This window comes from Chiloscyllium plagiosum, unplaced genomic scaffold, assembly GCF_037043375.1.
Source record: "Chiloscyllium plagiosum isolate Xiang-an unplaced genomic scaffold, Cpla_swu_hap1 HiC_scaffold_13, whole genome shotgun sequence".
Taxonomy (NCBI): Eukaryota; Metazoa; Chordata; class Chondrichthyes; order Orectolobiformes; family Hemiscylliidae; genus Chiloscyllium; species Chiloscyllium plagiosum.
In genome coordinates, this window is record NW_028270151.1 from 20,054,605 (window position 1) to 20,126,693 (window position 72,089).

At 40.5% G+C, this 72,089-nt stretch overlaps 3 protein-coding genes across 3 annotated transcripts; all 3 read right to left on the reverse strand.

Moving 5' to 3' along the window:
• Positions 1–5,726: 5,726 nt before the first annotated feature.
• LOC122556349 (extracellular calcium-sensing receptor-like) lies at positions 5,727–13,334 on the reverse strand. The gene is made up of 6 exons (XM_043702981.2): positions 13,129–13,334; positions 12,497–12,779; positions 8,746–9,573; positions 8,402–8,626; positions 6,807–6,930; positions 5,727–6,683 (listed from the first exon to the last, which is right to left on the reverse strand). The coding sequence occupies exons 1-6, from the start codon at positions 13,332–13,334 to the stop codon at positions 5,782–5,784; spliced, it is 2,568 nt and encodes an 855-aa protein (XP_043558916.2). The 3' UTR covers positions 5,727–5,781.
• Positions 13,335–20,625: 7,291 nt separating this feature from the next.
• On the reverse strand, positions 20,626–35,337 carry LOC122555657 (extracellular calcium-sensing receptor-like). The gene is made up of 6 exons (XM_043701654.2): positions 35,267–35,337; positions 26,623–26,914; positions 24,566–25,399; positions 24,224–24,451; positions 21,674–21,797; positions 20,626–21,557 (listed from the first exon to the last, which is right to left on the reverse strand). The coding sequence occupies exons 1-6, from the start codon at positions 35,335–35,337 to the stop codon at positions 20,626–20,628; spliced, it is 2,481 nt and encodes an 826-aa protein (XP_043557589.2).
• Positions 35,338–47,294: 11,957 nt separating this feature from the next.
• On the reverse strand, positions 47,295–56,093 carry LOC122556159 (extracellular calcium-sensing receptor-like). Its single transcript, XM_043702668.2, is given in 6 exon segments — positions 47,295–48,226; positions 48,333–48,456; positions 49,598–49,825; positions 49,942–50,775; positions 55,032–55,323; positions 55,879–56,093. Coding segments are annotated over 6 exon segments (2,625 nt in total).
• Between the last annotated feature and the right edge of the window lie 15,996 nt (positions 56,094–72,089).

Below are 72,089 nucleotides of genomic sequence, written 5' to 3' on the forward strand. Positions count from 1 at the left end.
GCCACAGACAAGATGACTACCCTAAGCAGACAGCAGTGTCACAGTGCTGGAGTGGCTAATGATATTGATGAATACTGGCACAATTGTCACAAGTGTACTTTAGCCAAAGTAGGGAGGTGGCATAATCCCAGCATTGTATCCCTGGTCATCAAATATATTCTCATATGCATGGAAATCTTCAGGTTAACAAAGGCCATTCCCACTCATGACTAAACTATAGCCAAAATGTTAATGTGTGATTAGTTTGCCGACTTTGATGTTCCATGTCAGATTCACAGTAATCTGGAACATAACTTTGAGAGCAAGATTCTACAGGAGCATTGCAAGTTCTATGGCATTGACAAGAGCTGCTCCATATTTTACTCTCCACATGTTAATAGACAGTGCAAATGATTTATCTGTACTATGCATAATCATCTACACATCTTACCTCATCAAGTCAACAAAACTGGCCTGAGAACCTTTAGAAATGGCAAATTCTTATATTAGCACCCCACACTAATCCATGGGCTATTCTCCATATCAATTCATCATTGGATAAGATCCAAACTTTCTGTGGACCATCTCTTTATGTTCACTCTGCCTTCTGCTGGGGATAACCAGTTCAATAAGTGAACAGCCAAGTTTCACATGAGGCTAATCTAGGCATTTAAGATGGTGTCTAAGAGTATAGAGATTGTCTAAGAGGGCTGAGAACAAAGACATTGAATTATCACAAGGCTAATAGGACTCACCTTGCTGCATGCTATTTCTTCCAAACCAAGGGTTAGAATAACATACAGCATATTTGAGATCCTGAAATCTAAAGTCAGCAAGCAGCAGAACATAAGTTGCCACACCTCCATTATTGGACAAATTGCTGGGAGGATTAGCCTCATAAAACAGTTCACAAAGGAAGGGGACTTGCTTGAAGTCAGAAGTTCAGTCAATGGTGCAGAGGCAAATAGGTCAACCAGCAATGAAAAAAGTGAATGCTGCCATGAATATGAACTGAAAAATTCTGTCATGGCACAAATTAATTTGTTAATTATTCAACTGTTTAGAACACAGTCAGCATGTGCTATGTGTAATTGGCAGGATGGCAAGTTTCAAGCAGGGAACTGTGTATTGGCATCTCCAGCAGCGGGTGGGAATCATGGTAGAGGGAACTGAGCAAAGAAGCTGAACAATTCACAGGTCCTCCAACAGATGAGGTTCTGCTTAAGGTACAGAAGGAAGCATGTAAAAGGTATAGACAGCAGAGATCAAGTGAATCCTTCGAAGTGTATAAAAGAAGTAGGAGTATACTTAAGAGGGAAATCAGGAGGGTAAAAAGGGGACATGAGATAGCTTTGGCAAATGGGGTTAAGGAGAATCCAAAGGGATTTTATGAATATGTTAAGGACAAAAGGGTAACTCAGGATAGAATAAGCCCCCTCAAAGATCAGCAAGGCAGCCTATATGTGGAGCCGCAGGATTTGGGGGAGATATGAAATACGTATTTTTCATCAGTGTTTACTGTGGAGATGAACTTGGAAGATGTATAATGTGGGGAAATAGATAGTGACAGCTTGCAAAATGTCCATATTACAGAGGAGGAGGTCCTGGATGTCTTGAAAAGCATAAACATGGAAAATCCCCAGAATCTGATCAGCTGTACCCTAGAACTCTGTGGGAAGCTAGGGGAGTGATTGCTGGGCCTCTTGCTGATATATTTGTATCATCAATAATCTTAGGTGAGGTGCCAGAAGACTGGAGGTTGGCTAACGTGGTGCTATACTTAAGAAAGGTGATAAGGAAAAGCTAGGGAACTATAGATCGGTGAGCCTAACATTGTTAGTGGGCAAGTTATTGGAGGAAATACTGAGGGGTAGGATTTACATATATTTGGAAAGCAAGGACTGATTAGGGATAGTGAACATGGCTTTGTGCCTAGGAAATCATGTCTCACAAAATTGATTGAGCTTTTTGAAGAAGTAACAAAGAAGATTGATGAGGGCAGATTGGTGGCCGTGATCTATATGGATTCAGTATGGCATTCAACAAGATTCTTCATGAGTAGACTAGTTAGCAAGGTTAGATCTCATGGAATACAAGGAGAACAAGCCAGTTGGATACAGAACTGGCTTGAAGGTAAAAGACAGAGGGTGGTGTTGGATGATTGCTTTTCAGACTGGAGGCCTGTGTGCCACAAGGATCGGTGCTGGAGCCACTGCTTTTCATCATTTATATAAATGATTTGGATGTGAACAAAGGAAGTATAGTTACTAAATTTGCAGTTGACACCAAAATTGGAGGTGTACTGGACAGCGAAGAAGGTTACCTCAGAGTACAATGGGATCTTGATCAGATGGTCCAATGGACTGAGGAGTGGCAGATGGAGTTCAATTTAGATAAATATGACATGTTGCATTTTGGAAAAGCAAATCAGAGCAGGACTTATTCACTGAATGGGAAGGTCCTGGGGAGTGTTGTTGAACAAAGAGACCTTGGAGTTCAGGTTCAAAGTTCATTGAAAGCGGAGTCGCAGGTAGATAGGATAGTGAAGAAGGCGTTTATATGCTTTCCTTTATTGGTGAGAGTATTGAGTACAGGAGTTGGGAAGTCATGTTGCAGCTGTGCAGTACATTGGTTAGGCCACTTTTGGAATATTGCACGCAATTCTGCTCTTCCTCCTTTCGGAAGGAATTGTGAAACTTGAAAGGGTTCAGAAAAGATTTACAAGAATGTTGTGAGGTTTGGAGGATTTGAGTGAAAGGTTGAATAAACTGGGGCTGTTTTCCCTGGAGGGTTAGATGCTGCGTCATGACCTTGTAAAGGTTTATCAAATCATGATGGGCAGGATAAATAGTCATGGTCTTTTCCTTGGGGTTGGGGGTAGGGTCCAGAGCTAGAGGGCACAGGTTTTGGGTAAGAGCGGAATAATTTAAAAAGGACCTAATAGGGAAACTTTTTCACACAGAGGGTGGTGTGTGTATGGAATGAGCTGCCAGAGGAAGTGGTGGAGGCTGGGACAATTACAACAAATGGCATCTAGATTGGTATATGAATAGGAAGTGTTTAGAGGGATATGGGTCAAGCGTTAGCAAGTGGGATTAGATTAGGTTAGAATATCTGGTCAGCATGGACGAGTTGGACCAAATGGTCTGTGTCCGTGCTGTACATCTCTTTGATACAATGAGATGCAATGAAAGGGAGTGCTGACAGCTAGAATCTATTGGCCTGTTGTTGGAAAAAAAGTCTCATTGGTGGAAGGAGAATTCATGGAAAGATGGAGCAGGGAATCAAAGGTTTCCTCAGCTCAATGTTTCAGACAGGCTTTGTTCCATGTTCATAGAGTGAAGGGGTGCAGATATGTTTTTAATTTCTCTGACTGTTTTTAATGGCTGATGCCAGAGGAACAAATTAAACCATTTCTTGATTTTTTAGGCAACAATATGATCAAATCTCATGTGACAGTTTAATTGTCCCTCATGTTCAGTCCATTTAATAGTCTTATTGATAAAATATGGTTAGTTCAGCTCATTTGGCTAAACAGTTGGTTTGCAAAGCAGTTTGCTGCCAATATTATGGGTTCAATTTCGATCATTGGCTGAGGTTACCATGATGGACTTTCCTTCTTAACTTCTTCGCTCGCTTGAGGTATGGTGGCTCTCAGGTTAAATCACAACATGTCATCTCTCTTTAAGAGAGAGAGCAGAAGTATCCACTGGTAAGACTATAATCAATCAATTGACAAGATGTGTCACATTCCTTATGGAATCCCCACAGTGTGCAAGCATGTCATTTGGCCCATCCAATCAACACTGACCCTCCAAAGAGAATCACAACCCCTTACCCATAACATGTAACCTCATATTTCCCATTCCTAACCCACCTAACCTACGCATCCTTGGACACTATAGGCAATTTAGCATGGTCAATCCACCCAAGCTGCACACCCTTGGACTATGGGCAGAAACCAACACAGAGATGGGGAGAATGTGCACACTCCACTCAGATGATCTTCTGAGGGTGAAATCAAACATGAGTCCCCGGCGCTATGAGATAGCAACCACTGAGCCACCATGGCAAAGAAACAGTTGAAACATCCTAGTTAACCAGATCTGCACATGGCATTTTCTCAATTTATTTCCTATTTCCTATTTTTCTATGGATCCATATTAATTTTTTACTATTTGTTCTGTTTCATGTCCATTAATTACATTTTTAATCCTTCTCTATAACTTCATATTACACATAAAAGCAGCCATAATAATGATCAAACATTCTCATTTTTCTTATGTCTATCCTTATCGGTGTATAACTATGAGAGAAGTAAATACTGAAAAAGATTAAAGGTTATAATTATAAAAAAGGTAAATTAATCCATGGAAATTAAAGAAGTGTAAAATGTGGAGCATGGGGTGCATTTTATTGATCAATCATGAGCTACATTGTACTTTAACAAACCAGTCCCACTTTTTCACAGATGGAGAAGAGAGGCATTCTGAAAGTGTAATTCAATTGCAAACAAATTAATGTCACAGTAATAAAGAAATTTGATTCCAGCACATGAAACATTTGTAAAGTAACATCCTCCAATAATCTACAGATACAACATGTTAGAATTTGATTTTTCACAAATATATTCTTATGAATGTTGGATCTGTGACAGCACAAAAGCTAATCAATGCAATGCTGAAAGACTGGTCAAGTCAGGTAATAGATATTCACATTTTTATGAGACTAATAATTTGGGACTTTTTGAATGCTTATTGAGTGCCACCATGGTGGGCGGCACGGTGGCGCAGTGGTTAGCACTGCTGCCTCACAGCACCAGAGACCCGAGTTCAATTCCCGACTCAGGCGACTGACTGTGTGGAGTTTGCACATTCTCCCCGTGTCTGCGTGGGTTTCCTCCGGGTGCTCCGGTTTCCTCCCACAGTCCAAAGATGTGCACGTCAGGTGAATTGACCATGCTAAATTGCCCGTAGTGTTAGGTAAAGGGGTAAATGTACGGGAATGGTAGGTTATGCTTCAGCGGGTTGGTGTGGACTTGTTGGGCCGAAGGGCCTGTTTCCACAATGTAAGTAATCTAATCTAATCTATTCAGATTCTATACGCACATAATTTTCAAAGAAAGCCAAAGAAAATGAAATTATATTTTGTGCAATCCAAAGTTTAAAATTGAAATAATTCACAGAATAACACAAGAGCAGGATTAGGTCATTCACCCCACAGATACTGTCTCTGATTAAATTAGACTATTACTCATCTCTATCTTTAGTCAAGTATTTGCCTTGTCGATGTGACCTCACAAAATTGATCAGTTGCAACTTTCACAATCAGTATGAACACATTTTTGATGAGGAATTTCCAGATTTCTCCCAGTTCATGAGTGAAAAAATGTCTCCAGCCTGAATACCTGAGTATCTTTGTCCTAATTTTTAGGTGATGCCCAATCCTTGATGTTGCTACTGGAGGAAATTGTTTACCTCTGAACATGCATTCACCTCCTTTTCATCATTTTAAACATCTCAGCCAGTTCTTCTGGGAAAATTTATGGGAGGGAAGAACAAATATGAAAACATGGTTACAATTACAGGCTGATCATTGCTCAATGATGGAAAATGCTAAAAAAAAGTCAAGTGTCCTAATCCTGCTCTTAAATCCTATGCTAATAATCTATAATATTTCAAATATAAACAAATGACATGAAATGAGATACCAAAATCATTTTAACTCTGCAATTTTTCTGCTAAAATGGAGAAACTGTTACACAGCTGAATGGTGGAGGAAAAATGAGAAGTATCTTTTATTTCAAGTGACATTGCGGATCAAATGTTTCTTTGTATTCTTTTCTGGTTGTAGTAGGATAATGTAACATTTAGGAACAAAAATGCAGACAAGTAGACCAAAGCTGGATGCCAGAATGGCAAACACTTCTACAGCCACCATGTATTTGCCAGGGGAACTCAGATAAGCAGGAATGAATGTTATCCAAACTGCACAGAATATAAGCATGCTAAAAGTAATAAACTTAGCTTCATTGAAATTATTTGGCAATCTACGGGCTAAGAAGGCAACCACAAAACAAACACAAGACAAAAATCCAATATAACCAAGGACCAAATAAAATGCTATCACAGACCCAACATCACATTCTAAAATAATAATATTTTTAAAATAATTCACATTTTTCAGTGGATAGGGTGGTGATGTAATTAGCCAGACCATGCATATTAGACATTGTATAAATGTGAGGATGAAAATGGCCAGACGTTGTTGTACTGGCCCAAACCACTTCATCATGTTATTATTAGGAAGGGTTGTATTAAAGGCCATCATTACAACCAAGGTTTTGCCCAAAACACAAGAAACGCAGAGCACAAAAGTAATACTAAACACGGTGTGACGTAACATGCAAGACCAGTTTGAAGGTTTTCCAATGAATGTTATTGAGCAGAGAAAGCACAGCACTAAAGCAAAAAGAAGCAGAAAACTTAATTCTGCATTGTTGGCTTTAACAATGGGAGTGTTGATATGAACACAGAAAATTACGGTTACAGACACAGTGAAGCCAGTTCCAAGTAATGCCAGTGTCACTAAAACAATCCCCATGATCTCTTCAAAGGAGAGAAATTCAATCATCTTCGGTATGCATTGGTTTCGCTGTTCATTTGGCCAATAATCCCAAGGACATTTTAGGCACGTTATTGAATCTAATTTTAAAAAAAAATTAAAGTACATGAAATAATGGTTCTTCGAGATATAAAAAATAATATAAAGAGGTTATACATGAATTGCGAATAATAGTATACATGTGTATATATATGCCTACATACCTGTAACATTACTGATCTCACCTTCAGCACATTCCACACAATCAAAGCAGCAAATAGATTGCCCTTTTCTAGCGGCTTTCCTTGTTCCAGCTGTACAACTTTCAGAGCAAATTGCCTGTGGTACCTTATGTAAATGAGATTACATCATAGAGTCATAGAGATACACAGGACGCAAACAGACTGTTTGGCCCAACTCATCCATGCCCACCAGATATTCTATATAAATCTATTCCCGTTTGTCAGCATTTTGCCCATATGCCACTAAACCATTCCTATTCATGTGCCTGTCAGATGTCTTTAAGAATAGTGTTTAGAGTTTTGCAAGATCGAAAACTTGGTCAAGAGATGACAAGCACAAGCTAATGTCACAAAAGACTTAAATGTTTGTTGGATCAAAGTTTGATTTAGATTTGTGGAGTATTAACCAAAAAGATGTTTGGGAACATACAGTTTGATGATTATACTAGTGGACCACGTAAGGAATATACCAAACTGCACAGAATATAAGCATGCTAAAAGTAATAAACTTAGCTTCATTGAAATTATTTGGCAATCTACGGGCTAAGAAGGCAACCACAAAACAAACACAAGACAAAAATCCAATATAACCAAGGACCAAATAAAATGCTATCAATGTTTGTTGGATCAAAGTTTGATTTAGATTTGTGGAGTATTAACCAAAAAGATGTTTGGGAACATACAGTTTGATGATTATACTAGTGGACCACGTAAGGAATATACCAGATGCCCTCAATCAGAAACAAATAAAGGAATGTTTGGATAAACCTGGCAGTATAGGTCTAGCAGATTCTATGGAAACAAGAGTTAATGTTTCTTCTGAAGAAGACTCATATCAACTCATTTTTTTCTCTCTCTCCGGAGATGATGCCAGGTCTGTTGAGTTTTTCCAGCACTTCCTGGGTTTATTTCGGTTTATCAACATCCACTGTATTTTGCTTTTTATTTGACCTATACTGGCAAGATTCTTGTGTGAATTTACATATTTTCTTAGTATTTATTCATTCGCAGGGTGTAGGCATTGCTGACAAAGGCAGAGTGCATCTTTGCGATGTTACGACTGGCAACTGAAAGGTTAGCTAGGCCACTTCACAGAGTAATTATGACTCAAACACATTGCTGTGGATCTGGAGTCAGGGCAGGCACTATGTTTCCACCCCAACAGAGTGATATGGAATCGGTTTGACTTTTTTAAATAAAAAAAAAAGACATTTCATTCTCAATTTGCTTAATTAACTGAATTTAAGTTTGCAAACAACCATAGAGGTATTTAAAAATTTCACAAGATTGGGGTTTCATGGTTCCGCATTACTAGCAGAAACATTTTAATTCCTGTTCCTCAAAGGAATTTCTATTGGTTTATTTAAATTCTGGCCGTTTAACACAGAATTGCCATTGCAAAAACGGTATTCGTGAGGATTAATTGGACAAGGAATTGCATTTGCCTGGACATGCTTGCCTCGTAAAGAAAGGGCATTCTATTCTATTCTATTCATCAATAGTAATTTATTGAGAACTAGTTTATCAGGTCTGAAATATCTGAAAGGAAGATATTAACGCAATACATTTTCGACTACCTTTCTTCGCCCTTCACTCCAAACAATCGCTTCTTTGTTAATGGTGAATTCTTCGCCTAGAGAAGCAGATCCGTCATAATATCCGACTGTTACTACATCAGTGCCATTTCCATCACTTTGCCAATTGACAATGTCGTACTTTGCAACTGGATCCCCATTTTCGTTGAAGCGCACAATTTCTCCAGTCTTAGTGGTGAAATTGACCGTTTTCAAATACTGCAAAAGCTTTAAGAGAAAGCAAATGACGTAGCATGAACGGCACTGTCACTTTTATTTTCTAACTTAACATAAATATAATTGGAAAACCATTAGATTCTTTTTCAACTATAATGTAGTTTCACTACCTGTTGTGATTGAAAATCGGACGGATTGTCACATGTGTTATTCCAGAACGCTTTTCCCACAGTGTCACATCCGAGCATATGGTGCAGAGCATGCGCTATAGCATATGTTGCCTTGTACACGTTATATGTAACTCTCAACTGAGATGCGTCCGTGTAGATATTTTTAATTGTTTGCAAATTCTCTCTGCCTGTACATTCAGAAGTTTCTTCTGTTCCATTATTTTGATTCTCTGCTGAGTTTAGACGACAATTGAAGGTTGTTTCCCAAAATTCTTTGAGTAAACTATTTCCTGGATTTGCAGAAGGGTGTGCTTGATGCAGAAATGCCTTAAAACCGGGAATATTTGATTGAGGAATTGAAATTCCTAATGCTCCAGTGAGAAACGTTCGACTTTCTTCCAAGGGAAGGATTGATGTGGAAATCCAAGCTTCGCTTCCGATCCATTGAATGCCTCTGATGTTTTGTCTTGCAATCTCCTTTAGCAAAATTTCCATATCACCTTCAGCAACAAAGGCCACAATAACTTTTGTGTTTGCTTCCTTCATCACTCTGACGATTTTGAGTAGCTTGTCTCTGGGATATGTTCTATAGAAGGACTCAGAAAAGGCAATGCAAACTCCCAACTGCTGGACAGCTTCTGTGAACGCTTGCATCCCAAAGTTACCATAGTCATTGTCACTCTTGATTGTTCCAATCCAATTCCATCCAAAATGTTTCACTAGTTGAGCCAATGCTTTCGCCTGAAAGTAATCACTAGGTATTGTTCTGAAAAATGATGGATGTTCATTTTTGTTGCTCAAACAACCACAGGTTGAAAAATAACTGACCTGTTGGAAATCAGAATTGTTTTAAAAATTGCAAAACAAAAAGATAGGCCTTCTGATGAGTTAGTCATCAAATCTTTTGGTCTGTTCCTCTATCTCAGGTATCAAATATAAGGGGTAGCTGTAGCCAACTTATCCCTGAGTGCTTCCTTCATTGATTTCAGCTGCTATGACAGCCAGGACAAGGAATCTGGGCCAAAAATATTACTCAACACTCACACTAGAAAATGAGAGATGAAGAATATTGGATGACAACAGGTTTCAATGAATCTGACATGGTGTCACAGTAAAAGACTGATTGAAATCACAATCAAGGAGCAAATGCTGGGTGTGTTCACATGTTCATGAAGACAAATATCCAAGTTATTATTAGTCCTTCCTATGTGGGCTTATCCTCAAAGTGTCCCTGCTCTTAAATGATTGTCAAGAGTTGGAACATTTTGACATTTGAATATAACAGTGAAGATGTAATTTAGAAACATCGAAAATAGGCGTAAAAGTACATAATTTGAGCTGACTCCACCATTCAATACGATTACCTAACCTGTCTCAGCCTTGATTCTGAACTCTGCAGTCATTGCAAACATCCTGCCTGCATTTACACTGCCTAGTCATGTTAGAATTTTACAGGATTCAGCGATATCCACCAATACTCTGAAATTATAATGAGAGAGAGTCATGGAGCCATAGAGATTTACAGCATGGAAACAGACCCTTCGGTCCAACTCATGCATGATGACCAGATATTACTACCTAATCTAGTCCCATTTGCTAGCACTTGGCCCATATCCTCTAAATTCTTCCTCTTCATATGCCCATCCAGATGCCTTTTAAATATTGCAATTGTACCAGCTTCCACCACTTCCTCTGGCAGCTCATTCTCCCCCACGCACCACCTTCTGTGTGAAGAAGTTGCCCCTTAGATCCCTTTTAAATCTTTCCCCTCTCACCCAAAACCTATGCTCTCTAGTTTTCGAATGCCCCACCCAGGGAAAAGACTTTGTCTATTTATCTTATCCATGCCCCTCATGATTTTATAAACCTCTATAAGGTCACCACTCAGCCTCCTACGCTCCAAAGAAAACAGCCACAGCCTATTCAGCCTCTCCCTATAGCTCAAATCCTCCAACCCTGGCAACATCCTTGTAAATCTTTTCTGAGCCCTTTCAAGTTTCACACCATCCTTCCGAAAGGGGGAAGAACAGAATTGTGTGCAGTATTCCCAAAGTGGCCTAACCAATATCCTGTACAGCCGCAACATGGCCTCCCATCTCGTATACTCAATACTCTGACCAATAAACGTATTCTTAGCCAATCCAGTCTCGCCTCATATTTGAGTCTTGCTATCCCAGAAATCAGTCCGTTTACAACACGATTAAGGCTCAAGCAACGGGATAGGTCATTCATCCTGATAACGACCACCTGGATTGTACATGTACTGCATAACTTGACCTTCAGAAAATCAAATAAGTTGGTGGCGCGTGTGTGTGATGTTGAGCTATCAACATGGACAGTAATCATAAGAATGCAGGACATAATCGCAGCAATTCCACAAAATCTCAGACAAAATTTGTTGACACTGAGGAGAAAGATGAAAGGTGACCAAGACATTAACAGTGAATAGTAAACTGCAAATACACAATGAGACACTTCACAATATCAAAGTTAAAAATTACACAACACCAGGTTATTGTCCAACAGGTTTGATTGGAAGCACTAACTTTCGGAGCGCTGCTCCACAACCACCTGATGAAGGAGCAGCGCTCCGAAAGCTAGTGCTTCCAATTAAACCTGATGGCCTATAACCTGGTGTTGTGTAATGTTTAACTTTGTACACTCCAGTCCAACACGGTATCTCCAAATCTTCGCAATATCAACTGGGCACGAGAACAAAATAGCACAAACAATATTTGGAAGTAATTGTTTTTGCATATTTGATAGTGAGAGCCAAAGCGCCCTGTTGCAAGCCTTCATGATACAATCTTAATGAGACATTTGATCAATAAAATATTTCTAGACCAGAAATATTTAATCCTTCTTGCTTATTCAAAAACGCATCAATTTCAAATAACTGGAAGAATGTCAATAGTTGATGATTATGAATAATGATTAAAATATATGTTCATTTTGTGTGATGTACCACAACGATTGCAAATCAGTGAATGAAATGGAAATGATAAATTCCCATTCCATTCTGTGATCTAGTCACCTTTTGTTTCTCGTTTTCACTATTCTCTGGGTTGATTTTAGTGAATTTCGAATGAGATTAAAGCTTCGTCAATTCAATCAATTTCACTGCAGTCAAGGTATAGAAAACCTTGACTGCAGTGAAAGTTATGATCGAGCTGTGCTTAATGACACACGGCTGCTGAAGCATTTATAAACCATAAAATAACAAGGATGCAATCGCATTAGAGATTGAGCAATCGACACTCATCAGAAGGGTGATTGTGCAGGAGTGATACAGTAATGAAGAGAGACTAGATTGGATAGGTTGTTTTCCATGGGCGGACAAGGCTGAGGGGGGACCTGATGGAGCTGTACATAGCTCTGAGGGGTACAGGAAGTATAGCTAGGGAGAAACTTTTACTCTTAGTAGAGGGCACATTAACCAGGAGTCACTGTTTTAAGGTAAGGAACAGGAAATTGAGGATTTTATTTTCTGGTATCAAAAACCCACTGCCGAAAAGGGTGAGGGGTGAACCCTTGAGACATTTTAAAACCATTTAAATGAACCTTTTTTTACGTCATTCCATACAAGGAGACAAGTTGGGAAATGGGATGGGAATAGATGGGTGTTTGATCACGGGCGTGGACACGAGGAACCGAAAGATATCTTTCTCTAAGTAAAATAAAACTTCATGATCCTATGTTGTAGGAACTTCCCGAAGTTGCGCTGTCGTAGTACTCGATGTAGTTCACTTACCATGGGAATTCTAAAAGGGCTTAGTAGCCTTGAAACTGCGGCGGACTGTGAGGATCCTGAATCACCAACAATAGCATTTACGTTCCTACAGTTATCCTCTGAAACAGCGTCCCTTCGCCCATCCAGCATCTCTAAGGCTGCTTTAATAGACAAGGACGGCATGCCACACGAATCATAAATCTGGTAACCCAGTGTAAGGTTCGGGAGCAGAGTGGGGTTCCTGTTTATTTCTTCAATTGCGAACAACATCGCCTGCACAAAGCGAAATTCTCTGAAATCAAACCTACAAAAAATACAATGATGGCAGAACGGGAAAGAAATCACATTGGTATTTGACGAATTACGCGATTTAGAGAGATCGGGTGTACGATTAATTGAGATCTACAGTTCTTGTAAAGTTGTCAATGTAAAAGTTAAAAAAGCAACAACAATGCAGGCGCACGACCAACTTCTCTTTCAACACTTTGAACCCATATTTGGATAATGGTCGTGGCAACTGAAGGACTTTTACCTTTCGCTACAATTTGAGATATCATTCGATATACAAACAGGCTCAATGATGCACCCACCAGACAAAACATAAAATCGCAGAATTTTAAAAGAGATTTTGTTCATTGCAAAATTCAACTAACGTTTTACATTCTACCGCCTCGGGCTGCCTTGCAAATGATACTTTCCGATATTCTACGTTGGAGTGCAGGCTGAAAATTCCGCCCAAAACAATGTCTCCAGCCTTGAATAAACTGAGCAAGTCGAATTTCTCCCACTGTTTGCAGACTGGCTGATAGCCTGCCCATACAGGTGTTAGCAGGGTGAACAACGCCCAAAGCAAAACCATCCTTTATCAGCAAGTCACCGTGATTGTAAATTCCCAGCAAGTGCCTTTATACACAGTATCATCTCACCGCTTTTCCATTTCTTTCAGTTAGAATTGATTGCGCGTGAAGGAAATGTCTCACAACTGCCTCAAAACCCACAAAGGAATTATCACACGGGCAAGTCTTGGCATATCTAAAGCTCGAGAGATACAAGGAGATCGCTGGGACCTTATTCAGTGGTAATTCGTGATGTATTGAGAAGGGAAACAAACATGACCGTGGGGTGTAGACTAATGCTGGGCTGTGGAGCTACTTTAATAGAATTTTCCGATAGCCGCCTCAGACTGCATAGACGAAACCCTCTGCACCATTCTGTACTTAATGCGGAAAAGAAGAGGGAGAACTTTATTATCTGGGATGTAGCAGTTAACGGATTAAATATTTTCGTATATTGTAACAGCAACTGCATGCCAAAAAAAACACTTCATTGGTCATAACGTGCAATGGGACCTGCTAAGATTGTTAAAATCCTTATAAAGTGACATGCCCTTTCTCAATAAAAGGTCGGCTTGAAGGATTGTTGTGAGGAATCACGTATACGAATTTCACGTATAATTTCAATATCTTGGTGCAGAAATATGAGCACAAGTTGAAACAGAGTGTATTGGACAAACTCAACAGGTCTGTCATTATCTCTACAGATAAAAGTTAATTAACGTTTCGACTTCAGCAATTTCTTCAAAACTGAAGAAGAAGTTACTGGAGTCGAAACTTAACGCTGCTTTATCTCTCCATACATGCTGAGTCTCTAGCAATTTCTGTTTGTCTGAGATCGCCACGCAGTTCTTTATGCTGCTTTATATCAGCTCAAATTGATATATTCCAAACAATTATTTTGAAATTCCACAACTACCTGATGAATGAAAGCTTGTGCTTTCAATTAAACCTGTTGAACTATAACCTGGTGTTGTGTGATTTTGTACACCCCAGTCCAACACCGGCATCTCCAAATCATTTTGAAATTCAATCGCGTGTCTTACCAAGAGCAATTGTACTGTGTTTCAAGCAACAACGCAGTGATCAGGTAACACAATCATGAAAGAATCAACTAAAAGTTTGCATGGTGTTCATCTTCACAAGTTGCCATGAACACTACGCGATCAGTTTAGAGTTTAGGTGAAAACGGAAGACAACTTAGCGAGGAGCCTTTGTAAGCAGTTGAGTACAATTGTGTTACTAGATCCGTTTCTGCAAATGAGGAAACACAATAGAAATGGAATAGCTTAAAATGCAGAGGATAAGAACGCAGAGCAAAGGTTGTCAGCACTTCTACATTGTGAAAGTAAGCAAAGGTCCAGCTCATAATTTTACAACGCCGGGTGATTCGGGAGCACTGGCAGGCGACCACACTATTTCACATGTTATACATCCGTTAGAAACACGTTAGAGGGTAAACCGGATAATTTCAGGCCTGTCATCAGAAAATCGTTGCTAACAGGAATTTACAGAAAATGATCTAAAATTAGTTGATATTTGGAACAATTTGAACTAGTGGGGCGGCATGGTGGCTCAGTGGTTAGCACTGCTGCCTCACAGCACCAGGGTCCGAGGTTCAATTCCAGCTTCGGGCGACTGCCTGTGTGGAGTCTGCACATTCTCCCCGTGTCTGCATGGGTTTTCTCCAGGTGCCCCGGAGGGTAATGGGGTGGATTAATCTTCAGAGAGTCCGTGTGGACTGGTGCCGAATGGCCCGTTTCTGCATTGTAGGGAGTCTAATCTAAATAGGTAAAAACAATGACTGCAGATGCTGGAAACCAGATTCTGGATCAGTGGTGCTGGAAGAGCACAGCAATTTGAGAAAAGACATTCTGGCTATTGAGGGAGTGCAGCGTAGGTTCACGAGGTCAATGCCTGGAATGGCAGGATTACCTTACACTGAAAGACTGAAGCGACTGGGCTTGTATACCCTTGAGTTTCGAAGATTGAGAGGGGATCTGATTGAGACATATAAGATTATGAAAGGATTGGACACTCTGGCAGTAGGAAACATATTTCCACTGATGGGTGAGTGCCGAACCAGAGGACACAGCTTAAAAATACGGGGTAGACCATTTAAGACAGAGCTCAGGAGAAACTTCTTCACCCAGAGAGTGGTGGCTGTGTGGAATGCTCTGCCACAGGGGGCAGTGGAGGCCCACTCTCTGGATTCATTTAAGAAGGAGTTGGATAGAGCTCTCAAAGATAGTGGAATCAAGGGTTATGGAGATAAGGCAGGAACAGGATACTGATTAGGAATGATCAGCCATGATTATATTGATTGGCGGTGCAGGCTCGAAGGGCTGAATGGCCTACTCCTGCACCTATTGTCGATTGTCTATTGTCTATTCAGGCAGCATCCGACGAGCAGCAAAATCAACGTTTCGGGCAAAAGCCCTTCATCAGGAATGAAGGGCTTTTGCCCGAAACGTCGATTTTGCTGCACGTCGGATGCTGCCTGAATTGCTGTGCTCTTCCAGCACCACTGATCCAGAGTCTAATCTAAATGACAGCCAATGTGGGTTAATTGAAAATAGATTCTGTTGACTGCTTTAAGTTAGTTATTTGATTGTGAAGTTATCATCAAAATCTTTATCAAACTCAATTCGCTCTCGGGTTTTGGATGTAGGTTTGCTGGCTGAGCTCGAAGATTCATTTCCAGATGTTTCGTTACCCTACTAGGTAACATCTTCAGTGAGCCTCAGGGGAGCAATGCGGAAAATTCCTGCTTTCTATTTTTATATTTGGGTTTCTTTGGGTTGGTGATGTCTTTTCTGTGGTGATGTTATTTCCTGTGGTGAAGTCACTTCCTGTTCCTTTTCTCAGGGGGTGCTGTAGATGGGGTCTAACTCGGTGTGTTTGTTGATAGAGGTCTGGTTGCAATGCCATGCTTCTAGGAATTCTAGTGCGTGTCTTTGTTTGGCTTGTCCGAGGATGGATGGATGGTCCCAGTCGAACTAATGTCCTTCCTCATCCATATGTGACCATACTAGTGAGAGAGGCTCATGTCTTTTTGTGGCTAATTGGTGTTCATGTATCCTGGTGGCTAGTTTTCTGCCTGTTTGTCCAATGTAGTGTTTGTTACTCGCTCTAAGGTTTTTTAAGGGATGAAAAGGACACTTTACAGGGTATTTTGTGCATGAATAACAAATGCTGCCAAAAAAATGACGATTTGGAAGGTGCTGAGGTAAATATTCCGTATCATGTGCTTCCGTCTTTTGATAACGTACTACATTTAAAAATTGGATTAAGTGACGGTGACAGTATACATGCAAGATTGCTGACAGGAGAAAGGAGGTATGCTGTGTTCTTTGCTGTATATATTCATAAATTGCACTTGGGCCGCAGGGTTAGATAGCCAAGTCATGAAGTGGAGTTGGGTGGAAGAGTGTTTGACAGTGGGGCTGTTGAATTTGGAAAGCGTAACCCTGAGAATGGGATTTTTGGCATTGGATACAGGGATATGAGGGCAACAGGGAGGTGAATATGTAGTTTGGGGTTTGTGAGTGCCATGAAGTTATAATGGGTTGAGCTCCACAATTAGTCATTGGCCTGAATTGAAGATGGGACAAAGCCAGGTTAGGTATTCAGGTAAGTATAATAGAATAGGCTGACGTCTCCAACACTGAGGTGTGCTTTGGAGATATTTTTGGAAGAACTCAGGAAGTGCAGACTTACTTCTAATAAGTTCAACATTCCCAGCTAGTTATCTGAATGTACACCAATCAGGACACATGTAGTGTCCTGATATATAACAGCAGTACGTATCTCAATAAACTCCTTCACTGTTAATGAATCAAAATCCTGCAACACCTTCAACACAGTACTAAGTAGATAGGTGATTGAAGCAAATAGTTTCCCACAACCTTGAGATCAGCCTCAAATGGCCATGTCAATCATGCCCACATTGCAATAGAATTGAAGAGAAGAGAATAATGTAAACTAAATTACAAAACGTTGAATTTTGTCCAATAGAGTGTCACCTGTAGAATCACTGAGGTTATGGGAATCCTTAGTTATGGCCAATTACTGTGCTGGCAAATTCTGGAATGGGATTTGTTATTAGATTAGATTACATTACAGTGTGGAAACAGGCCCTTTGGCCCAACAAGTCCACACCGACCCGCCGAAGCGCAACCCACCCATACCCCTACAGTTACCCCTTACCCAACACTACGGGCAATTTAGCATGGCCAATTCACCTGGCCTGCACATCTTTGGACTGTGGGAGGAAACCAGAGCACCCGGAGGAAACCCACGCAGACACGGGGAGAACGTGCAAACTCCACACAGTCAGTCGCCTGATCCCTTATCAGACGAGCAATTTTATGTTATGGCATCAGCCACGATCACCACATTATTTCTACTATGAGGCCATCAAACTATGCCATGAACTGTTCAGAGATCAGCAATGTTTATATTTTTCAATGAGACAGAAGTTCTAGGAACTCAAAGACCAGAAAGCCGCAGCTTTGACGAGCCAGTGGGACTGTACTGTACAAGAATGCTAGTATAATCTCTAAAGCATGTAAAATGCATTAAAAAAACAGAACTACAATTTGATGAAGCTCCATCTTTGCTGTGATCAAATGCTGGACTTCCTTCTCTAATGACATTATGCAACCACGTACAGCACACAGTCTGCTGGTTCAGGAAAACAGCTGAACACCAACTTCAAAATAACAACTAGGGATGGGCAGTAATTGCTGACCAGACAACAACATTTATGTCCCACAAGTGATTAAAGAAACACACCATATCACACAGCAAACATGTATTGTAATCCCGATAGATCCCATGGATTTCTCATAACTGTCCACATACATCAATGACATGGTGGATCATAGGTTCTAATGAAAGCTCACAAGGGATTACAATTCTTAATTTTTGATGATCCATCCTTCCAACTCCATGCCATATGTTGCTGCAACATGGACTGCCTCAATGGCTGCTCTTTTCTGGGGATACATACAGCTGTCCTGCCTCGGGAGACTGTCTATATGGAGTTTTCACACTCTCCCTGTGTTTGCATGAGTTTTCTCCAGGTGCTCCAGTTTTGTCCCACAGTTCAACGATGTGCAAGCTAGGTAGATCGGCCACGCTGAATTGTCAAACTGTGGCCAGGGATGTGCAGGCTTAGCCATCGGAAATGTAGTGTTCGATGGGTAGAATCAGGGGTGTAGGTCTGGGTTTGATGCTGTTTGGAAGGTTGGTGTGGATCCAATGAGCCAAAAGGCCGGCTTGCACACTCTAAAGATTATATGAACAGCACAGTCTTTCAACTATTTTTGACTTCTGACTGTGTCCCAGCATGTGTTGTGTAGATATGGACCTGACAGTATAGTAATTGCTTCTCATAAAAATGAAGTTTTACATCTCTATCTTTCCCATATTTACTGGCATTCCATTCATGAATTTTTGCTTTGAATGCCTATTCAGTAATCTATGAACTATCAAAAAAGATATTATAAACCATTCCACTTTTACTGAGCAGAATTAAAGTTCTCCACAAAGCAACTCTGGAACTAAGCATGCTCTACACATTGTATTTCAAATGGAATGCTGACTTGCACAATACAAAAATGGAGAGACTAGAGAATATTTATTAGATTAGATTACTTACTTTGTGAGCGGCACGGTGGCACAGTGGTTAGCACTGCTGCCTCACAGCGCCTGAGAGGTTCAATTCCCGCCTCAGGCGACTGACTGTGTGGAGTTTGCACGTTCTCCCCTTGTTTGCGTGGGTTTCCTCCGGGTGCTCCGGTTTCCTCCCACAGTCACAAAGATGTGCAGGTCAGGTGAATTGGCCATGCTAAATTGCCCGTAGTGTTAGGTAAGGGGTAAATGTAGGGGTATAGGTGGGTTGCGCTTCGGCGGGTCGGTGTGGACTTGTTGGGCCGAAGGGCCTGTTTCACGCTAAAATCTAATCTAATCTAATCTAATATTTATCTTAGAGTTGAGTGAATCTTTAAGCCTTAATGTGGAAAGCCGATGTTGGACTGGGGTGGACAAATTCAAAAGTCATACAATACGAGGTAAAGTTCAACAGGTTTATTCAAAATCACAAGCTACTGGAGCGTTGCTCCTTCGTCAGGTGAAGTCTGAAGTGCTAGTGGAAGCAGTGTCAATAATGAAATTCAGAATAGATTTGCATAAGGACTTGAAATGGAGAAAATGTCATTATTATCAGAAAAAAGCATGGAAGTTATCTAAAAAGGACTGACATGGTGCAATCATCCAAATAGTCTTCCCCTGCAATGTGATATTCCATGATTAATTGGAAACACAATGATACAATTGCAACAGTCTTTGGATTTTTTTTATTAATTTATGACATGTGGACACCATTGACAAGTCCATCAGTACTTCACCATCCCAAATCATACTTAAGAAGTCGGTGGTCAATCAGAGGCTTAACTGTACTCCTTAGGGTGTAGACCTACAGCCAGCCTGTTCTGTGAGACAAACCTTTAATTCTGTGAACTGCCATTTAGTAAAGGAACAACAAAACATTTGCAAAATACTGAAAGGTAGATAAGGAAGTTACAGCAGTGAATTACAACATCTCAGTGAGAAAGTACACAAACATGTTTCGGCAAAACACGTGGTTCGTATTGATTTAATAAGCATAAAAAGGCTACTGGTTAGCGAGTGCATATTAACCATACATTAAGAACGCGTGAAACAAATTACACATGAGCTCCTTTGGAATACGAATCGAAAACTAACTCTGAAACAAGCAGAATATTCACTTTTCCGCATTACCGCCAACATAGTAAACTCAAAGATTCCAAAGCCTTTCCTCTTCCCACCACCACCATCACCCAACCGTCCCGCCAGTGACAACCCTCAACATCAACATTGCACAGTGGCAGCATTTTTATTAACGCGTTTTGCTACAATGATGTGAGTAATCTATTTTGCACACTTGAATAGGCCAAGTTTCGAAACTGATTTTCTGTTGATAGATAAAGTAAGTTTCAAATCTAAACTCCACGCGATGAAGAAATTCAAGGCAGGTTGAGGAAACTAAAAGTGACAATGATCCATATTTAAATAAATATAGATCACACACGATTTTCAAATCTGATTAAATGAAAAATGGGGGAGAAGTATAAAAATAGTCAAAATGATTGACCCAACCTACTGGATATTGTGGTTTCATTCCATTGTGTAAAATGTGTACCTGGTAACATTCGGCTTTCCAGTTCACTGCATGGAATTTCCATTCACTACCTTTACGGCAAAATAATTAGCTACTAAAATATCCGGGCCTCATTTATGAACATTTTCAAAGCTTTTTTTGGAAAACACTGAGCCCATTATGCAACTTTTTGTGTTGTTTTCTTTCTTCAACAGAATAATATAACATTTTGGAACAAAAATGCAAATTAGTAGACCAAAGCTGGAAGCCAAAATAGCAAACACTTCAACCGCCACAGCATATTTCCCTGGCGAACTTATGTAAGCTGGAATGAAAGTTATCCAAACTGCACAAAAGATAAGCATGCTAAACGTTATGTGTTTCGCTTCATTGAAGTTATCTGGAAGTTTTCGAGCGAGAAAAGCTACCACAAAACACACGCAGGAGAGAAATCCAATATAACCGAGTACACTGTAGAAGGCTAATGAAGATCCTACATTGCATTCAAACACGATTATCTCATTAGAGTGACTAGTGTTTTTCAATGGATAAGGTGGAAATACAATTAGCCAGGTAGTACATATTGCACATTGCACCAGTGTGAGGATGTAAACCACCAGCCGTTGCTGTCTTGGTCCAAACCACTTCATCATATTATTGCCAGGCAGCGTTGCTTTGAACGCCATCACCACAACGATTGTTTTACTCAATACACAAGAAATGCAAAGAACAAAACTAATACCAAACGCTACGTGGCAGAGCATACAAGACCAAACTGAAGGTTCCCCAATGAATGTAATTGAACACAGAAAACAAAGTGTCAGGGCAAAAAGAAGAAGGAAACTTAACTCAGAGTTATTAGCTTTAACAATCGGAGTACATCTGTACACATAGAATATTGCACACACACCAACAGCGGTGCAGGCTCCAAACAGCGCCAGTGTCACCAGAATGATTCCCAATGTCTCAAAAAAGGAAAGAAACTCAATATCCTTTGGAATGCATTGATCCCGTCGTTCATTAGATTTGAATTCCAATGGACATTTTATGCAATGAACGGAATCTGAAAAAGCAACAGAAGATTTGGTCATTAAAGGATAAATGTTAGCATCCCTGTTGCAATGCTGGCATGAAATTTGTACAGACACACTTTTGGTACAGACAATGATGCTTTCTTACCAGTTGTGTTACTAATTTCACCCTGTGCACATTGAATGCAATCAAAACAACAAATGGGTTGTCCTTTTCTTCCTGCTTTCCTTGTTCCATGATGGCAACTTTGAGAACAAACAGCTTTAGGAACCTGATTAGGAAGATAAATGCAATGGTGCTAGTAATTTCAAATAGCAAATGCATATCATTCAGTCTGATTTACAGGGGAATAGGTATTTGTGTTACATTCATTCGTGCCATCCTTTTTAAAAATAACCTGACAGTTTGTGACCTCATGATGTCCAGCTTAAAGCTGCTGTAAAAGTGCTGGGGATAGACTTGCATTGGCAGAAGCGGAACATTGCCTGGAGGCCTTGCCTTACGAAGAAAGGTTGAATAGGCTCGGACTTTTCTCTCTGGAGAGAAGGAGGAAGAGAGGAGACCTGATAGAGGTGTACAAAATAATGAGAGGAATAGATAGAGTCAATAGCCAGAGACTTTTCCCCAGGGCAGGATTGACTGGTACGAGAAGTCATAGTTTGAAGATATTAGGAGGAGGGTATAAAGGAGACGTCAGAGGTAGGTTCTTTACGCAGATAATTGTGAATGCATGGAATGCGTTGCCAGCTGTGGTGGTGGAAGCAGAGTCATTGGGGACATTTAAGCGACTGCTGGACATGCAAATGCATAGCAGTGAGTTGAGGGGTGCATAGGTTAAGTTACTATATTTTATATTAGGATTAAATCTTGGCACAACAGCGTGGGCCAAAGGGCCTGTTCTGTGCTGTAGTTTTCTATGTTTTATTTATAGTCAATCCAGATTCACATTATAGCATCCATGATGTGTTCTTCAACCACAGTGGGCGGCACGGTGGCATAGTGGTTAGCACTGCTGCCTCACAGCGCCTGAGACCCGGGTTCAATTCCCGCCTCAGGCGACTGACTGTGTGGAGTTTGCACGTTCTCCCCGTGTCTGCGTGGGTTTCCTCCGGGTGCTCCGGTTTCCTCCCACAGTCCAAAGATGTGCAGGGTCAGGTGAATTGGCCATACTAAATTGCCCGTAGTGTTAGGTAAGGGGTAAATGTAGGGGTATGGGTGGGTTTCGCTTCGGCGGGTCGGTGTGGACTTGTTGGGCCGAAGGGCCTGTTTCCACACTGTAATCTAATCTAATCTAATCTAATCTAATCTAGTTTCATCTATCATTTAAAAAGGAAATTGCTAATGTAGTAAATAAAATCAAATGCATTTTGCAGTGATACTGAATACTGTCTAAAATGAAAATGAGATTCATAAGTAAAAATCATTTTGTTAATTCATTCATGCGATGTGGGCATTGCAGGCCAGGCCAGAGTTTATTGCCCACCCCAGTTGTCTTTGTGTTGCCATCTTGAACTGTCACATTCTGTTTGCTGAAGTCATGCCCACAATGTCACAAGCGAGTAAGTTACAGCATTTTGATTGACCCAGAGGAACTGAAGGAAATGACATATTTCCAAGTCAGGATGGGGAGCGGCTGGCAGGGGAACATGCAGATGGTGGCGTCCCAATGTTCATTTAGGTGGAAGTGGTCGAGGGATTGGATTGTGCATTCTAAAGCACATTGTTTAATTTCGGCACTGTATTTTGCAGATGCTCCAACTGAGTATTGCTTGTAGGGGAAAAGAATGTTTGGGTTGCAGTGACAATCAAGTGAGCTGCTTTTTCTTGGATGGTGTCAAGCTGCTTGAGAGTTGCTGAATTTGCACGCATGTAGGAACGTATGAGTACACTTTCAGGTGAGTGGGAGTATTTCGTCACAGTCCTGCCCCCTGTCTGTGGTTAGGTTTTGGGAAGTCCAGAGGCGAGTTATCTGCTGCAGGTATCCTGGCGTCTGAACTGCTCTTACAGCTATAGAACTTACATGGCTAGTCCAATTCAGTTTCTCAGGTATCTCAGGTATCTCCTGATATATTGATAGAGGGGTATAAGTGACTCTGATGCTGCTGAATATAACGTGGAAATTAGTAGAACCCCACTCGTTGACGATAGTCATTGTTTGGCACCTGGGTAGCACAAATGCTTTTGTGACCAAAATTGATATAAACTATAATGCCCCTTGACATCAAATTAATGGATCCATTGTTCTCTGATGATTTTTTAAAACCTATGCCCTGACTTTTTGGTATGCTTAGTTTTTATACTTTTTTACGCATCCATTTGTTCATTAAGTGACATTTAAAATATAATGATATTTATAATTCTAGTTCTTAAGCAGCAGTCCCTTACTTTCTTGTCATGTTAAATGTATCATTTATGGCTAAACGTAATCTGTTGTTGAAGTGGGGAAAAATGAAACATGTCTCAGATCGTATATTCTGGGTTGATCCAACTAAGTGATCTTCGAATCGGTGAGCAGAATTTTTCCATTTTAAAATGGCTGATGTATTGCAATTTTACTCAGAGTCAGGAAATGGGCAGTTGTGGTTGGGCCACTTATTTGTTGTAAACATCATTTCTTTTTTTTCATTTCAGAGTACCGAAATTGAAATTAAGAAATCCAACCGTGCTTTAAAAGAGACAGTTCTACATCAATCTTACCGACTTCTGACCACCACTCCAAACAATTGCCTCTTCTATTATCGAAAATTCTTCTCCAGAACGAGCTGCTCCATCATAGCGTCCAACATTTACAATGTCAATGTTACCGAGGGCATTTGGTTGCCAGTTTACAATATCATATGTTGCGACAGGGTCTCCGTTTTCATCAAAATAAACCTTTTCTCCCATCTTAGTTACGAACTTCACAGTTCTCATGTAATATAATAACTTCAAATAAAGGAAAACATAGAGCATGTTTACATTGTTTGTAAATAAACAACCGTGAATTCGACCACATTGGTATGTAAATGCAGTCATCAAATAAGTTTAAATGTTCCTCACCTGCCATGGTTGAAAATTTGAAATATTTGCACAACTCCCATTGGAGAAAGGCCCTGACCCAGTTTTACATGACGCCATATTATGAAGTGCATGAGCTATCGCATAAGTTGCTTTGTACACCTTGTAAGTCACTCTGTACTGCGACACATCAGTAAATTCATTTTGGACATTCTGTAAATTTTCTTGTCCTGTGCATTCCTTAAGTTCTGATCCAGGTTTTCGAGAATCTAATGTATTCCCAGCACTTAGAGTGCAGCCGAAACAACTTTCCCAAAACTTTTTCACCAAGATGTTCCCTGGATACAAAGATGGATGAACTTTCATCAAGAACTCCCTCAACCCTGGTATACCGACTTTGCGAATTGCAATTCCAATTGCCCCAGAAGCAATCTTTTTACTTTCCTCCGGAGGAAGAAGAGACATGGAAACCCATGATTCACTTCCGATCCATTGTATACCGCTGACATTTTGTTCAATCATTTCTTTTAGAAGGACACCCATACTTGATACTCCCACAAAAGCAACGACAACTTTTGTAGAAGATAATTTGATGGTGTTAACTGTTTTCAGTAACTTCTCGCGAGTGTATGTTTTATGAAACGACTCGGAAAAAGCTATACAAACACCTAACTGTTGAACGGCCTCTTCAAATGCTTGCATTCCAAAGTTTCCATAGTCATCGTCGCCCTTAACTGTCCCAATCCAGGTCCATCCAAAATGTTTCACCAACTGGGCTAATGCTCTAGCCTGATAATAATCACTTGGTATTGTTCGAAAAAATGACGGATATTCCTTTCTATTGCTCAGGCACGCACAGGTGGAAAAGTAGCTAACCTGTTAAAAGTAAAGTGGAAACATTTGCATTTTGAACGCAACATGTGGTTATTCATGATCTCAGCGCGTGGATATCGGCTGAGAAGAGCAAAGATTCCAACTCGTTTCTTACTTTCAGGAGCTGTCCATTTTAAGGCATAAAAAACTTACTAAATAACTTCATATATTTGCTCTAAGTGTTCAACCCAAGCAATGCGCTTTCTTGATTCACTCTGTCCTAGCTGCAACCACGCATAATATCCGGTTCTCACAGTTCAACATGAAGAACATTGTCGAACATTCTGCTTCTCTCTGCTTCTACAGGTTACTTGGGGATAAATCAAACTTTGCACAACATGGTATTGAGAGTTCATAGTCGATCTCGCCATTTGTCCCTTCCCATTGAAGTCAATGGATGGAAAGGAAAAGGTGTTGGATATGTGACTAATTGTAAATGATTTTTCTTACACCATCACCCAAACTTAAAATACCTCTTCATCCAGCACCTTAAATCTTTAGCAACGTGTTCAGCATTATACTTCTCTTAAAATATAATTCAAGGTTATGAATTACAGCTTTGAAAAATTTCACCTGGCTTCTGGAAGCAACATTGAGCTCACTGTGTCTCAGACATGAATTACGCATCCCTCAGCAAGCCAATGCTGAGACACTTTATTGTTTAAATTAGACTTATTTCTGTGTATAACGTAATGTTTGCTTTCTGTAGTTCAGTATTCGATTGATGGTGCCGTTTGCTGCTGGACAGACTTTGTGCATATTTCACCCTTAACGTCGGTTGCAGGTGATCAAGGAAGCGATTCATCTCCAGGGCTACTGGGGAGGGAATCAAATATTGATTTTGTCAGCACTGCCCACATCTCGTGAAAGAATAAAAACGAACTGAATTTGCCAGTTTTTTTGTAATCATTTTTGAAAAGTTCTATTATCATAACTTGCTTCCTTTCATCACCTGTTTTCTGAAATGAGACTTTTGAAGCAACATCTTCGAAGAAAAATAATAACCTGGTTAGAAAACTTAAGCTAAGCAGAACAACAGCATTTTTTCTGGATGGTCTGACCATCCTGAATGCAATATAAATAAAGATTCTGGTCTGGTTTGGATCATCAAAAAGAGTTACGAATTTTGTAGAAATGGAGTATATGACGCACAGAACATCAAATTATATACAGTTAACTCACATTTGTTTACTCTGCAAACCGAGTTGTTAAACGCCATTTCTTACCATAGGGATTCTGAAGGTACCAATGGAAGGTGCTATTGCTAAAGATTTTGTAGATCCAGCATCAGCAACAATCGCAGAAACAGTGGAGGACTTTTTACAGTTATCAGAGGATGTGTTTGCCTCTGGACTGTTTAGAAAATCCATAGCTGCTTTTAACGATAACTGTAGCAAATTGCAAGAATCGTATATGCGGTATCCCAGAGTGACCCCGGGAAGCAGAGCTGTGTCATTGTTTATTTCCTCGATTGCAAAAATCATCGCCAGTGCAAAACGGAAAGGCCTGAGCCGAAAGCTGCAGAGAAGGCGGAGAAACAAGATTTAAAAAAAAACACAGGGAAAGCAATGATACAATTATATCAGAGAGGACCACAGCGTAGCTATGATTTGCGATAATTTGGTGGTACAACCGTTGAATCAAAGCTGAAACTTGATGAATCCGTATCCTAACGCAGAGACTTGAGCACAAAATCTTAATTTATATTAAGCAAAGACCTGACTATGTGTACGATTTCAAAGAAAACATGAAAGGGATCCCCGACGATCATCCTTAGGTCCGAGGGAAGTATTTCGAAGAAAAGGAAGAGAGCTCTCACAACGCCTTAACCGATAAACATCTCTCATTCGCAAATGGAGTATCTTATAAGTGAGGATGAAGGAATGACCTCAGTACTGAGGAAGGGCTTTAGCTCGAATCGTTGATTCGCTTGCTCCTCGGATGCTGCCTGACCTGCTGTGCTTTCCCAGCACCACACTCTCGACATCTTATAGTACCCACCAACCTGAAGCATTTTGCCGGCGCCAAAAGAGTGCTATGGTGCATCTCGTTAATAGTGTTCTCTGTTGTGCCTGTATATTAAGAGTGAACCAAGTGCATGTGGAAAGTGTTGGGTGGGTGCCAATCAGGCAGGCTGCTGATCTATGGTCAGGGCAGAGTGGTTAAGGAGCTGGATGAAGACTCATTTTTGATGACCCGACAAAAATTCCTCAACTTGAGAAACACATTCTTAAATTGAAATTAACATATTGCACAATCACTCTCACAGTTTTCTACTTATTTGCAGCTTAGAAGCCAGGTAATGTTCTGAGGTAATAGCTTTAAATGTTAAACTTATTTGTTTTTAAAAATCTGGAATTAAAATCCAATGTCATGGTGACTATCAAACCATCACTGGTCGTCATAAACAATCAGCTGTTTCAGGAATACCCTTTAGGGAAGGAAATCTACTATCCTTATCCTGCATAGCCAACATGCATCTCCACACCCACAACAATGTGGTTTATGCATGCCCTTTGAGATAGAATGGCTAGTATATTTAGCTCACACAGAATTAGAGATTTGCACCAACTGCTGCTTATACTCAAGAACAAAAGAAAACAAAAAAGTGACACAGTATTAATATTGTCAGCATGAGAGCTAGAACTGTGACGAGGAGAAACTTCTTTACTCCATGATTTGTTAGAATTTGGAATGTGCTGCCTGTAAGAATGGAGGAGGCAGATTCCAGGAGAGCTGGATATACACTTGAAAGTGGTGAATTCAGTGGGCTATGGAGATAGGACTGGAGAAAGTGAATAGCTGGCTAGCTCTGTTGGGAGTCAGCAAAAGCATGATGAATCAAATGGCCTCCTTTTGTACTGTAAAATTCTATAGCTGTATGATTCTATAATTCTATGGTTGTATCTGCAAGTGACTGTGAACACAAAAAGCCAAATTTTGTTATATTCTCAAATATTTAATCCGAGAATCACAATATCAGTGCATTCAGAAATGCATAATATGATCAAGCAGAGTCAATATAGCTTCCTGAAGTGCATTCATGCCAGATAAATTTAGTACAATTCTTTGTGGAGATAACAAGAATGATTGATAAAGGGGAAGCAGTCAATATAATACATTTGGATTTTGGGAAGGTGTTTGATGAGAGATTCTACTTTAGACTGCTTAATAGGACAAGAGCCCATGTTGTTGGGGATAGTATAAAGGCATTGATAGAGGAATGGATAACTAATAAAAGACAGAGAGTTCAGACAAGTGGGTATTTTGTTGTCGTTCTGTTCGCCGAGCTGGGAATTCCTGGTGCAGACGTTTCGTCCCCTGTCTAGGTGACATCCTCAGTGCTTGGGAGCCTCCTGTGAAGCGCTTCTGTGATCTTTCCTCTGGCATTTGTAGTGGTTTGAATCTGCCGCTTCCGGTTGTCAGTTCCCGCTGTCCGCTGCAGTGGTCGGTATATAGGGTTCGACTGGGACAACACTACTATTATAGGCCAAGCCAAACAGAGAACAGCCAGGGAATTCCTAGAGGCTTGGCACTCATCGACAGATTCAATCAATAAGCACATTGACCTAGACCCTATATACCGACCACTGCAGCGGACAGCTGGAACTGACAACCAGAAGGCAAATTCAAACCACTACAAATGCCAGAGGAAAGATCATAGAAGCGCTTCACAGGAGGCTCCCAAGCACTGAGGGTGTCACCTAGACAGGGGATGAAACGTCTGCACCAGAAATTCCCAGCTCGGCAAACAGAACCACAACAACGAGCACCCGAGCTACAAATCTTCGCACAAACTTTGAAGTGGGTATTTTCATGATGTCAGCCTACAACTAATGGTGTGGCAGTGTTGTCAGTACCATGATGATGATTATTTGCAATATATTCATGAGTTGGGCCTGCAGAGTGACATACTAAAGCTAAGTTTGTGGATGACGCAAACATAGTGGGAAAGGCAGGAGGTGAGGATAAGACAAGGAGTCTGCAGAAGGATACTGATAGGTTAAGTGAGTGTGCAAAAAAAATGGCATATGGAATAATGTGTGAAAATGTAAGGTTGTGCATTTTAGCAGGAAATATTCAGAAGTTTAACATGTTTTCAATGGCGAAAAACGACAGAAATCTGCATAACAGAGGGATATGGGAGTCCTTAATCATGAATCTTAAAAAGCTAATGTGCAAGTTCAATGGGTACTACAGAAGGAAATGGAATATTGGACCCTTATCTAAGGAATCATAAACTAGTTTTGGAGGCAGTGCAGAGAACATTCATTTGCCAATATCAGGTATGGAGGAGTTGTCTTATGAGTAGAGATTGAGTGGATTGGCACTGTACTCACTGGAATACAAATGTATGAGAACAAAAATTATTGAAATATCCAAGACTTTTAGGGGTTTTCACAGAAAAGCAGCAATAAGGTTGCTTCCCATTGTGGAAGTGTCTAGGACCAGGACAACAATTTTCTGAATATGGGGCCAGATAGTTAAGACAGAGAAGAGGAAACATTTATTCTCAGAGGTTCCCATAGGTGGCTGTTGATGCTCAGTCAATCATTACAGTCAGGACAGAGAAAAAACAGTTATTTAATCAATGAGGAATCAAGTATTTTGGAGGAAAGGGAAGAAAATGTAATTGAGATTATAAAATCAGGCATGACCTAATTGAATGGAGAAGCAGAATCAATGGCCGCGTGGCCTACTTCTGTTCCTGTGACATATTGTCTTAATTAGAAATAGGCCAGAAGCAAAAGTATAACTCAAGTTTCTAAAAACCATACGTGCAAAGAGCAAGCAAATAAGTAAATTAAAACAACACTGGCCAATGCATTAAATAGAACAGCAGACCACATTGAAAGCAAGAATAATATACTTTATTGAATTGCTATTTTGTCAGCATGGCAAGATGGTTCCTCACACTTAAGGTGACATTTAATGGAGGTAATGGTCTGTTCGACAGATGGTAAAGATTGGTTCCTTCTGGGAAAGAATGCATGTCAACTTGCAGTCAATTAGCAAATTAATCTTTCCCATGATCAAGGAGGAGTGAGAAAGAGGGTCCTCCTTCCTATGGATCCTACGTGAAACAGATGGAGATGGTATATTCTTCATTGAAGCACTTCCAACAGTGAGTGGTTGATGCAAGTATTACACTGACCACAGACCCAGGATCAACATGGGTCCAAATAAAGGTGACTGATGGTGGGGATGTGGAGCTAGTGAGGAAACAGCAGCAAAGTCAGCAGCAAATCAGAGGGGAAAGGTGAGGTGGATGAGTGGAGGAGGTCATATCTGTGTGGATTTTGCACTTCTGATGTGCGGTCCATCAATAACTTTTGTGTATACTCTTGCCCCTGGGAACTTGCAAAACACCCTGACGGGGCGAGTACAAGGTCGGCTTGGTGAGACCTTGAGTGGATGTTATCCTATATTAGCTTTGAGGAAGGCCCCGCAGCTTTTCGTATCGCATGCATGATTTAGAGAAGACCCATAATGTTTAGTGCTTTTAGGCACTTAACTGGAAAGCGGGAAGTCTTCAGTGAGATCAATGAAACAAAGGCCAGTGGCATGAGCTGATGCTGTGCGAGTAGATAGTTCCTGTTGCTAAGAGTTGCTCTTGTGGTGATCAATACCGCCTCCTACTGCATTGTCCCACCTACATATTTTTTCAAATGCTACAATAAGATCCTTTACTTTAATTGGTGAAACAATTGCATTTCATTGGACAAATGGGAAATATAATGCACTGAAATAGCAGTTTCAAATAAGGGTTCAATAATCTGGATTGGAATGTAAACTCACAAACTTCTGAGTCACAGCTAACAGCATAAAAACCAGAAAACCAATTGAGTCTTTCTTGCATGATCATTTACTAGAGCCATGAAATGGCAGCTGTAATGAAAGCCATTCATCCCATTGTAACTATGGATGTGCCAGATATCGAGCTCCACAAATTTATGGTGACCTTTGTCGCATGGAATTTCCTCTTCCAAACGTCAGCTTGAAACTGTTGCCAAGGCATTGGGATCACTAGTTGTCAAACAATAGAGATATAATCAAGCAAGATCATTGGTCAACCACATTGTAGCATGTTCGCTGACAGCAAGCATAAAACTAAAACATATTTATTTGTTTTAACTAGAAATTGAAACTTGATCAAGGTCAAAACAAATGATTTAGAAACGCATGTGAGATTGAAGTATAAAATATAAAATCAAGAGGGAAATTACTTTACAAATGTTCCTTCACAAAAACATAACTTTGTCATTTGGTAAAATTTGATATGTGGCATATACAAGTTCAGTTTTTCAGAGTTTATTGCAGCATTCATTATCAAAGTAGTGTAAATCAGAAGTACTGTTACACATTATTCAACAAATCACAAATATTTGCAATTTTTTTTCTCAAGGAGTCAAATAGTGAAAAATAAAAGGTTTTTGTCAGTTAAGCAAATTCTACTTGATTGCGAGTGGATGGGAAAGTCGGGAATCAATGCCAAATGTCGGGAACCATGTAATCCCTGACATTAACTTCTGATCTTCCATGATTAACTAGGCATAGGTGAATTCCAGAAGTTATGGAACAGAAATGATCGCAATCTCTCATTATTTTTTTGTCAATAATATTGACAGTCTTGGTGGCATTCTAAGTGAGACCTGATTAGTTTTAATGAAGCTTGAGTATAGCCTCCTGGCTTCTATGTCTGAACTTCTCCTAAAGAGAGTAAATTCTAACAATGAAATTCAGTATAAAGTCAAGACATAGAACACAAAAACAAAACCTTCAGTCCAACAAGTCCATGCCGAATATAATCCCAAACTACATTAGTCCCACCTGCCTGCTCCTGTTCCTTATTACTCCAAACCTTTCTTATTCGAATGTACTTATCCAAATGTCTTACAAATGTTGTAATTGTGCCCACATCACACATTTCCTAAGGATATCCATCACACATGATCACCATGCTCAGTGTGCAAAAGATGCCCGGTATGTCGTTTTTAAAATCTTTCTCCTCTCACCTTAAAAATGTGCCCCCTAATCTTGAAATACCTCACCCGAAGGAAAAGCCAACGACCATTAACGTTTTCTTTATCCCTCATTATTTTATAAACTTCTAAAAGGTCACCTCTCAGCGGCCCACACTCCAATGAAAAAAGTCCCATATTTTTAATTGGGTGAAACATATCTGCAGAATCAAATTTCTGAAGCTAATTAGCAGCAGACATAACTAAAGCTGACTAGAAATGTGTGCGGGTCGGAGGATGAGGCGGGAGTGCAAAGACACATGAAGTATGTTAAAGGGACTTCAACAACTACCCTGTGGTTTGCGCAAAAAGGTGTCGTTGGCAGTGACACCTAGCCGGGGAAACTGAGCAAAAATGGTTAAAGTCAGAGGCGGGGTATTACAAATGTTTAATTTTAACACTCTGGAAGTCCTCGTTCAGACTGCAATGCAATGGGAGAGAATTGTCTGTATTAAGGAAAAGATGAGCAGGCCAGGAAAAAAAGTTATGAATCAAGTTGATTGAGGAGGTCAGCAGCTGTTGGATAGTTACTGAACCTGGAATGAATGTCACAAATAATTTAGTTCCCTGATTTGAACTATCAATCTTAGTAGTATTGATTATAATAAGTTCATATCCAATACTTCATAAATGGCAATCACATCACGAGTATTCATGTTAGAAACTCATTAATTAGACTCATTCTGACAAAAATGTCCTGAATGGGATCGAAAGCAGCTGCACCAGGAGGGCCACGTCAGTCAGAATTGAGCACTGCATTACCAAGAATGAATGGCTCCTTGAAACAGGCATGAAAGTGTAAAGCTGGTCATGGAAACTGGCATTGGCTAATATCGTATTGAGGGCATATCAGAGATGAATGATACCATGTATGACTGCTGGTGTGTAATCCAGAGCTGTCGTAAACTCGAAGAGGAGGCAGCAAAACCCAGATGCGTGGCAGTAGGGTCGAGGATCAACTGTTTATTGATGCCATAGCGAGTGAGTAAAGCAATGGGTGGAGACAACAATCCTTTTGGTGAGCAAAAAAATGATTAGGTATGCTTTCCTTTATCGGTCAGAGGATTGAGTACAGGAGTTGGGAGGTCATGTTGCGGTTGTACAGGACATTGGTTAGGCCACTGTTGGAATATTGCGTGCAATTCTGGCCTCCTTCCTATCGGAAAGATGTTGTGAAACTTGAAAGGGTTCAGAAAAGATTTGCAAGGATGTTGCCAGGGCTGGAGAATTTGAGCTACAGGGAGGCTGAACAGGCTGGGGCTGTTTTCCCTGGAGCGTCAGAGGCTGAAGGGTGACCTTATAGAGGTTTATAAAATTGTGAGGGGCATGGATAGGATAAATAGAAAAAGTATTTTCCCTGGGTTGGGGAAGTCCAGAACTAGAGGGCAAAGGTTTAAGGTGAGAGGGGAAAGATATAAAAGAGACCTAAGGGGCAACCTTTTCACACAGACGGTGGTACGTTAATGGAATGAGTTGCCAGAGGAAATGGTGAGGCTGGCACAACTGCAACATTTAAAAGACATTTGTATGGGTATATGAATAGGAAAGGTTTGGAGGAATATGGGCAGGGTGCTGGCAGGTGGGACTAGATTGAGTTGGGATAACTGGTCGGCATGGACGGGTTGGACCGACGGGTCTGTTTCCGTGCTATACATCTCTACGACTCTATGACTCTATACTCCTGTTGACAGAGAAAATTCCAGATCAACGACAGACAGCATTAATTTCGGACTGTGTAATGCTTTCTGTAATTTTGCCCACAATGAACACCAACACGTATCTTGCTTTTATTTGGAAAGAAAAGACATTATATCCACAGACATATTTTGCTCATGTGCACGAATAATGGATACACGTGTTGAAACAACAACATCTAATCTCTATTGTTTTCAACCAGAGTAGAAAACTATGCATGCAGTATGTCCCAGACTTCATAAAACTTCAAGATTTTAAAATAACACGATAATCATTATATCCGACCGGACCACTGCGTAATTATTTTTCAGTGGTAACATAACTGTCTATATATGGGGAATTGGTGGACCTAAGTTCCAAAGTAGAGTCTTGAGCAGAAAACCTTAACGGACATTAACCAAAGATCTGCCAATGTGCTAACTTTTAAATAAGATGTTAATGGGATTCCAGATCATCCCTCTAGCAGAATCATGGATTCCATACACTGGGGAAACAGGCTCTTCATCCCAACAAGTCCACACCAACCCTCTGAAGAGTATCTCTCCAAATCCATTTCCCTACCCCATTACTCTACACTTACCCCTCGCTAATGCACCTAATCTAAGCATCCCTGAACACTAAAGGGAATTGAGCATGGCCAATTCACCTAACCTACATATCTCTGGACTATGGGAGGAAATCGGAGCACCCGAATGAAACCCACATAACCACAGGGAGAATATGCAAACTCCACACAGTCATCCAAGGTTGGATTCGAACCCAGGTCCCTAGTGCTGTGAGGCAGCAGTGCTAACCACTAAGTCATCGTGCTGCCAAAATTAAAGCCTTCGAAAAACAGCAGGAGAGCTCTCACAATGCTTTAACCAACAATTGTCTCTCATTCCAAAATGCTAAAACAGGTTCATGAGTTTTGATCACAAGACTAATTGTGGGAGCTGGCGGTACTGACAGTGATGGCTGTATTGCTACCATTACATTAACTGAATTGCAAAAGTACCTGATTGGTTATTACACACTTTGGGGCAAGTCGCAAAATAAAGTTGACAATTTTCTTTTACTTGAAATTCACAAAGTAATTCAGACTGTGATCATGTAAACATGGGAAGCAACATGAGGACAGATGTTTTCCATTTTATTAAACAAACTCACCAACCTGAGGCATTTTGCCGGCTCCGGGTGAGTGCTGAATGAGAGGTGTCGCTGCTCTACGTGGTAAGAACGCATCCCAAAAATTCCACCCAACGTGATATCTCCATTCTTCGACAAGCCCAGTAAATCAAACTTACCCCAACGTTTGCAAACCTGCTCATTACTGGACAATGTCAGGGCGGCGGCTGAATTCAGCACTAAAAGGAACCAATAATGCATTATCGATAGGACAAGAAATTGTCCTCGGCTGACAGTAGGATGGTTGACTGACTTTTTATAAAAAGAAGTCGCTATTTTTGTGTGCTTAATCAATGAGTGCTTAATCAATTTCAATCTCTGTTGAATATCAATAAATTACTTGGCTAGTCCCTAAGGAACACACCTTACCAGTTTAGTCAACATGAGACTCATGAAGAAAATAATTGCAAACATAGGCATCTGTGTACCTTCAATCCAGTTGAGGCGCAGTATGGTTAGCACTGCTGTCAGGGACCTGGGATCGATTCCAACCTCAGGCGACTGCCTTTGTGGAGTTTGCACATTTTCCCCGTGTCTGCATCTGTTTCCTGTGGGTGCTCTAGTTTCCTCCCAAAGTCCAAACATTTGCAGGTCAATGTATCTTAAGATCTCTGAAGTGGTTTTTCAGTTGAAAATTTGAAGTGTATTCACCAGTGGGATTCAGGACCACAAAACAAGAAGTGCAACACAATTGCTAGGAACGACAACAGCATCTTCATCTCCCTTAAGCTGTCCTCATCTTCTGTGAGGCATTGTTAATTCGGGTCAAATCATTGTTCCTTGTACAAAGACAAGCTCGAACATGTGCCAAATTCGAGATTTGAAGACTGTCCGGTCTATTTCAAATTATTTACATGAACAAATTATCTCAACCAATTGCACGGCAGGTTAATCAAGCTGTTTAATGCTGCTACTATGCAGTGGCTTTGTGAGTGTAATGTTTCACTGACAGGGTTCAGCCTTCAGCCCTGAAATAATTATTATATTTTAATGTGAGTACGCAATGACCACTATAAGATGTGATTTGGTTATTAGGCAGCAATTGCTGAATAATCTTGACGAGTTTAAGATCGTTATGGTTGAGTTGATAAAGTGCTCACTTAAATATTTTCTAGTAATCCTGCTCAGAGATGTTATTAGCGATTGGATGGGAGTTGAACTCACGTTTTCTGGTTCAGAGATAGGCACACTTTAATGTACCAAAACAGCCACTGAAGGTGCTTATTTCTGATTGCTAAAAGCTTTACTTAACTATATACAATGTATACATGAAAATAAAATGTATTTAAGCCTTGCGCCTTGTTCAAATTGCCCATCATAATTTCTATTATGGTGAAAATGCGTCAGTCAATCAGAATTGGTCAGCCAATCAGCACTGTTGCAACGAAACTTGTGGGCCTGGTATTTTACAAGCATCTGTTGTCTTTGTCCCGTTAAGCTGTAAAGGGCGGCACGGTGGCTCAGTGGTTAGCACTACTGCACTCATAGTGCTGGGGACCTGGGTTCGATTCCAGCCTTGGAGTTTGTGTGGAGTCTGCACATTCTCCCTGTGTCTGCGTGGGTTTCCTCCCACAACCCAAAGATGTGCAGGTTAGGTGAATTGATCATGCTAATTTGCCCGGAGAGTTAGGTGCATTAGTTAGTGGGAATGGATCTGGGTGGGTTACTCTTCGGAAGGTCTGTGTGGACTACTTGGGCCGAATGACCTATTTCCGCACTGTAAGTAATCTAATAGAGTATCAGATTCTGCAGAGGAGGAGTGGTGCTACTGTACACCTTGAAGAGGGTGTTCTCTATTGCTCGTGGACATCAGTGGTTAAGGGAGTGCATGTTGAAACTGATGTCAATCAAGTAGGTTGCTGATCGATGGTCAGGTCCGAGTGGTAGATGAAAAATAATTTAGAATGTCCGTACCCGGAATGAAATCCTGCTGACTACATTTCTCATCCTTTCTGCTTTTAGTCAGTCTCTATAAGTCAACAAAAGTTCACTGCTAACCTGTTATTGCTACAGAACCGAACAGAACTGTAACCTTTGCTGTTTTTAACCCACTCTCATTCACTACAACTCTCTTCCAGGTTGCAAATAGTAAATTGCCAGAAAATATACACAAATGTTGCTCTATTCTTATCAATTGAGTTCAAGCAAGCTGTTTTATCCTGGGAAGAGTCAAGACGTTTAAGTGTTCTTGAAACTACAGTCATCCAGGCAAGTGGAGAATATGACATTACACTCCCAATTTGTGACTTGTCGATAGTAGACAGTTGTTGCACAGAGGCGAGTTAGTACAGAATTACAAGCCTCTGACCTACATATGCGGTCACATAGCTAACATGTCTGTCTCTTTTTGGTTTCTGATCAATGGTATGCGTCAGGCGATGTACTGTGGAGGATAGATTCTGCAAAGGTTAAATCATTAACTATCAAAAAGAACTCTTTGGATTATTTCTTGATGGAGACAGCTATTGTCTTCGACAAGTGCCCATTGTTAACTGCTAGTTATCAGCCTAACTCTTCATGTTGTCCTGGTCTTGCTTTTTAACTTGAGGTGTTCCAGTATCTGCCGAGTTGTGGATGGTGCTGTGATCATTAGAGCACCCTCCACTTCCTAACTTCTAATAAAAGAGTGGTCAATGATAAAGTAGGTGAATATGATTGGGTCTAGGAAGCTAGCTTATGAGATTACTGCAGTGATCTCCTGGCATTAAGTATATTGGTATCCAACACCACAATCAGCTATTCGCCACAAAACAAAATAGTACACGGTTACAGAAAAAAAGTAATTAGTCTTGTCATTTTACCAGATGCTTCTCGAAGTGAATGTAATAATGCAGAATGTCCACAGAAATTTCAAGGTGAAACAAAACATTTAACACTTAGACCAGAGCTATAAAATGGATGACCAAGTAAAACCTTGTGAGCTGTCAAACTCTCCTCTTTTATATTTAATACAATACAAATGTTTCTCCAACTCTGAAAAAGTAATCTTAAATTGGAATTAACATATTGAACAATCATACTCACACTTTCTCTTCAATGGAGCTTAAAAGTCAGGCTGATGGTCTGACCTGTTGGGTTCAAATTTCATCACATCAGATGGTGAAATTAAACAGAAAAAGAAATCTGGAAATAAAAGCTACTGTAATCGTTTCTTTTAAATCATTGTTGATCATAAAATGTACTCGGTTTTTTCAGTCATGTCCTTTAGGGAAGGAAATCTACCATCTTTACACTTTATGGCCTGCATGCAACTTCAAAACCACAGCAAAATGGTTCATACCTGTCCTCTGAGACGATGTAGGAAGTACATTCCATGCACAAGGAATTGGGGATTGGCAACAAATGTTGGCCAGGAATTCCCACATCCCTAGAACAAATGAAAAAACAAAGGGGCACAAATTCAAGATATTTAGCAAGACGTTTAGGAGTGTGATGCGGAGAAACATCTTTCCTCGGAGAGTTACTGGGAGTTGGAATGCACTGTCTGAGACAGTGGAGAAGGCAGATTCTTGGAAAACTGGACAAATTGTTTGGAAGTGATGAATTTGGAGCGTTACAGACATAGAACTGGATAGTGAGACAAGCGAGATATGTCTTCTGGGAGTCACTATAAGCATGATGGGTGGAATGGCCTTCATTTGTGCTGTAAAATTATATGATTACGTAATTTTATCATTGTAACTCTGAACGACTGTAAGTTCCTAAATTTCGTGTCGTATTTTCCAATGTCTAGACCAGTAATAAGAATATCACTCTGAAGGTCCTCTTTCAAATGGCAATGCAACAAAGACTATAGGAGCAGGCTAAAAAGGTTTGATAGAGTTGACGACGGAGGTTAGTAGCCATCGGATAGTTGTCGAGCTTGGATTGAATATCAAAGCAATTCAATTACATGCTTTGATCTGTAAATGTGGCTATTATTAATTATAACAAGCTCCCGTTCCTACAGTTCATAAAACACAATCATATCATGGGTATCCATGTGGGAAACACATGGATCAGACAGATTCAAACACAGATGTATAGCCATTGCGCCAGGAGGCCCTCGAATGTCTGACATAATTGAGGCTGCATTACAAAATAGGAAGTTAAAAATCACGCAATACCAGGATTTAGTCCAACAGGTTTAATTGGAAGCACTAGCTTTTGGAGCACTGCTCTGTCATCAGGTGGTTGTCGAGTTCACCATTGTAAGGCATAGAATTTATGCCAAAAGTTTACAGTGTGATGTAACTGAAACTATACATTGAAAAGTACCTTGATTGTTTATTACGTCTCTCATCTGTTAGACTGGCCATGTTAGTTTCAGTTCTTTCATATGTAAATCACAATTTTTTTTAAAAAAGTTACATTCTCAAATGAACTTTAACAATTGGTGTCAGCCCAGATAATGTATTGAAGGTGTTAGCACCACTGTATGATGCTGTCTGTGCCATAATGTTTAGACTGATACCAATCTAAAAAATGAATTAACAGAAACTTACATGGATTCATGCAGTTTTTGAGCAAAATATAATGTAACGCTGCAAGTACAAATTCATCTCAAAAACTTAGATTTGTATTGGTGCATGTGGGGTTGTGGGGGGGGGGGGCAGGGTGTGGGGTGAGGATTGATTGTTGTTGTGAGTACCTGTGATAGAGTGTATATATGCGTGTGTGAGTGTAAAGGGGTATAAGTCTGGGAGAGGGTACAAGTGTGAGTGTGGGAGTGTGTGTGTCTGTAGGTTTACCGATCATGAACCTGCTCAAGTCGACCTACAACACAGACTATGCAGAAACGTTGCCACCACACCTTTCTCAAACTCCTCAATCATCTCATGCATCAACTCTATAGCAGACTCCACAACCTTGAAATTCAGATAGAATCCACACTCTCAACCTGCACTCAGGATACAGCAGTACAATTATGTGATATTGCCAAACAGACAAGGTGACAAAACTACACCATGTACATGCACAGCAAGAACAAAAAACTGAAGAAACTTGACATTTTCTCCAGTAGTAGAGAAGCCCACCCTGGAACCACAGTGAATAACGTTATCACTGTTGGCTAGTCAATTGTCAACTTATCAGACCACACCCTTCAACCGGAAGAGATTGAAGTCCTGAGCAGAGGTCTTAATTTCTCCCCCACCACCAAAATGGACCCCATGGTTCTTGCAGCAGTCACAGTGGAATTCATCAGACAAATGAGACTCCGGGAATTCTTTCAAGATGCCAGCAGTGATCCCAATTAGTGTACCAATGAACCAGAACAGTCATCGCAGGGATTCATAGAGAAGCGCTCACAGGAAGCATCAACTTGGACGCCATCGGAGGGCCACTGCCCTGGGCTTGACATGTATGCTCAAATCATCAGGAAGTATATAAATGCCAGATTCATCAGCTGTACCATAAGGTAGAGCAGAACATCACCCAATCACAATACAATGCCATCCATGCTCTCAACATTGTCATCAAACCAGCAGATAAAGGAAGAGCCATCATCATTCAGAATAGAAAGGATTACTGCAAGGAATTGTACCAACAACTGAACAATCAGGAACATTACAAACAAGTACCGGTTGATCCGACCAAAGAGCATGCCTGTGAACTAAACGCATTGATCAGGACTTTGGATCCAGTCCTTCAGTGTTCCCTATGCGCCCTCATCCCACATACTTCTTGCATAGGTGACTTCTGAAGATACACAAAGCCAACACACCAGGACGTCCCATCATATCAGGCAATAGGACTCTGTGTGAGAACCACTCTCACTATGTCAAAGGCATCTTGAAACCCAATGTACAGGAGATCCCCAGCTTCTGTCGCGACACTACAGATTTCTTACAGAAACTCAGACACATGCACCAGTCAAACTGGGAACATTCCTCATCACAATGGACGTTTCAGCACTCTACACCAGCATCCGCCATGATGACAGCATCATGCCAACAGCCTCAGTACTCAACACCAACAACTGCCAATCTCCGAGCATCGTCCTACAACTCATTTGCTTTATCTGCGAGCACAATGTCTTACTTTTGACAACCAGTTCTTCATCCAGACACATGGAACAGTCATGAGGCCAAAATTTGCACCCAATAGGCAAACATTTTCATGCACATGTTTGAACAAGACTTCTTCTCTACGCAGGACCTCCAACCAACACTATGCATCAGGTATATTGACAACATTTTCTTCCTCTGGACCCATGGTGAGGAGTCACTGATAAAACTACATAGTGATATCAACAAGTTTCATCCCACCATCAAACTCACCATGGCCTACTCTCGACTGTCTGTCTCATTCTTGGACACATGCATCTCCATCAAGGATGGACACCTCAGCACCTCACTCTACTGCAAACCCACGGATAACCTTACAATGCTACACTTCTCCAGCTTCCACTCAAAACATATTAAAACAGCCATCCCCTAAGGACAAGCCCTATGCATACACAGGATCTGTTCAGATGAGGAGGAACGTGATGGGCACCTGGAAGTATTCAAGGATGCCTTCATGAGAATGGGATACAATGCTCAACTCATCGACTGCCGGTTCCAATGAACCACAACAAGGAACCATAATGGTCTCCTCAGGCGACAGACACGTGCTGCAACTGACAGGGTACCCTTCATGGCCAGTACTTCCCAGGAGCTAAAAAACTATGCCATGTTCTTCGCAACCTGCAAATATTATCAATGAGGATGAGAACCTCGTCAAGACCTTCCCCACATCTCCACTCCTTGCTTTTAAACAATCACCAAACCTCAAACACTGCCAAGCTTTCAGGACAACTCCATACAATGCTGCCACTGTAGACACTGCAAGACATGTTAGAGTGTGGACATGGATACCACCATTATGCATGGGGACACTTCCCACCATGTACGTGGCAGGTACTCATGCGACTCAGCCAACATTGTCTATCTCATACGCTGCAGGCAAGAATGTCCTGGGGCATGGTACATTGGTGAAACGGAGCACAGGCCATGGCAATGGATGAATGGGCATAACAATCAACAGACAGGAGTGTTCCCTCCCAGTTAGAGAACACTTCAGCGGTCTGGGACATTTGGCCTCGGACCTTTGGGTGACCATGCTTCAAGGCGGACTTCGGGACATGCAGCAGCGAAACGTGGCTGAGCAGAGGCTGATAGCTAATTTCGGTACCCACGGAGATGGCCTCATCTGAGATCTTGGGTTCATGTCACGTTACAGGTGATCCCATTACACTATACACACACACACACAGACACTCCCAAACACACACACACACACAGGCACTCCTACAGACACTCACAGTACCACACTCCCACGTGTACCCTCTCACCAACTTATACCCCTTTACACTCAGGCACACACACATATGCATTCTGTCACAGGCATTCACAACCACAACCACCACCACCCCCCCCCCCTCCCCCCAAACACACACACATGCACACAAACACATGTAACTTTGTGGGGTGAATTTGTACTTACAGAGTTACATTACACTTTGCTCAAAAATTGCATGAATCCATGTAAGATTCTGTTAATTCATTTTTTGGATTAGAATCAGCCTAAACATTATGGCACAGACAGCAGAACACAGGGGTGCTAACACCTTCAATACATTATCTCGGCTGACACCAATTGTTAAAGTTCAGTTGAGAATGTATTTTTTTTAATTTGTGATTTACATATGAAAGAAGTAAAACTAACAGGGTCATTCTAACAGATGAGAGACTTAACAAACAATCAAGGTATTTTTCAATGTACAATTTCAGTTGCATCATACTGTAAACTTTTGCTATAAATTCTGTATTTTACAATGGTGTACTCGACAACCACCTGATAAAGGAGCAGTGCTCCAAAAGCTTGTACTTCCAATTAAACCTGTTGGACTATAGCCTGGTGTTGTGTGATTTTTAACTTTGTGCACCCCAGTCCAACACCGGCATCTCCAAATCATTACAAAATCTGAATGGCCCTTACAAGCTAACAAGGAAGTGCAGTGCTTGTTATGGAAACTGACACAGGCTGACGTAATGTTCACATTATCTGAGGGATGCTTGATATTGTCTACGTCTCTAATTACAGGGAACTGGAGAGGAGGTGATTCTGCTCTGTGACGCATGGCTATTCTGACCCCTAAAAAGAGGAATGCAATTGAAACAGGATGCTATGCAGTGGTGTGTGGGTGAACTGTTTGATAATGCCATCGTGAGTGAATAAACCAACGGATGCAGACACCAATCTTCTAGTAATATTAATTGTCAGACTCCCACAGGCACAGAAACATATATAATGTTAGACATGTATCACATAAAATGCTTTAGCATCACTCTTATCTATCACATAGATTCAGCAGTGAATGAGAAATCAAGAAAGAATCTTCGGCTAAAAGACCTCATGAACCGAACCGCAATCTTAAGAAACAGCACATCAGCCCAGTGCACGCTGCAGCAATGCAGATGCTCTTAAATTTTAAATTTTAAAAATGTCTAAAATGATATATGACAAAATTGATAGGGTCAGCAATTTTTGCTAATGTCTAGTTTTCCTTCAGAGGTTGGCGTTGAACTGTCTTCTAGCATGTTCTATTTTAGTTTAGAAAACCCTACAATGCTGTCAGGGAGAAAGTTTAATGATTTTAACCAAGCAACTGAATGAACGGCAGTATATTTCCACGTCTGAATGCTGAGTGAATTCGTAAGGAAATTGCAGGAGGTGATGTTTCCGTGTACCTGCTGCCCTTGTCCTTCTAGATGTGTTCTGGACCAGGCCAGATATCCTCAAAACTTTCAAGAAAGTAAGTCGGACCCTACCTTTGCTAGTTGTTTTTAAGCAAGTATGAAATGGATATTTCAGGAGTGATGCAGCTGGCCCAACCACTTAGGTTTATCAACACAGAATTTATTTGAAATATTGCCTAATGAAACACAAACAGAAGAGAACAGAACAGAATAATTTAACCTATCCGAAAACCCAACAGACTATCCTAATATTGTTCTCTTCCAAATTCACGCAACAATGCCCGCAAACACCCCTTGGCAAAAAAAAAAGGTAAAATCAAACACAGATTCTGACTTGAGAGGTGTCAGAGAGAGGGAGGATCAGCATGGACCTGCTTCTTTGGGTCTAATAACTTCACCACTGACTGCTAGCTAAAACCAAACCAAACCAAGCCGAGCTGGGAATATTGGCCACTCATCTTTTATTGCATAAGTTTTTTTTTAACTTCAAATATCCTTCAAGTATATAAACACAGGGTCTTTACAACGCTTCAGGGGGAAAAAAATAAGAACAACCTAAACATATTCAAGGAACAGCATGGTCATAGATGATACTTGTCGTGGGTTTGGAAGGTGCGATTGGAGCAGCCTTGGTGAATTTTAGCATCATATCTTGTGCTTCTGTGCATTCGTTCAGGAGGGAATAAATGTTTGGGGACAAGATGAAAACCAAGTCGGCTGCTTTGTCGTGGATGGTATCAAGCTTCACGAGTATGTTTGGAGCAGCAATCATCCAGAGAAGTGGTACAAACTCCGTCACATTTCTGACTTGCGCCTTGTTGATGGCAAAAGGGGTATCGGGAGTCCAGAAGTGAATTACGCCCTGACGCTATTCCTGGTTTTTAGCATGCTCTTACTTTCTAGTAAGTACATGGCATTAGACACAGAGACATAAGCAGCACAGAAAAAGTCCATTCAGGACATCTCACTCGTACCAGTGAAAAACCAGAAAGAAATAATGTAATCGTCTTTTCCAGCACTTGGCTCATAGCTTTATATGCCTTGGCTTCATAGCGGCATATCTAAATACTTCTTCCATACTAGCACGGTTTTTGCCACAACCACCCCAACAGATAGTGAATTCAAGACTCCCCCCACCTTCTGGATGAACAGGATTGTTTTCTCATGTTTCCTCTAAACCCTCTACTCTTTACCTTAAACCAATGCCCCGGTCATTCCAGGCCTGAAAACAATCTGCATATGGGCGCAAACTGCTCGATTTTCTGTGTGCTTCCAAAAGGGACCGAACACTGTGTGATCATTGCATTTCTGGTCTTCTGATGGATGGATTTCATTGCTAAAGTGGCTGACCATTGTTGGACTGTGATCGGTGCTCTGCGGGACTTAGTGGTGCTATGCTTTGCCTCCAAGAACTTTGTGTTAAGTGTAGCTCTAGCCAACGGATAGTTTATCCGTGGCTTCAATTATATTTCGGCTTCTTAAGGCTGCCCATGACCAAACACTGCTTAATCCAAGAGGTGGAAATCTTAACTAATTTCTACAGTTCACCATTTTTGGCCTGTATGGGACTACAGTAGCCATGAGAGCTGGTACCAAGTCCAGACAGAACACAACCGTCCCCCGTTCCCGAGACATTGGTTTGCGGATGTACTGCAAAAATGTGATAAAACTCCGCTACATGGTATACTTCAATCGAATAACAATGAAGAACATTTTGACTTATGTACAAAAACGGGATTCATAGTTACCTCTGCTGCCGAGAAACCTCACAGCTAAAGTCTGGTTATTGACTGCGAAGAGGTAAATTTATTTCGATGCTGATGCGACCTCGCACAAACACCACCATCACATATCTCAGTCCCTGAGATGCCATGTCTCCATCCCAGGATTGGCAATCTTCCAAAGATGGTTGCACTCTCCTCCTGGAAACCTCCCCTAAGGTCTTGATATTTTAAGAAAAGTCGACAAATATGTCATCTAGGCTTGTTGACTCCTCCCACACACAGAATTCAGTTCAAAGGAACTGAATAAGACTGACAAGTAAGACTTCCAAAAATGCGTCTACAATCACTCCATGGAAGATTCAATTACTGAACAGATATTTAGTCATCTGTGTTTAATATTGGTTTCTACATTTTTGGCCACAATCAACGCTAACAATTCTGTCACCATTATTTAGAAAGAAAAGAATTCAAATCCATGGACTTTTTTGTAGCTAATGCATACGAATAAAAGATAAATGTGTTGAGACACCAATTTGTAATTTTCTTTTCGAATCCCTACAGAGCTGAAGAGACCATGTGGTCCATCGATTCCACATCGACCCACCAAAGAGCATCCCATCCAGATCCAAACCCAGATCCAGGTCCACGTAATCATGCCTTTTTGCATGGCTAATCCACCTTGACTACAGATCCCTGTACACTATGGTACAATTTTGCACGGTCAATCCATCTAACCTGCACATCTTTGGTCTGTGAGAGGAAACTGAAACATCTGGAGGAAACCCACGCAGCTACAGGGAGAATGTGCAAACTCCAAATCTCTAATGGCTTCAATCGATGCAGACCTCGATGCGTGCAGTGTGTTATAGGCTGCATTCCATTACATGAATGACTTTTCAACTTCGAAGTGCCAAACTTATAACATATCGGTGAATTACAGCATCACAGTTAGAATATACGCAACATATTTCAGCTAAGACATATCATACATATCAATTAAATAAGTATACAGAGCCTGCTGGTTAGTGATTATGTATTGCAGAGATGTCACCATTAGGAAATAAGTTAGCAGGTTATTTGTATCCTCCCTTGGGAGATGAATATAAAACGAATTCTAAAACAGCAGGAATATCTACTTTTACATTGTGCCACTAAAATGGTAAACTCCAAGATTCCAAACGCTCCGTATTCCCACATCACCACAGCCTCCCGCGACCGAGCCCCTCAGTGTTAAATGAGCACAATGATTTTGTTTTCTTAATTGGTTTTGTGAGATTATGTGATTAATCTATTTTGCTCACTTGAATAGACCAAGTTTCATAAGGGTTTTTTTTTATTGACGAAACTTATTTCACCTCGAAACTCGGTGCAATGAAGAAATTAAGTGTGGTGAAGGAACTAAAAAACTTTGATCCATATTAAATAGACATAGCCCAACTACAAAATTACACTTCTTGCTGGTCATTGCGGCTACGATCGATTGTGTAAAGTGGGTGCTGGTAAGACATTCGGTTCTCATGGAATTGCGCTTCACGACAAAATAGTTACCCACTAAAATATCCATGCCTTATTTAGGAATGTTTTCAAATCATTATTTCGAAGCCACTGAGCCCATCATGTTCCTCTTTGTATTGTTTTCTTTCTTCAACAGAATAATATAACATTTTGGAGCAAAAATGCAAATAAGTAGACCATAACTGGAAGCTAAAATAGCAAACACTTCAACTGCCACAGCATATTTCCCTGGCGAACTTATGTAAGCTGGAATGAAAGTTATCCAAACTGCACAAAAGATAAGCATGCTAAATGTTATGTGTTTCGCTTCATTGAAGTTATCTGGAAGTTTTCGAACGAGAAAAGCTACCACAAAACACACGCAGGACAGAAATCCAATATAACCGAGTACACAACAAAAGGCTAATGAAGATCCTATATTACATTCAAACTCGATTATCTCATTAGAGTGACTAGTGTTTTTCAAAGGATAAGGTGGAAATACAATTAACCAGGCAGTGCATATTGCACATTGTACCAGTGTGAGGATGTAAACCATCAGCCGTTGTTGTCTTGGTCCAAACCACTTCATCATATTATTGCTGGGAAATGTTGCTTTGAACGCCATCACCACGACAATTGTTTTACTCAATACACAAGAAATAGAAAGAACAAAACTAATACCAAACGCTACGTGGCAGAGCATACAGGACCAAACTGAAGGTTCCCCAATGAATGTAATTGAACACAGAAAACAAAGTGTCAGGGCAAAAAGAAGCAGGAAGCTTAACTCAGAGTTATTAGCTTTCACAATCGGAGTGTGTCTATAGATGTAGAATATTGCGAACACACCAACAGTGGTGCAGGCTCCAAACAGCGCCAGTGTCACCAGAATGATTCCCGTTGTCTCAAAAAAGGAAAGAAACTCGATGTCCTTTGGGATGCACATATCCTGTCTTTCGTTAGATTTGAATTCCAGTGGACATTTGATGCAATGAACGGAATCTAAAGAAACAACGCCAGATTTGGTCATTATACGAGGAACCTTAACGCCTGTGCAATGACGGTAGCAAGTTTAAGCGACAGTGCCTGTAGCAATGGTATTTCTTACCAGTTGTGTTACTAATTTCGCCTTGTGCACATTGTATGCAATCAAAACAGCAAATGGGTTGCCCTTTTCTTCCTGCTTTCCTTGTTCCTTGATGGCAGCTTTCGGAACAAACAGCTTTAGGAACCTGATTAGGAATATGAATACAATGGTGAAGAAATACTAGTAATTCCACGAGGAAAATCTACAACATTCAGTTGCGCTTACAGAGCAATGGTTATTTCTGTTACATTTGTTGGGATTGTCATTTTTGATTTAATGTTACATTTTGCGATCTCATCATATCTCATTCTAAAGCCAATGTACAATACTTGCAATAGATTTGCAATTGCGGAGCCAGGGCACTACTAGTGAATTAAAATTCTCGTCACTACATTCATGATATGTTCTTGGAGTTAATGAATTCGTTATTTAAAATGGAAGTCTGGAAACAACTAAATAAATTCGAATGTATTTTGTAGTACTACTATTTAGTGTCTGATTTGAAAACCTGATTTAGAATAAAAATCGGGCTCTGTGGTCTTTTCTAGCGCGGCCAGCATTTATTATCAATCCCCTTGTGCCTTTGAGCAGCCTTCCGGACCTTTTGCAATCCATATCCCGTAGGTGGACATACAATGTCATAAGGGAGGCACTGAGAAACATTTCCGAATCAACATGGTGAATAGTTGTCAAGCGTAGGGCGCTGAAAAAGCACAGCAGGTCAGGCAGCATCCGAGGAGCCGGCGAATCAACTTTTCGGGCATCAGCCCTTCAGGAATCTCTTGCCCGAAACGTCGATTCTCCTGCTGCTCGGATGCTGCCTGACCTGCTGTGCTTTTCCAGCACCCCACTCTCGACTCTGTTCTCTAGCATCTGCAGTCCTCACTTTCTCGTCCTTGATGAGTAGCTGCCAGGGGAACTTGCAGGTAGTAGTGATCTCATGCGTTTGTTGCTGATGTTCTTCTGGATGGAGGTGGACATGGATTTGGAAGGTGCAGCCTAAAGACCATTGCTGAATTTCTGCAGTGTATTTTGTAGCTGCTGCTACGGAGCATCTGTGGTAGAGGAAATGATTGTGCATGTCGTGTCAATCAAGTGGGCTGGTTTTCTCAATTGGTGAACAGAACTTTTCCATTTTAAAATGCTTGATAATTTTACTTAGCATCTGGAAATATGCAGCAGCTCATACGGCGCCTATTTGATACAACTTTTCCGTTTCAGAGAAAGGAAATTGAAATTAAAATCATGCAGTGTTTAAAAAAGGGGGAGTTCTTCACAAATCTTACCGACTTCTGACCGCCACTCCAAACAATTGCCTCTTCTATTGTCGAAAATTCATCTCCCGAACGTGCTGACCCATCATAGTGCCCAACATTTACAATTTCAATGTCACCGAGGGCATTTGGTCGCCAGTTTACAATGTCATATGTTGCGACTGGGTCTCCGTTTTCATCAAAATACACCTTTTCTCCAATCTTGGTTATGAAATTCACTGTTCTCATGTAATACAGCAACTTTAAAATACAAATTCGGAACATGTTTACACTAATTGCAAATATTCAACCGTGAATACAATCACATTGGATTTTTATGTAAATACAATCGGCAAACAACATTACATGTTTCTCACCTGCCATGGTTCAAAATTTGAAATATTTGCACAACTCCCATCGGAGAAAGGTCCTTCCCCAGTTTTACATGATGCCATATTGTGAAGTGCACGAGCTATAGCATAAGTTGCTTTGTACACATTGTAAGTGACTCTGTATTGTAACACATCAGTAAATTCATTTTGGACATTTTGTAAAGTTTCTTTCCCTGTGCATTCCTTAAGCTCCAGTTCAGTTTTCCACGAATCTGTTTTGTTTCCACCATGTAGAGTGCAGCCGAAACAACTTTCCCAAAACTTTTTTACCAAGAGGTTCCCTGGATACAAAGACGGATGAACTTTCATTAAGAACTCCTTCAACCCTGGTATACCGACTTTGGGAATTGCAACTCCAATTGTTCCAGAAGCAATCTTTTTAGTTTCCTCCGGAGAGAGAAGCAACGCAGAAACCCATGATTCGCTTCCAATCCATTGGATGCCGCTAACATTTTGTCTTATCATTTCTTTTAGCAGAATGCGCATGTTTGATTTATTCACAAATGCAACGATAATTTTTGTAGAAGATGATTTTATGGTGTCAATTGTTTTCAGTAATTTCTCTCGATCGTGTGTTATATGAAACGACTCGGAAAAAGCTATGCAAACTCCTAATTGTTGGACTGTTTCCTCAAATGCTTGCATTCCAAAGTTCCCATAGTCATTGTCGCTCTTAACTGTCCCGATCCACGTCCATCCGAAATGTTTCACCAACTGGGCTAATGCTCTAGCCTGATAGTAATCACTCGGTATTGTTCGAAAAAATGACGGATATTCTTTTCTATTGCTCAGGCACGCACAGGTAGAAAAATAGCTAACCTGCCACAAATAAAGCAAAAAAACATTTGTGCATCGATTATAGTTTATGGCTGTTTATGGAGCGAATTGTGGTTGGTCAGCGCGTGGACATTGGTAGAGACGAGCAAAGATGTTCATTCGCGCTGGGCTTAAAGAAATGGCCTATCGTAAAGGCATAATAAAGTACTTAATTAATACCATCAAAACGTCGTATTCAAATATTCTCCCCCTGTGTTCTTTCCAAGTTTTGCTCTTTCTTGGTTACCTTGCCCCAGGTGACACAACACACAATTTCCAATTATCGTATTTTAACATGAAGAACGTCATTGAACATTCTCTTTTTTTGTTTCTGCCTTCATGTACCTTAGGGATAATTCTAACTTTGCATAATATCATATTGTCAGTCCTCCTTCGATCTCGCCTCTAGCCCTCTCCCATTGAAGTCAATAGTTGTAAAAGAAAAGCAAGATGTCGTCACTAATTCTACGTATTCTGCTCTGCAAATTGCCCAAACATAAAATCTTAATCAAACCCCTTCCATCTTTATCAGCATGTTCAACATCGTTTTAATTCAAGGTTCCCAACTTTGTAGAATTTCATCCGACTTCTGGCATTAAAATTAAGCTAAATGACTCTCAGGCATGAATTATATGTGCCCCTGTGAGCGAAACAAAAATATTGTGTAGTTTTAATGAGAATTATTTCAATTGACAACATAATGCCTGTGTTACATTAACATTCTATTTATTGTGTTGTTTGCTGTGGGACATAGTGCATATTCCATTCATATTCAATGTTGTTCACCTTTTCATTTTACAACTCGTTAATTTCAAAGGTTCAGGAAATAAGCGGTTATTTGAATTTTACGGTGGAGTTGATAGCACAAGATTGTTTAACGAAATGTAAGATTTTTTTTCTCCGTTTTTGCATCTTATATAATGTCTTTGGGTCCTTACTCAACAAAAGTTGTCTTCATCATTGCCGTAGAGTCACACAGCATAAAAGCAGACCCTTGGCCCCAACCAGTCCATACCAAACGAAACTAGTCCCACCTGCCTCCGTCTCCATCTTAATCATCACCTTCCTATGGCTGTGCGATCAGAACTGGACACAGACCTCCAGAGAGGCCTCACCAATGTGCTATACAACCTCAACTTAATTTCCCAACTGCTATACTCAGTTGCACAGCGCGGAATTCACAATGATATTAGTTCATTTTTGAAGCTACTGACCTAACCCCGGTGTTTGGTCTCGGTTAAAACGTGAGATGAACAAATGTGGTAATACACGAAGTTTGCAAAAAGAAAACAGCAACTTTACGCGTAAGGAATGCTCGTTATGGCTGGATTGATCACTCATAAATTACACAGCAGGCCAGGCAGCATCCGCGGAGCAGGAGAATCGACGTTTCGGGCATAAGTCCTTCTTCAGGAATGAGGCTGGTGTGCCAGGTGGGCTGAGATAAAAGGTAGGGGGGAGGGGATTTGGAGGAGGGGCGCTGGGAATACGATAGGTGGAAGGAGGCGAGGGTGATAGGCCGGAGAGAGGGTGGGGGCGGAGAGGTCGGGAAGAAGATTGCAGGTCAAGAGGCGGTGCTGAATCCGGGGGTTGGGTCTGAGATAAGGTGGGGGGAGGGGAAATGAGGAAGCTGGAGAAATCTACATTCATCCCTTGGAGGGTTCCTAGGCGTTATATGAGGCGCTCTTCCTCCAGGCGTCGTGTAGTCAGGGTCTGGCAATGGAGGAGGCCAAGGACCTGCATGTCCTTGGTGAAGTGGGAGGGGGAGTTAAAGTGTTCAGCCACGGGACTTGGTGTGGGTGTCCCAGAGGTGTTCTCTGAAACGTTCCGCAAGTAGGCGGTCTGTCTCCCCAATGTAGAGGAGACCACATCGGGTGTAACGGATACAGTAAATGATGTGTGTGGAGGTGCAGGTGAATTAAAGTTTTGCATTTCTTGCAGTTTCAGGGGAAGGTGCCCAGTGGAGGTTGGGTTGGTGGGGGCTTTGGACCTGACCAGGGAGTCGTGGAGGGAGTGGTCTCTCTGGAATGCTGATAGGGGTGGGGAGGGGAATATATCCCTGGTGGGGGGAGGGGAATATACCCTTATCAGCGTTCAGGAGAGACCACTCTCTCAGCGACTCCCTGGTCTGGTCCACACCCCGCCTGGCATACCAGCCTCATTCCTGAAGAAGGGCTTATGCCCGAAACGTCGATTCTCCTGCTCCTCGGATGCTGCCTGGCCTGCTGTGTTTTTCCAGCATCACAGTTTTCAACTCTGGTCTCCAGCATCTGCAGTCCTCACTTTCTCCCACTCATAAATTACGCTAACATTGTTCATGTCAAGCACACATCAAATGACTGACAAACGAAAGCATGTTTAGGGTAGGGCTGTTGTGGCGTAGTGAAACCAGTAAAAGGCTGAATGTGACTGTTCCCAGAATCAGTTCCCTAAGATTAAGGATTGTCTCAAGTGTTATCTATTTCTTTTTCGAAGACTGATATCGAATTTAATGATGGACAGCTGTCGAGTGCAAACCTTCATGTGGTTTCTTTCCACCGATGTACTTGACCAATACTGTCAACATAATTTTTGTTTTAAATCGCGGTTCAATGTTGAGATTAAGTAAGAAAACATCTAACCCCCGTGTTTGGTCTCAGTTAAAACGTGAGATGAACAAATGTGGTAACACATGAAGTTTGGAAAAAAACAGCAATTTTACACGTAAGGAATGTTGGTTATGGCTGGATTGATCGCTGGTAAATTACGTTAACATTGGTCATGACAAGCACACATCAAATAATTGACAAACGGATGCACAGAAGCATGTTTAGCGTAGAGCTTTTGTGACGCAGTGGTCGAGTCCCGAACCGTGTAAAACATGTCAAATCACCTTGCCCGGAGATTGCAATATCGTCAATGCACGGCTTGATTAAAATTACGCAAAACTCCCATAAAATAGTTAGTTTAATTATTTAGTATATGGATCATTTAGCACATGTAGAATGCCTTTGTCTGAGCAAAACGTGAAGATTAGATTCCCTACAGTGGGGAAACAGGCCCTTCGGCCCAACAAGTCCACCCCGACCCTCCGAAGAGCAACCCACCCTCCTAACAACGATGGACAATTTAGCATACAGGGGGAGAATGTGCAAACTCCACACAGACAGTCGCTGGAATCGAACCTGGGACCCTAGCGCAGTGATAACCACTGAGCCAAGGTCCCGATGCGCGGCTGGCATTGGTATTTGGCCAGTGCAGATTAACTTCAAGGATTAAATCTGAAATAATTAGAGAGTCTCGGTAATTAAGCCACGATAATATTAAAAAAAGAGGTTCCCAGCTTGTTCTGAAGGGTCATTGGATCAGAAACTTGAAGTGTGATTTCTCCCCACAAGTGTTGCCAAATCAACTGAGATTTTCCAGAATTTCTGTTTTTGGTTTATATGACGTGAATCACTTTTAACCTTACTCGCAGTTGGCCTCGGAAACCATTCAGCTCATAGGCCACTGAGGACTGGAAACAAAGATTGTGCTAGCACTGCCCGCATCTCAGGAAAGAGGAAAAATGAACTACAATTGCGATTTTTTTGAAATCATGTTTGAACGTTTTCTTTTCATAGTTTCAGTCTTTTCATTACTAAATTTCTGAAATGAGACTTTCGAAGCAATGTCTCCGAACAAGAGGAAGGATAGCGGTCCATAATTTCTCCAAGTATCATAGCCTCGTTATAAAGCTCTGGCTAGACTGAGCAAAAATAAAGCAATCCTCCGCAATTATATTGGACAGTCTGGCCATCCCGAATGGCACGGTGGCACAGTGGTTAGCACTGCTGCCTCACAACGCCAGAGACCCGGGTTCAATTCCCGCCTCAGGCGACTGATTGTGTGGAGTTTGCACGTTCTCTGTGTCTGTGTGGGTTTCCTCCGGGTGCTCCGGTTTCCTCCCACAATCCAAAGATGTGCAGGCCAGGTGAATTGGCCATGCTAAATTGCCCGTAGTGTTAGGTAAGGGGTAAATGTAGGGGTATGGGTGGGTTGCGCTTCGGCTGGTCAGTGTGGACTTGTTGGGCCGAAGGGCCTGTTTCCACACTGTAATGTAATCTAATCTAAACATTCTATTGGGGATGTAACTGAAGTCTTCCGTCTGTTTGTACCACCCAAAAACGTTTCAAACTTTGCATAGACGGCGGACTAAGTGACGCACATAACATATCATTTATCATATTGATAAAATTTATTCATACTGCATAACTAAGTTCTTAAACGTCATCTCTTACCATTGGGATTCTGAAGGTACCGACGGAAGGTGCTATTGCTAAAGACTGCGTGGATCCAGCATCAGCAACAATCGCAGAAACAGTGGAGGAGCTTTTACAGTTAGCAGAGGGCGTGTTTGCCTCGGGTTTGTTCAGAAACGCCATAGCTGCTTTTAGCGACAACTGGGTCAGCTTACAAGAATCGTACAGGCGGTATCCCAGTGTGACACCGGGAAGCAGAGCTGTATTGTTATTTATTTCCTCTATTGCAAACATCATCGCCAGTGCAAAACGGAAAGACCTGAACCGAAAGCTGCAAAGCAGGCGAAGAAACAAGATTAAAATAAATACAAAAAAGCACAATAACACTTAAATCCAAGGGGGCAACTATTTAACTATTATTAGCTATACTTAAATGTTCCAAAGTAGACCTTGAGCTCAAACTCTTAGCTGGCATTAAAGAAAGACTTGACAATGTGCCCAGTTTTAGATAAGATGTGTATGGAGTACGTCCTCTTAGATCCAATAGCAGTATTTCGAAGAAGAGAATGAGAGCTTTCACAATGCCTTCACCGATAATTATCTCTCATTCCAAAATGTCAAAAGAGATTTCAGAGTTTTGATTAGAAATTTGATTGTGGGAGCTTGTCGCGCGCTTATCGTATTGATTGTGATTTTACCAATCTTAAAACATTTACTTGTTTGCAAAAGTACATGATGGCAATATCACTTTGACGGATCTCAAAAATTAAGTCAACGATTTTTTTCAATCTTAAATTCACAAATTAATTCCCAGTGTGAAGCAGCAGGAGGGCAGATGTTTTCCATTTTACTGAACAAAATGGAGCGTCTAATGGCACCCACTAACCTGAGGCATTTTGCCGGCTCCGGGTGATTGCTGAACGAGAGATGCCGATGTTCAATGTGATAAGAGTGCACGCCAAAAATTCCGCCCAATATGATATCTCCATCCTTCGACAAGCCCAGTAAATCAAACTTACCCCAACTTTTGCAAGCCTGCTCATTATTGGACCATGCCAGAACAACAGCAGAATTCACCAGTAAAAGGAACCAATTATGCATCTTTGACGGGGCAACAAATTGTCCTCGGCTTACACTAGAATGACTGATATTTTATAAGCTCCAAGGTATTTCCAAGAAAATTGCCTTAATGTGTGTCGAATCGATTTCAAACGCTATTGAACATCAGCAAATTATTTGACAAGTCCCTTAAGAAAACACAACACCACTTTCCTCAACATGCAAATCACGAAGGAAATAATTGCAAATGTGTTCACCTGTGATCATTTAACTCAACTGATCCGGCATGTTGGCGCAGTCATTAGCACTGTTGCCTCACAATCTCAGCGGATGTTCCTTCGACTGCAGCCTCGGGCGATTTTCTGTGTCAAGTTTGCACCTTCACCCCGTGTCTGTGTGAATTTCCTCCTACAGTCAAAACATGTGTAGGTCCATGAGTGCTCTGAGGTGGTCTTCGAGTAGAAAACTTGGAAGTGGACTTTTCCAGTGGGATTTGGGACCTGCACTTATTACTGACAAGAACAGTATTGCCGTCTCCCTTTAGCTGTCCTCATAATCCGTAGGGCAATCTTAATTCACGGCAATTTTTTGTTTGGTCCTCTCGCAAATGTGCCAAAGGTGACCACTTCTGGGTTTTGAAAACTGCCTGACTCATTTCAAATTATTTAGAAAAACAAAGGATCGCAAATATCTCCACGGCAGGTTTAGCAAGCTGTTTAATGCTACTACTATGCAGTGGCTTTGTGAGTGCTATGTTTTGCTGACAGGATTCAGCCTTCATCCCTAACGTGCCTCCTGGTTGCAACACGATATCATCTTTGAATGCCAATGCCCAATGACCAGCATAAGTGTGATTCCATTATTAGGTAGCAATGCTGAAGAGTATCTACCAACTTAAGATCATTACTTGAACTGATAAAGTTCTCACTTAGATATTTTCTCGTCATCTTGTTCAGAGATGTTATTACAGAGTAGGTCAGACTTGAAATCAGGCCTCCTGGCTCAGAGATGGGCTCACTTCAAAGTAGCACAAGAGCCCCTGAAAAGTGTTTATTTCGGTGTGTTTAACTCTTTAACCGATGATATGTGGGCGCTGCATGCAAAAGAAATTTATTCAATCTTGCCCCTTTTTTCGATTGACTATCAAAAGTTCCAAATATGGCGATAATGCACCAATCAATCGGAACTGATCAGCCGACTAGCCAAACAATCAGCATTTGTGTGTGTTGGTATTTCCATGCATCAGTTGTCTTTGCACTTCTAGATTGTTCAGAGTATGTGATTTTGTTGAGGGAACAATACTACTAGAGTTCATCTTGCAGAGGGTTTTCCCTATTGTTCTTGTCCATGAGTGGTAAAGGAAGTACATACTGAATGAGGTGTCAATCGAGTTGGCCACTGACGTATTGTCAGGGCTGAGCGGCTAAGGTGATGGATGAGAAATCAGTTGGGATATCCTCACAAAGAATGAAATCCTTCTGACTGCATTTCTCATCCATTCTGCTTTTACTTAGACTCTACAAAAGGTAGCAATGTTTAGCTGTTTACGAAAGTATTGCTGCTTCAAAAACAAAAAGGGCTAAGTATTTACTGTTTCCAACCCAGGAAAAATCATTGCAACTCTGTTCCAGCCTGCAAATAGGGACTTCAGCTGACAAAAAAAATTAATCCAAATTGGTTCCAGCTTTATTCTTATCAATTGAGTTCAAACAAGCTACTTAGTTCTGGATAGTGTCGAAACATTTGAATTTTCCTGGAGCTGCAATCATCCAGTCAACTGGAGACTATGACATGACACTTCAATGTATGACTTGTAGCTCATGGGCAGTTGTTGCCCAGAGGATGTGAGTTACTTAATACAGAATTACAAAACTCTGGCCTGCTCATGTGGTCACATTATTGATATGTCTATATCATTGACAATGCTATGCTTCAGGCTATTGATTGTGGAAGATAGATCCGGCAGTTGTAAAGCCATTTACTGTGAAAGAGAAATTATGTGATCATTTCATGATGGAGATGCAGCCGTCTTGGACTTCGGTGGCACGAATGTCACTTGTCACTTATCAGCCTAAGTCTTTATGTTTTTGCATTTCAACTTGAGGTGTTTCAGTGTCTGACTAGTTGCAGATAGTGCCGTGCATTGTAGAATCATTCGAGAACATCCCCACATTTGGACTTCTGATGCAGAAATGGTCAATGATAAAGTAGGTGAAGATGACTGGGCTTAGCACACTGTCCTATGTTATTCCCACACTGATCTCCTAGCATTGAGATGATTAATAAACAACATGACAAACATTTCTGTTTGTGCCATATAAGACTTCAACCATGGAGACTTTTCGTCCTCATTCACAATGATGACAATTTTGTTCAGGCATTTGGGTGTAGCACATGGATAGTGCATTCAACATGTGTTCAATTCAAGACTCGGGCAACTGTGTAGAGTTTGTGCATTCACCCAAGACTGCATGGGTTTCCTCAAAGTGCTCCTGTTTCTTCTCAAAGTCCAAAGATATGCAGGTCCATGGATGCTCAGAACTCTGAAGTGGTCTTCCAGTTGAACACTTGGAAATGATTTTTCAGTGGGATTCAGGAAATGAAAACAAGAAGTCCAGAATAGCTGCCCTCATATTCTGTTGCCAATGTTAATTCTGGTCAAATCATTGTTTGTTCCTTTTGCAAATGTGCCAAAGTCCACCACTTCTGTGTTTAAAACTGGTCACCTTTTTCAACTTAGTTAAAAGTGCAGAAGGTCTCAAACATATGAATTGCAGGTTAAGCAATCTGTTTAATGTTCTACTATGCACTTGCTTTCTGATTTGTATGTTTCACTTACAAGATTCAGCCTTTAGCCCTAAAATGCCTCCTGGATGGAACATGGTATAATATTTGATTGCCAGTGCCCAATGACCTCCATAACCTGTGACTTGGTCATTAGGCAGCAATTGCTGAAGAATCCTGACCAATTTAAGATCATTAGTGGAACTGATAATGTAGTCACTGAGATACTTTCTTGTCATCCTGCTCAGAAATGTTATTACAGATATTATGAAGTTGAAGGTATGTACTGTACCTTTAAAAGAGAGTGAATGCTGTTTCATAACATAGAACATAGAAAAGTACAGCACAGAACAGGCCCTTTGGCCCATGATGTTATGCTGAGGTTTAATCCTAATGTAAAATATAGTAACTTAACCTACGCACCCCTCAACTCACTGCTATCCATGTGCATGTCCAGCAGTCTCTTAAATGTCCCCAATGACTCTGCTTCCACCGCCACAGCTGGCAATGCATTCCATGCATTCACAGCTCTCTGCATAAAGAATCTACCTCTGATGTCTCCTTTATACCTTCCTCCTAATATTTTCAAACTATGACTTCTCATACCAGTCAATACTGCCCTGGGGAAAAGTCTCTGGCTATTGACTCGAACTATTCCACTCATTATTTTGTATACCTCGATCAGGTCTCCTCTCTTCCTCCTTCTCTCCAGAGAGAAAAGTCCGAACTTATTCAACCTTTCTTCATAAGGCAAATGCTCCAGTCCAGGCAGCAACCTGGTAAAACGTCTTTGCACCCTCTCCAAAGTCTCTGTATCTTTCCTATAGTAGGGCGACCAGAACTGGACACAATATTTCAAGTGTGATCTCACCAGGGACTTGTAGAGCTGCAGCAAAACCTTGTAGCTCTTAAACTCAACCCCCCTGTTCTGAACTGAGAGATTACAAGTACCTGTGTATGTGACTAGATGGCAGGCTCAGTGTATACTGGAAAATTGAAAAAATGCAACATTTGGCTGTGAAATGGATAACTGAGTTGGTTTCTGTTTTGACAACAATTCAAATTTAACCAATTTAAATTATGCCCCGGGATACTAAAATCCAATCAAGCTTGAATTTATTGTTTTGCCAACATTAAAACAATTAAACAATGCAATGCAGGCATTTTTGAAAATTACGGATAGAGCAACTGTCATCAAGAGAGACCCAAGAAATAAGGAAACACTCTCTATCAAAGGTAACGTTTCACATGAAACATATCCACAATAAAAAGAAAGAAGACAATCCAGGGAGATCAACAACCAGAGGAAGGAAGACACTAAAGATGACAGTTGCTGTGTGGCTTTGAAATTAAGTTGATGTAATTGTATTAAGTATCTTTTTGGAACAGTATATTGTTATAGATTTGGAGGTAAATAATATGCAGTCAACAAAAATAGGTGCTTATAATTGTGAATTATTGTTGTTTAATGTTCACTTTTAGAGTTGATAAATAAATTCATGTTATTTTCTTTAGGTAGTGGAATTTGGGAGTTCTCTGTCACTCATATTTTAACAGATTATGAGTGAGCTTTTCTGGGCAATTGGTTTAATTAACATCACCACGTTGTAACAGTTTTGGGGCTTGGGTCTGAGATTTGAATGGGTTTAGACAGATCCAGTCTAAGATTTGGACAGATTTCAACATGTTTGCTGTACAAAGGTCCCAGCAGATTTAAACACTTGCTGATTACTGTCCTCGATCTTTAAATAAAACATAGGTGAGGCAATTTGTTTAATTTTGTTTGCTTGTGATTGGTTAAATTAAAGTGAGAGAAATGGCTCCTCCCATTGCTAAAGAGGTTCTGCTGTTTGAAGATGCTTCCCAAATTTGCCAAGAAAGTTTAGAAAGACAGAGAAAGGGCATAGGATTAGAATTAGCAAATAGGATAGAATTGTGTTTAACTGGGGACAAAAGGAAAGTTGAAAGTTTAATGGAGTTTGTCAAACACTTAGTCATATCAGAGAAACAGACAAGTGCAGCACAGTTAGAAAAACTTAAATTGCAATTGAGGTAAATGTAGTTAGAAGACAAAGAAAGAGAAGAAAGGGAGAGAGAGAAGAAAGAGAGAAGAAAAAGAAAAGCACGTAAGGTTGTTAGCTGAGCAAAGAGAGAGAGAAGAAAGAGAAAGAGTGAGAAAGAGAAAGAGAAGAAAGAGTGAGAAAAGGGATAGAGAATTTGAACGTCAGAAGTTGCAAATTAGTCAGTAAAGTCAAGTTTACAGGATGAAGGTGAAGAGAGAAGAGAGTGATATACACAAATATGTTAAAACTTTGCCATGTTTTGATGAGAAAGATGTCAAAGCCTTCTTTCTTTCATTTGAAAAATTGGGTAGGCAGATGGAGTGGTCATTGAACTTGTGGGTAATACTAGTTCAGATGAAGGAGGTGGGCAGAGCTGATGAGGTATTTGCCACGCTATCAGACGAGGGGTCAAGAGATTATGCTGATGTCAAACAGGCTACTTTGAGTTATTATGAATTGGTACCAGAAGCATATAGACAGCTATTTAGAAACATAAAGAAGGAACCAGGTTAGACTTACAATGAGATTGTAAGAATTAAACATAGCAATTTTAATAGATAAGTACAGACCTTAAAAATAGTTAAGACCTATGAGGCTCTAAGAGAGATTATGCTGCTGAATTAATCTAAAAGCTCCTTTCTGGAGATAATAAGAATTCATGTGGATGGACAGAAAGTGCAAGAAGTGATAAGAGCGGCAGAAATGGCAAATGAATATGTAGTGGTGCATAAGGCAGAATATAGCTTCTGGCAACAATTTCATCCTCTGATGGGTAGAAATTGGGAGAAAGGGAGATCCTACACTACAAAACAAAGAGTAGAACATACAAAGGAGTTGAAAGGCTTCAGGTGTTTCCACTGTGGTAAGGTGGGATACATAAAGTCACAATGCTGGTTGTTGAAGAAAGGCACTGTGGGAAAATATGTGGTAAAAGAAGCTAAACCAATGGGATCAGCAAAAGTAGTAAAAGAAACCCCAAGAAAAGTCAAGGAGCTGCAGCAGAGTGCACAGCCTGGGCAGGGGCTGGGTATTGTGTTAGTGCCTGAACTCTATAAAAGCTTTGCCTCTGTGGGTAAAGTTTACTCAGGAAGAACAGGGGGAAAAGGGAAAGAAGTTATAATCTTGAGAGATACGGCATGTAATCAGTTTCTAATAGTAAGAGATGAACATATTTGCACCCTTTCTGACAGATTACTCAGAGAGAGTGTTAATTTGTGGAATAGACAGATAGAAATTTAGTGTTCCCCTGTGTAAAGTCAGGTTGGAGAGCCAAATCAAGACTGGGCAAATAACAGTGTGAGTAATTGACAAAGTGTCAGTTCCAGGAATACACTTTGTTCTTGGGAATGATTTAGCAGGATCCAAGGTGGGGGTGACACCCCTTGTTGCAGAGAAGACAAAGGAAGACCAGGAAATAGAGGAATTAAAAGAAAAATACCTTCAATTTTTTTCCAGACTGTATCGTAACAAGATGCCAAACTCATAAGTCAGAACAAGAAGCAAAAGCAGGAGAAAGATGAGGGAGTTGAGGTTCGGTTAGTGACCACTCAGTTTGATGTAATGATGCAGGAAAAACCTGAACAGATCATGTAGAAGTGCTGTGTCCTGGATAGTATGATGGCTCATTGGTTAGCACTGCTACCTCACAGCACCAAAGACCTGGGATCAATTCCAGCCTCAGGTGACTGTCTGTGCGGAGTTTGAACTTTCTCACCAAGTCTGTGTGGGTTTCTTCTGAGTGCTTCTGTTTCCTCCCACAATCCAAAGATTGGCTGTGCTAAATTGCCCACAGTGTTGAGGAATGTATAGGTTGGGTGCATTAGCCAGGGTTAAATGTGGGGGAATGGGTTTGGGTGAGTTACTCTTCAGAGGTTCAGTGTGGACTTGTTGAGCTGAAGGGTCTGATTCCACACTGTCAGGATTCTACCCTATTCTGAAGGACTAATTGACTTACAACAGAAAGGCGTGATGCATACTCAGAAATGAAATCACAATGTATTCCTGAGAGTTATTATCTTAAAGATATGACTCTAAGACAAAAATGGAGACCACGGCAGGTTAGTGCAGAACAGAAATGGGGGGAAGTGCACCAGATTGTGTTTCTGGTAGCATACAGACAGGAAGTGTTGCAGGTAGCACATGAATTACCAGTAGGCGGTCAACCAGGTGTCAGGGAGACTCTGGCTAAAGTACAAAAGTGCTTCTATTGGCTTGGACTGTGCAAGGATGTGGTTAAATTTTGCTGTATATGTCATACATGCCAAATGGTAGGTTTGACACAGGCAGTAATACAACCAAAACCTTTGTTGCCCAAGTCCTTTCACACAGGTTATGATTAATGTGTAGGTCCCTTGCCTAAAACTAAAATTGGGAACTAGTGCTTGCTAATCATAATAGATGTGTCCACTAGATTTCTGAAGGCAATTCTATTACAGTGTTTTAAGACAAGAAGGGTGGTGGAGTAGTTAATAGCTTTCTTCAAGTGGTATGGGCTACCCAGAGAGATTCAGCCAGATCAAGGGTCTAATTGTACTCCTAAACTGTTTAGGGAAGTCATGGATAGCATAGGCATACAGCACTTTAAATCAAGTGTGTACCATTCTGAATTACAGGGAACTTTGGAATTGTGGCATTAAACCCTGAAGACCATGTTTGTCAGCATTACCCAAATGCTTGGCATAACGATATCGCTTTCATATTTTTGGGTGATGCCCCAACAAATTGACTCAGTTTACACTACTTGAGTTAAGATTTGGACAGGAAGTGAGAGGCCTTTTGAAATTAATTGAAGAAAAATTGACAGAACTGAAGTCAGAGATTTCACACTTGGATTATGTATCAGAGGTGATGGAGAAATTAAATCAGGTGGTGAGTTAGCTAAACAGCACCTTAAGAGGACACAGCATAGAATGAACAATTTTGGGAGATAAAAACTCTAAAATTTGGATATTTTCCAGTGGGGATGATGTATCACTATTGTTACCAGTGGTAGGAGATCCATTCAAGCTAGGTTTAGTGGCCGCTACCAAATTGAGAAAATGTTGAGTCAGGAAAACTGTTTGGTAAAGATACCAGACAGAAAAGAAAACTGTATTGGGTATATCATGCGAATATATTCAAACCTTACTATCATAGAGACAGGGAATTGGAGAAATAGGTGTTATTTACTGCCCCACAGAGTGAGGAATTAAATCCAGATATCACAGAGTTTGATATCCCTCAAAATATGTTCAACAATGAGGAGGTCCTTGAGCAGTGGGATAGGTTAGTGAATTGTATCTTTCAGGAGCAAAGAACCCAGTTGAAAGTTTTGTTACAGCAGTATGAGGACATATGCAGGAATAAGATGGGAAGGACTAATACTTTGTGCATGAGGTGGAAGTAGGGAATGCTGTTCTGATAAAACAATACCCCTACAGACGTCATCTCTCAAAGCCACACAGTTCCAGAAGTGGATAAAATGCTCAATGAAGATATCATCGAACTGAGTCAGTGAGTGGAGTTCACTGATTGTGTTAATTCCCAAACCTGACAGTACTCAATGATTTCGTGTGGACAGTGGGCAGGTAAATGCTGAAACAAAATTGATATCATACCCAATATCAAGATTGGAGGACTGTATAGAGAATATTGGACAAGCCATTTACATCACAAAGTTAGACTTACTGCATGATTATTGGCAGGTACCTTTATCAGATAAAGTGAAAGACGTTTCTGAGTGTGTAACCCCAAGTGGGCTGTATCAATTCAAAGTGATGCCTTTTGGAATGAAGAATGCACCAGCCATTTTGCAATGACTCATGAACAGAGTTGTTACCAGATTAACAAATTGTGCAGTTTATATGGATGAAGTACTGTCCTTTAGAGCATCATGAAAAGATTTCATGTTACAGTTGGCTGGGCCCTTTGAATGATTACAAGCAAAACTGGTAATAAACTTACAGAAAACAGAATTCACGGAAGCAGAGATGATGTTCTTGGAACATAACATTGATCATGGAAGGTTGACCCCAAAGCGTAGCAAGATAAAGGTCGTCAAGGAATTTTCATGACCATCCTCAAAGAAAGAGACGCTTCAATTTTTGGAACTAGGTGGGTTCTATCGGATGTTTGCTCTAAACTTCAATAGCATGGAAAGAAGAACACAAAATTTTGGTGGACAGAATAGTGCCAGCGAATTGAAAAGCAGTATGAATGACTGCACCAGTTTTAGCTACACCAAATTGTTTGAAACCCTTCAAAGATGCAATCGATATAGGAGTTGGAGCTGTACTGCTGCAGGAATATCATGATAGAATTGAATGGCCAATTGGCTACTTTGCAAAGAACTCAACACCCACCAGAGAAAATACACTACCATCAAAAATAAATTATTGAGTTTGGTACTGAACTTACATCATCTTAATGTTTATGCTGCAAACAACGTGTCGGAGACAGTTGTGTACACTCACCACAATCCTCTTTCATTCTTGTAAAGATTTAAAAACAAATGTAAGACTATTTTGTTGGAGTCTTAAGTAACAGACCTTTCACTTACAAATTGTACATATTTTAGGTCGTATAAATGTGATAGCAGGTGCTTTATTGCATATTTAAAGGAAAACTGTACACATAATATTGGACAGATTCCAATTTTATAGATATATATGTGCAGAAATTATTGTGAACTTAGATTAATAACCTATGTATTTCATTGTAATGAGATGAAGAATTAGAAAAAAAATTGAAGCCATCTTTTCATTATATTGGTTCGTTTTTTCCTAAGGAGTGTGGTGTGATGAAGTTGAAAGCATGCCCTGCATCTTTAAAGGAGAGTGAATGTTGTTCTGAACTGAGAGATTACAAGCACCTGTGTATGTGACTAGATAGCAGTCTCAGGGTATACTGGAAAATTGAAAAAATGTAACATTTGGCGGTGAAATGCATACCTGAGTTGGTTTCTTTTTGACAACAATTTGAATATAACCAAACAGTTTAAGTTATGCCCAAGAATACTAAGACCCAATCACATTTGAATTTATTATTTTGCCAACATTGAACCAATGAGACAACCGGTGTTGGAGATATAAAAATGCAGACAGCAAATGCCATGAAGAGAGACCCAAGAAATTAGGAAAGTCCTCTATTATCAAAGGTATCTTTTCATATGAAGCACATCCACAGTAAAATGCAAGTAGACAACTTAGGGAGAACTTCAACCAGAAGAAGAAACACACTGAAGATGACAGCTACTGTGTGGTTTTGAAATTAAGTTGATGTAATTTTAATAAATGTCTTACTGTAACAGAATATCGTTATAGGTTTGGAGGCAGATAATAGGCAGTTAAGAGAAAAAGAGGTTTAGATTTGTGAATAGTTGTTATTTAATGTTCACTTTCAGACTTTAAAAAATAAATTAAAGTTATTTTGTTTAAGTCGTGGAACTTAGGAATTCTCTGACACTCATGTTTTAACAGATAATGAAACAAGGTGAGCTTTTCTGCTGTTTGGCTTACCTAACAAAGGGGATCACTGCCATGTCATTACCAACAGTAGATGGGACTTGAAATCAGGCCTACTAGCTCAGAGGTAGAAAGACTTAAATGTACCACATGATCCGCGGAAAAGTGCTTATTCCTGCTTGCTAAAGTCTTTACCTGATTATATTTGGGGTGCTGCATTCAAGCATTGCCTCTTTTTGAAATTTCCATTACATTGGCAATGCATCAGTCAATCAGAATTGATTGGCCAACCAATGGGCACTGGTGAAAGGAAAGTTGGGAGTGATGGTATTTCCATGCATCTGATGCCTCTGCCCTTCTAGGTCGATGGAGCAATGGTGATACTGTGCATTATGTCAAGAGTGTTCTCTGTTGCTCTTGTGAATAGTGGACAGCCGTTGCCCAGAGAAGGTGGGTTCCTTACTAAAGAATTACAATCCACTGACCTACCAAATGATGTGTCTTGCTTATTTTGGTTTAAGCAATTGTAGGCCTCATGTTATTGATTGTGGGGGAATAGATTCAGCAATAGTAAAGCCATTCACTACCAAAGAGAACTGATCAGATTTTCTTGGATTTACGTGGCATCAATGTTCCTTGACACTTAACAGTCCAAGTCTTCATGTTGTCCCAGTCTTAGTGCATTTTAACTTGAGATGTTTCAGTGTCTGATGGGTTGTGGGTGGTTTTGTGCATTGTGGAGTCATTATAGAACATTCCTATCTCTGGAATTCCTTTGGAGAGATGATCAATGATAAAGTAGGTGAGGATAATTGGGCCAAGGACATTATGCAATGTAATTTCTGATTAATCTCCGAGCATTGAGATGATTGATATCCAACATTGCAATAATCCACAAACATTCACTTCCTCTACCACATTGGATATATATGTAAATGTTGTCATCAAACCACATTTAATATTCCTCACATACCATGGTTGAAAGTTTAAAATATTTGCACAATTCCCATTGAAGACAGATTCTTCCCCAGGAATACTGGCAGAACTGGAATCGGACACTCATCAGCATGTTGTTGATTTTAACCCAGCAAATTTAGAGCAGTTGACAGTGATAAAAATTCCTTCTTAACATACTATCACATTCAATGCAGCGATTTTAACTCTACTGTTCTTGAGAAAAATGGACACTTTAGGATGGAGAAGGATATATGCAAAATGTCATCAAAAAATACTCAGCTGTTCCTACAACAATTGGCAGAAAGGAATAAAGACCTCAGGACTTAAATAATGTTGATCTTCCGGATAAAAAGCAAATAGGCAATCTGTGCATATGATTTGAAATTTTGTTACCACATGTTGACTCACATTCCATGTATTTAAAGTATTGCATTCAATTCTAGTCACCACATTGCAGGAAGGATGTGGAGGCTTTGGAGAGGATGTTGAAGACTTTCACCAGAATGCTGTCTGGTTTAGAGAATATGAACTATAAGTAGATTCTTTCCCCTGGAGTGGCAGAGCCTGAGGGGAGACTTGATGGAAGTCTGTAAAATTATGAGATGCATAGATCATGTTGACAGTCAGAATATTTTTTTTCGTAGAGTTGAAATGTCTAATATAGGAGCCATGTATTGAAGGTGAGAGGGGAAATGTTCAAAAGGGATGTTTTTTGCACAAAGAGTGGTGATGCAGACAGGTACAATAAAGAGACTTTAAGGGACTTTCAGGTAATCACATTAATATGCAAATAATGGAGGGATTTGGATCAAGACTAGGCAAAAGGGATTGGTTTGAATTAATGTCATGTTTGGCACAATATCGTGGGCAAAATGGCCATTTCCTGCACTGCACTGTTCTATGTTCTATCTTGCTATAGTATAACAAATTGCTAAAATTGAGAGTTATACCAGGGATTGACTGTATTCTGGCAAAACAGTGGCTTACTGTCCATTGGTGTGATTTTGTGTAGTTCTTTACTTCTGCTGTTGTACCAAAATTATGGCTATTAGCTCATATGAGGTGGAAACACTTCATGAACATTGATATTATTCCTGAAATGCTGACCAAGTACTGACAGTCAATTAGATGCAATGGACAGACTTGTGGTATTCTCTCTTGTACTTCCATAGGGAATATAAGATTTTCTCAAATGGATTATCTTCTGCAGATCATATATATAATAAGATAAGGCAGCAGTATTAGATTATTCCTACCACCAATTGAGAGACCTTTTTTACATAGATTGGCATTATAAGAATGCTATAACTAAAAAAAAGTTTGCATTTTGATGTATGAGAATTATAAGTGAAAGATCCAGTTCCAGTACTCGATATTTTTGTAATGGGAGCTCCAGCAGCAGATGGTGATGGTAATGAAGCATATTGAATAAGGGAGCTGAGTAGGTGACCAGGCTTTCCACCAGCAGGTGCCAATGGTGAGGGAGGGTAGCTGAAGCATTCAAATGAATTTATTCTGTATAACATGGTGTCTTTGGTTAAAGGAGAATGAACAGGAAGAGGAACCATATAGTCAAGTGATTCCTCATGCTAATAAAACCCACAGACTTTGTTCCAAGCAAATATGATACTGAGTTCCTTATTCATCCTATATTTTGCTTTCTGTTTTGAATTATCTGATATTGGTGGAATAGAGAATCCTGCTTCATGGTCTTTGATTCTTCCATGTGATTAAATTTGATGTTATATTTCTGGTGTCGTCACCAGGGTTGCACAGCATTAGCATAATGTCATAATGGCCAGGTTGTTAATAATTTCACTATGAATGAACAGATAATGAAAAAGTTAGGACAGCCAATGTTCATAAGGGAGGCTAAAGTTACTGCAGGATCACTGATGTCGCAGATACTGGTGTCACAAAACTGGTCCCTTTTTTTTTTCTAAAAGATGTTCCTTGGCTCAAGGTGACTCTGTCCTTCATTTTTGCAGAGGCACAATAAACTGGGCTGGACTCCAATCAACCTGGTTTGGCACAGAGATGAAAAGGATTTTGAGAGGCCTTTGGTTTATATGTAAACAGATGAGAGTTCAGGCCAAAGTGGTCATGCTTTAGAAGTGACCTGTATAATGAAAGGGGAGTGGTCAGCTCCTAAGCTTGCTGAGCAGAGCAATTTTAGTTTAGTTTTGAACTGGAAAGTTCAACAAGGAGCTATGTGGAAGCTCTCTTTCTTTTTTGCCCTTCAACATCAACCTGTAAGCATGTGTTCCATTTATTATGGTATTTCAAGGGAGTTTGCTTATTGGGTCTGTTGTGTGTATTTGAAACAGCACAATTCAGTCTAGCTGGATAGGTTGAGTTCTGTTGGAGTTCTTTATTCTGTTCTGTGTATTTCATTGTGTAATTTTGTGAATACATTTTTTTATTTGTTTTAACATCGAGTAGTCAATGTAGCTATCTTACTCTGGGTAATTTTCACTGTACACTTACTGAAACAAATTGAAAAGTTAGGTCTGGGCTGCCTGCTTAAGAATGTTTTCAGTGGTCTGGCACAGTCCATAACACTGATGAAAGGAATTGGAGCTTCAGGCAAAATGGATACAGGTGCTCCCCATGTGTGTTCCCTTGGCATTATGGAAGAAGGATAGTCTAGTATGATATCTAGTACCTCTAGTCAAATACTTGACTGGCCAAAGAGTAGAAAGCTGATCAAATTCATGAGAAGGCCGGAAACAACTGAAAAAGACTTGATTGAGGACATATAGCTGGACTATTGCAGGAGGCTCAATTTGAATGAAAATGCATTCTTGACAGAAGATCTGTTGGATAATATTAGGATGATGTACAAAAAAATTCAAAGATAGACAGTTCAAGGCATGGGTAGCCAAATATCACACAAGAGTAAGCTAGGCATTCAAGATGGTGTCCATGAACTTGAAAACAAAGTCTTTGAACTATTGCAAGGCCAGCAGGACCGCCCTTCCAAGTGGTGCAGGCTATTTCTTCCAACTCAAGAGTTGGAATAAGATACAGGATGTGTGGTACCCTGAAACTCAGAGACCGCAAGCAGCTGAACATAAGTTGCCACACCTCCATTATTGAACTCAGACATCTGGTCAATAATGTAGGGGCAATCAGGTTAGCCAATGATGAAAAATATTGCATGTTGCCATTAAAATGGACGAGATCATTCTAGCCATCATGGTACAACTGAACCTGTTAATTATGCAACTGTTTAGAACACAGTCACTATATTCTATATGTAATTGGCAAAGTGGCAAGTTTCAAACAGGGAATTATGTAATGGGATCTCCAGCAGCATGTGGTGATCATGATAGCGGGAGCTGATTAAGGGAGTTGAACAATTCACAGGTCCTCCTCCAAAGTATTGACAGCTGGAACAATCTATTGGTCTTCTGCTGGGAAAACTGTGTCATTGGTGGAAGGAGAATTGATGGAAAGATGGAGCACAGAGATAACAGATTCCTGAGCTGAATGTAACACATAAGCTTTGTTCCAAGTACATAGAGTAAAGGTCCCACGTTTATCTTTTATTTCCCTTCCTCTTTTTAATGACATCTGGATGGGCATATAAATAGGCAGGGTTTAGAAGGATATGGGCCAAATGCTGGCAAATGGAACTAGATTAATTTAGAATATCTGATTGGCATGGACGAGTTGGACCAAAGGGTCTGTTTCTGTGCTGTACAATTCTATGATTCTATGACTTGATGCCAGTGTAATGAATGAATCAACCCACTTATTGATATTTGGGCCATTGATGCAGTCAAAGTTTAATTGCCCCTCATATCCAGCCCAGTTTATGGTCTTATTGATAAAATTGGCTTCATTTAGATCAGTTCACTGGACAGGTGGTTTGTGAAGTGCTGTGAAGCCAATACTGTGGGTTCAATACCCATCTTGGCTGAGATTACCATGATGGACTCTTCTTCTCAACCTTCTCCTCTCCTGAGGTACGGTGGCCCTCAGGTTAAATGACCACATGTTCTCACTCTCGAATGAGCGAACACCCCAATGGACTGGTAAGATTATGGTGGTGCAGTTGAAAATATGTGTCAAGTTGCTTATAGAATCCTCACATGTCATTCGGCCATTTGAGGCTACACCAACCCTCCAAAGAGCATCCCATCTCCTACCCTTTCCATATAATCTTGCATTTCTCCTGCCTAACATACCTCACCTGCATATCTCTGGATACCACAGGCAATTTAGCATGGCCAATCTAACCAAGCTATACATCTTTGGGCTATGGCTTGAAACCCATACTGACATGGGGAAAATGTGTAAACACCACGTCAACAATATCCTGATGGTTAAATCATGCCCGGTTCCCTGGCACTGTGAAGCAGCAATGTTAATCACTGAACCACTGTGGTACAGAAATTGTTGAAATGTTCCAGTTGTCCAGAGCTATACATTGCATTGTCCATTTTTATTTTCACTTTTCCCAATTTTTCTGCGGTTCCACATTAATGTCTAACTATTGATGACATTCTACATTGTCTGTCCATTAATTATAAGTTTTTTAATCCCTCTTTTTCATTCCACATTAAACATAAAAAGATCATAATAATGATCAAATAGTCTCTTTTTTCTTATATATTTCCTAACTGGGGTACAAGAATGAGAGAAGTAAACACTGAAAGGGACATAAGGTTATCAAAGAGGTGTAAGATGTGGAGCATGGGCTGCATTTCATTGATCAATGAGTAATGTCGTACTTTACCAAACAGTCCCACCTTTCCACAGACAGGCATTCTCAAAGTGTAATTTCA

Coding starts and splice junctions, on each gene's coding strand:
- LOC122556349 (XM_043702981.2), bottom strand. CDS start 13,334: ATGGTTTTGCTTTGGGCGTTGTTCACCCTGCTAACACCTGTATGGGCA. Junction 6,931..8,401: donor GGAGTGAAGGGCGAAGAAAG/GTAGTCGAAAAT, acceptor CATTTACATAAG/GTACCACAGGCAATTTGCTC. Junction 6,684..6,806: donor TGAGATCAGTAATGTTACAG/GTATGTAGGCAT, acceptor TTTTAAAATTAG/ATTCAATAACGTGCCTAAAA.
- LOC122555657 (XM_043701654.2), bottom strand. CDS start 35,337: ATGCGTTCTTACCACGTAGAGCAGCGACACCTCTCATTCAGCACTCAC. Junction 25,400..26,622: donor GTACCTTCAGAATCCCTATG/GTAAGAAATGGC, acceptor TACTTTTAACAG/GTTAGCTACTTTTCCACCTG. Junction 24,452..24,565: donor CAAATTTTCAACCATGGCAG/GTGAGGAACATT, acceptor CTTTATTTGAAG/TTATTATATTACATGAGAAC.